The 68,402-nt window shown below is 42.5% G+C and overlaps 9 protein-coding genes across 20 annotated transcripts in view; 5 read left to right on the top strand and 4 right to left on the bottom strand.

Annotated features, from left to right (window-relative positions):
* The window catches only part of LOC129100976 (transforming acidic coiled-coil-containing protein 1-like), a 22,405-nt gene extending 10,574 nt beyond the window's left edge, over positions 1-11,831 (bottom strand). For 2 of the 6 annotated variants that reach the window (XM_054610551.1, XM_054610553.1), the window contains exons 1-2: positions 9,464-9,734; positions 651-742 (exon numbers count right to left, since the gene is read on the bottom strand). In XM_054610551.1, the coding sequence (XP_054466526.1) occupies positions 651-742; positions 9,464-9,528 (157 nt within the window). In that variant the 5' untranslated portion in view covers positions 9,529-9,734. Of the gene's footprint in view, positions 1-650; positions 743-2,493; positions 2,972-9,463; positions 9,735-11,437; positions 11,521-11,753 lie in introns of those variants that run through there. The other 4 variants (XM_054610548.1, XM_054610549.1, XM_054610550.1 and 1 more) reach the window with 3 other exon arrangements.
* A 1,998-nt stretch (positions 11,832-13,829) lies between these two features.
* On the bottom strand, positions 13,830-24,377 carry ddhd2 (DDHD domain containing 2). Of its 7 annotated transcripts, none has more exons than XM_054610304.1 (20): positions 24,296-24,377; positions 23,401-23,605; positions 21,387-21,579; positions 20,795-20,988; positions 20,555-20,644; positions 20,284-20,404; positions 20,093-20,182; positions 19,863-20,004; positions 19,535-19,743; positions 19,378-19,439; positions 19,145-19,264; positions 18,685-18,780; positions 18,026-18,202; positions 17,890-17,916; positions 17,259-17,414; positions 16,844-16,946; positions 16,580-16,741; positions 16,294-16,398; positions 14,861-15,029; positions 13,830-14,702 (listed from the first exon to the last, which is right to left on the bottom strand). In XM_054610304.1, exons 2-20 carry the CDS (start codon positions 23,518-23,520, stop codon positions 14,624-14,626), a joined length of 2,415 nt encoding a protein of 804 aa, XP_054466279.1. In that variant the 5' UTR covers positions 23,521-23,605; positions 24,296-24,377; the 3' UTR covers positions 13,830-14,623. The 7 variants fall into 7 exon arrangements, with proteins under 7 accessions (XP_054466279.1, XP_054466280.1, XP_054466283.1 ...); XM_054610305.1 differs by having other exon boundaries at positions 23,407-23,605; XM_054610308.1 differs by lacking the exon at positions 16,294-16,398.
* Positions 24,378-25,665: 1,288 nt separating this feature from the next.
* On the top strand, positions 25,666-36,495 carry si:ch211-166a6.5 (clustered mitochondria protein homolog). Its single transcript, XM_054610303.1, is given in 29 exon segments — positions 25,666-25,938; positions 27,582-27,691; positions 27,821-27,992; positions 28,797-28,928; positions 29,024-29,178; positions 29,272-29,426; positions 29,623-29,745; positions 29,837-29,969; positions 30,064-30,156; positions 30,259-30,425; positions 30,571-30,750; positions 30,863-31,300; positions 31,390-31,463; positions 31,585-31,689; positions 31,780-31,880; positions 32,063-32,215; positions 32,309-32,371; positions 32,529-32,658; positions 32,661-32,760; positions 32,863-32,947; positions 33,082-33,235; positions 33,360-33,499; positions 33,808-33,888; positions 34,050-34,175; positions 34,262-34,371; positions 34,482-34,575; positions 34,659-34,784; positions 34,886-34,959; positions 35,572-36,495. Coding segments are annotated over 29 exon segments (4,263 nt in total). The 5' UTR covers positions 25,666-25,892; the 3' UTR covers positions 36,215-36,495.
* Positions 36,496-37,298: 803 nt separating this feature from the next.
* On the bottom strand, positions 37,299-39,013 carry srrd (SRR1 domain containing). Its single transcript, XM_054610556.1, has 6 exons — positions 38,769-39,013; positions 38,631-38,671; positions 38,353-38,525; positions 38,165-38,263; positions 37,727-37,878; positions 37,299-37,645 (listed from the first exon to the last, which is right to left on the bottom strand). The coding sequence occupies exons 1-6, from the start codon at positions 38,915-38,917 to the stop codon at positions 37,405-37,407; spliced, it is 855 nt and encodes a 284-aa protein (XP_054466531.1). The 5' UTR covers positions 38,918-39,013; the 3' UTR covers positions 37,299-37,404.
* Positions 39,014-39,035: 22 nt separating this feature from the next.
* Positions 39,036-44,396, top strand: tfip11 (tuftelin interacting protein 11). The gene is made up of 15 exons (XM_054610555.1): positions 39,036-39,393; positions 39,794-40,001; positions 40,424-40,595; positions 40,684-40,840; positions 40,944-41,071; positions 41,195-41,347; positions 41,579-41,770; positions 41,914-42,093; positions 42,220-42,354; positions 42,462-42,565; positions 42,688-42,856; positions 42,986-43,229; positions 43,365-43,507; positions 43,606-43,771; positions 43,916-44,396. Exons 2-15 carry the CDS (start codon positions 39,796-39,798, stop codon positions 44,260-44,262), a joined length of 2,496 nt encoding a protein of 831 aa, XP_054466530.1. The 5' UTR covers positions 39,036-39,393; positions 39,794-39,795; the 3' UTR covers positions 44,263-44,396.
* A 316-nt stretch (positions 44,397-44,712) lies between these two features.
* thoc5 (THO complex 5) lies at positions 44,713-52,353 on the top strand. The gene is made up of 20 exons (XM_054611091.1): positions 44,713-44,846; positions 45,075-45,175; positions 46,449-46,592; positions 46,868-46,981; positions 47,307-47,404; positions 47,545-47,691; positions 47,799-47,913; positions 48,171-48,303; positions 48,416-48,493; positions 48,678-48,721; positions 49,491-49,590; positions 50,333-50,441; positions 50,666-50,767; positions 50,852-50,948; positions 51,041-51,152; positions 51,237-51,340; positions 51,448-51,535; positions 51,627-51,742; positions 51,865-52,055; positions 52,143-52,353. Exons 2-20 carry the CDS (start codon positions 45,077-45,079, stop codon positions 52,204-52,206), a joined length of 2,055 nt encoding a protein of 684 aa, XP_054467066.1. The 5' UTR covers positions 44,713-44,846; positions 45,075-45,076; the 3' UTR covers positions 52,207-52,353.
* Positions 52,354-54,465: 2,112 nt separating this feature from the next.
* LOC129101253 (neurofilament heavy polypeptide-like) lies at positions 54,466-58,980 on the bottom strand. The gene is made up of 5 exons (XM_054610987.1): positions 58,230-58,980; positions 56,300-56,499; positions 56,055-56,179; positions 55,069-55,954; positions 54,466-54,870 (listed from the first exon to the last, which is right to left on the bottom strand). Exons 1-5 carry the CDS (start codon positions 58,978-58,980, stop codon positions 54,466-54,468), a joined length of 2,367 nt encoding a protein of 788 aa, XP_054466962.1.
* Positions 58,981-61,328: 2,348 nt separating this feature from the next.
* On the top strand, positions 61,329-67,075 carry fancg (FA complementation group G). Its single transcript, XM_054611338.1, is given in 15 exon segments — positions 61,329-61,472; positions 61,964-62,078; positions 62,287-62,412; positions 62,530-62,702; positions 63,320-63,473; positions 63,730-63,860; positions 63,983-64,129; positions 64,380-64,431; positions 64,434-64,539; positions 64,643-64,709; positions 64,876-65,192; positions 65,276-65,316; positions 65,586-65,759; positions 65,943-66,057; positions 66,560-67,075. Coding segments are annotated over 15 exon segments (1,890 nt in total). The 5' UTR covers positions 61,329-61,403; the 3' UTR covers positions 66,663-67,075.
* Positions 67,076-67,378: 303 nt separating this feature from the next.
* The window catches only part of vcp (valosin containing protein), an 8,255-nt gene continuing 7,231 nt past the window's right edge, over positions 67,379-68,402 (top strand). The window contains exon 1 of the mRNA XM_054611749.1: positions 67,379-67,539. Coding sequence (XP_054467724.1) covers positions 67,523-67,539 — 17 coding nt within the window. The 5' untranslated portion in view covers positions 67,379-67,522. The remainder of the gene's footprint in view (positions 67,540-68,402) is intronic.

Here is a 68,402-nt window from a genome sequence, read left to right as displayed (position 1 = left end):
TCGAGCAATGACGGAAAAACACAAAGGTTAATGGAAATGATCACTTCCAATCTGTAGATGATCATTACTTTTGTAGAGGAATTAATGGTGTTTATGGGCAAATATGTATGGATTTCATGAACTACTGATACCACTGGTATTATGGTAACATTTTCACAGTGAACATTTTGCATCTACACTACCAAGGTATCTGGCTGGGTATTGTTCGATTTGTTTCAATATAATGTTGTTACGCTATAGAGCTTTAGCACCAATAAAAAACAATACCTCTCGCTGCAGTGATGTACAGGTGTACTCCAGGACACTGTGACATCACTGTTGGGTTTGATTACAGCTGGGCAGTGAAACTGCTCTTTTCAGCCTAATGTTAAGTTACTCTTCTAAGTCTAAACACAAGCAGCGATACCAGTACTTTGCCTTAATACATTATAGATTAGAATGGAATTATTTGATCAGAGAATATTTAAACAACATACATTTTCAATACTCGGTTGTTGTAAATTGTCTGCGCTACAGACACATTTCAGTTGGTACCGAAAAGAATTGAGGCTTGATACCAAGCCTTGCCTGAGATTATATATCCAATGTAATTGTCCAGGTGTGACAGAGTTTTACCAGTATATGAGCCCTGGGCCACCGAGCCATCTCACCTGTGTGGTTGGAGTTGTCTAGTTGGCTCAGTAGATTCACAACACCTGGAGACTCTGCCTCAGGAGTCCCAAAATTCCCCTCCGAGTCTGAACTGTGGAAAGAGAGAGGAGGACATTAAAACATCAATCAGAAAAAAAAAAAAGTTGAAAATCTCCAGTTTGAAATTGAAAATGCACTGAAACTGATATTAACTAAAACAAAATGAACTATTTTCATGAAGGGACTTAGAGCATGTGATGAAAACAAACCCTATTGCCTGGTTTAAAGTTACATATAAAACAGGAGCCTAATGTTTTAAAGAACAATGAGGGTTTGGAAATGTTGACCTGGCTAAATAACATTGAAAGTCTAGATTGTGTAAAATTCTTTCTCACAAATAAGCATTGGCTTTCAAATATCAACCTTCTGTTTTCCTAAAGTGACATGAAAACAATAGATTTCTGAGTTCAAAGAAGCTCAAAATAGACAAGCTGCTTTTATTTTAAAGGAAGACGGAGGAAGGGAGAGGAGAGGAAGTGAAGTCCTAGAAGGCCACCTGCATCCTTTGCCCCTCAATAAGGACACACTGTTTCCACCAGACTCATTTACACACACACACACACACACACACACACACACACACACACACACACACACACACACACACACACACACACACACACACACACACACACACACACACACACACACACACACACACACACACACACACACACACACACACAGACAGACACACACAGACACAGACACAGAGAGAGTTTTTGGTCTGCTGTGTCAGCTGCCTAGACACCCAGCCTAAATTTATGCCCAAACTCTGGAGAGACAAAAAGGAAGGCAGAGACGGGGAGTGAGAGTTTATGTGGTGTGTTTGTGTGTGTGTGTGTGTGTGTGTCTGTTCCCGTTCCCAGCCGCTTCAACACACATCAAAACGTCCGCACTCTAATGAAAAACAGCACGAGAAGGAGCAAAGCTCTCAGTGCCAAAACCCAACCACACTCCATCTCTGATACCAGTTCACACAAACACATTCACACACACTGGTGCCAGAGCTAATCCTAATATACATACCCCCACCCCCCACCCACACACACACACACACACACACACTGAATGAGGTCCCAGTGATGGCCCCAACGGCTGCAATCTTTGATGGTTACTTAGAAACTAGAGATGGACAGAAAAAGAATCAAAAGCTTTGGAAACTGTGGCTTTTTTCCCATCCCCCAACTTTCAGCAACTGTTCCCCAACTGCCACACACACACACACACACACACACACACACACACACACACACACACACACACACACACACACACACACACACACACACACACACACACACACACACACACACACACACACACACACACACACACACACACACACACACACACACACCTTGGACAGTCATATCCTCAGGTTTTTTGCCTCATAGAGCAACAGGATGGTACACACAAAGCAGGGACTGACAAACCAATTTGAGTAAGTGTACTTTGACTAAGAATCTGCTTTTAGCCAATGACAGCATGACCAAGACACTGAGATCCCAAGATTATACAAATACATCAGTCTCTGTGTGTGTGTTGCTCTCTCTTTGTGTGTATACATCCACCACCTGCCAGTATGACTCAGGGGAATCTGCAGTTATCACTCCAGCACATAATCAATCTAGTGCTGTTTATTAAAGCAAATACAGAGAATCAGCCATTCCCTCTTCAGATATTCTCTGTTTATATATTCTTATACTGACCCCATAAACCAGCTGTCTCTCTCTCTCTCTCTCCTCTCTCTGTCTCTCTGTCTCTCTCCCACACACAAACACTGTGGCCTAGCCCTCTTACTTGTCCTCTCCGTCATCCTTGGATCTGGGCTGCCCCTCGTCCCCCGCACCCCGAGTCACTGCTGACCATGTCCATTTGGCCCACTGGACCGGAGACAGCCAAGACATCCCTGCAGCACGTCAAGTCTTAAACCTGCTGTCACCTCCAAGATTAAAAAACACACTTCCTCTTCCTCTGTGCTCGTTTAGATTGTCACTGTTGATTCAATCTGATTCAGCGATCTTCCAGTCCTCTTTACTTCAAAAAGGACACTCTCTCAAAAAGAAGCTGTCGATCTGTCTCTTCTTTCCTTTCTTCAAAATAACGTCAGCTTCTGTGCCTCTTGCTTTCTATAAGGCTCGCTCACTTCCTCCTCTTGCTTTGCCGCTCAGCTTTCCCATCCTGCCCTTCTGCGTTGTTGACGCTCATGAGAGAGAAACGTGTCTCACGCTTCTGCTGCTGCAGTTTCTGTTGCTGCTTTGCTCTCCACAGCACTGACTCACACAGTGCAGCTTACTGGAGCATCAGTAGTCACTCCTCTCTCTCTCTCTCCCCTCCCCTCCCCTCCCCTCTCTGTCTGGGTGGACGATCAGCTGGTTAACAGACATCGGCTCGCCCTGCTCCAGCCTGTTTGCTCGCTCACTTGCTCTCAGGAGTTTGCCTCCCCCTCTCACTGATTCTTTAAGGGTTTGCCGATTATGAGGGAGGAGAGGGGGGGAGAGGAGGGGCAATGCTTCCTGTTTTCAGAGGCAAAGAAGCATCTGGTTACTCTGGGACAGACAGATAGACTACCAGGCATTTGTGTCCTTTGGAAAGAGGAGATGAAAAGAGGACGGGGGAAGAAAAGGGAGGAAATAATGAGGCTAACAGTAACATTTAAAATATGTAGGAGGAGATGAGTTTTGGACTGGATATAAAGCTCAGAGTGTATCCTGGACTCATTACAATAGCCTACCTTATATAAGAAAAAACATCTCACTGAAATGACACCCTCCCTTATTCCCTTAAACTATAATAGTAAAAGGCAGTAAAGCCCTAACTATCTTAATGTGACTTGCTCACGGGTTTTGGTTTCCCACAATGAGTTTAAAAGGTCATTTGAGTTCCTAATGGTTTGTTGCCAACTCCCAGCAGAATCCATCAGCAACTTGTATGCCTATTTTCCCTGGATAAATAGAGTTGCATAGATTGTTTTACAAGGACAAAGAATGTACCTTGTATAAGCACAATAATCTAAACAAACAGATCAAATCTGAACTGGAAATGTAGCGGCTGATTCCATGATGTGTGACCAAACCTACAGAAGGTCTATTGTTCACTGAAAACATCCAGGTCAGACAGCACACAAATCAATACAGCAACCCTAGATTCAACAGTAACGGTGCTACTACCCATCTGACTGAAAAGTCCTTTGGATTAAAGCTGCTATTGCTGCTCACACACACTTTCACCCACACACACTTTCACCCACACAACGTGCCTCGGAGGCTGTTCATGGATGGCTTATATAACTCTAAGTCCAGGCTTCCACATTTATACATCCCTCTCACACACACATCTAGGCCAGATGAGAGCAGTTCTTTGAAAAAACACGAACCATGACTAATCTAATAAGGGAGGATGGCTCAGCCACTGTGAAAAAGGTGAGCGGGGAAAGAAAAGGGAAGCAGCAAAGATGCAAAGATTATTTGTACTTTTTAGTTCCTTTCCTGCTATTTCCTGCTCATATGTGGAGAACATGTAAAGAAAGACAGCAGCTCTACCACTGATGACACTGAGCCGGTCCACAGAGACAGGCAGGCAGAGCGATGTCACACACACTCAAACATAATGTCACACACACTCAAACATAATGTCACACACCGGTGAACACAGAGAAAGACGCTCTGTTCAATCTGTGATAGCTGGACTGAAAAAAACTGAGCAAATTAGAGACATGGCAGATGGACAAACAGCATTAATTAAAAAAGAGGAGTGAGAGGCGGATAGATAATAGTTTTGGGGCAGGACTGAAATCTGAAATGAAATGTTGTTTTTCATAAACATTCCTGACATTGTTTTTCTTTCCCTCCTTTGTTTCGTTATCAGTCAGTCAGTCAGTACAGCTGAAAGGACAAACCTGTTCGTCTTGCAGGGGACTTGATCTGCTGAAAGCTAACAAACCCCCTGAAGCAGTAAGAGACACATACTGTGTTTACGCTGCTACACCTTAAAGTTGTTTACAGGCCTCTGGACTAGGGCTGGGCGCTAGTTCAACAATGGAATTGTATTGTGATGAAAACATACATTGAGATATCGTGATACACAATTATGTCCTGTAAATGTATAATAACAAGCAAATACTAACTCAACTTTCTCAGAAAATCTGAATTGATAAGAATTCTACTTATGGGAACACCCTTGCATAATTAAATCAAACGACGTCTTAATCTGATTACTCTGTATTTGTGTGCATGCATGTAAACATAGTCAGTATAGCTAAGAATATTCATTCTTTTCTTCTCTACAATTTAATTTGAAACTGTTAATTTGCACCAATAATAATACAATGAATATAAGAAAATACTAAGTACCTTGGTATACTAAAAATAGGCTTTACCATTTGGTCATTTCATATAGACTATGTATTTATTGATTTACCAGAAAACATTCTATATCTGGATGTATATCGTTATTGAGAACCTCTGAAATGAGGTTTTGGCTGTATTGCCCAGCCCTCCTCCGGACATACGTTAACACACATATTTAACAAAGGGACCACATGCAGAAGTGGAAAGAGTGGGAACAGCTCTGACTCTCTATCCCTGGCAGAGACACGAACCACAGACAGAGAAGAAGGAAAACAGAGAGTGGTAAAAGAATCAGCCCTTATGTAATACCTTGAAACCACAAATAGCACACAGTGAAGCAGTCACAAACCCACACATACAGTACAGCCATATGTGAACTAGAGCTGCCATCTTAGCACACGGGAGTGGACATTTTACAGCACACTCCGAACACCTGCTGTGAGGTTTGTTTGCCCTCAGTTAATCCGGCAAGAATGCACATCCTTAATCATCAATTACATTTTGACTGATAGCAGCATCTGTGGTTATGAGCTAAGAATAAATCAGCAGGGATAAACATGTCTGTGAGCCACAACAGAGGTTGTGTGATACTCGATGAGATAACTAATTATGTGTGTGTGTGCTATCACAGAGTGTTTATCTCTGCTCTCAACAACCTGTGTGATGACAGAAGGTCACAATCTGACATTTCGTAAAGCGCCATCACCGGTTTAACCTTTTCCCCTGACCAACAATTCATAAAAAAATATCTTATAATGGGTGGATTTAAATTGAATTTGTGATTATATTTAAAATTCTAAAGGAAACCCTTTTTTCTAGATTTCCTCTAGCGCCACCATCAGAAAAAACTTGTATACAACGAAATAATGACCAAACGGTTGGATTTGCATGGATATTACTGAGTAAGGTTAAGCCCCAGGAGGATGAGCCTTCTCTCCTTCTCTCTTTTATATTTTTTTTATAATCAGAACTGCCTGGAGTAACAGAGTCCTCAGAATGTTGTCCCTCAAACATTTTCATAATGAGGCATGTAATTGCAGCTTTCGTTCTTTAATTTTAGACTTGGGCACTAAGCATGTTTCAATTACAAGTCACATTCAGAGCAAAGTAGAAATCACTGTTTTTAAGTATTTCTACTTTACTTTTAACATTTATATAGCACATATGTCAAAGAGCAAACCTGCAATGTAAACATGTCAAAGAGCAAAGCATTAAAAATATAAGTGGTCCTGATCATGCATCTTAAATCAAACTGCTGTAAAGTTAGCATTAACGATCACAATTACACCGTTTTTTTTAGAGATTTTGTCAATAAAAACACGCCTCTGAAAACAATAGATCAGAGCCTTGATCCTCTCTTAAGGTAACTCTTCAGGGTTTTTGTTGGTGTGGAATATAATATAATTTTGAATTTCATCTTTGGTTGCTTCAATCTTTGAATTAGCCCTTAAAAATGTAATCAGTTTTGCCCGACAACAGCTTTACTAAGTGACAACCTGCAAATCAGTGTTTTTTCTTAATGTGGCAACACATATATGGGTCTTTATTTCATGACTCAGACATCAGCACTGAAGGAATAGCAGTCTACCAATAAAATACTTGACATATTTCATTAAGAAACTTCTTATTATCTCAAATAAACTTCTTCAAACTAATATCTTCTTGTGCAGCAGAAGATACAGCTGAGGAACAGACACTAGATGCTTAGAGGTTGAGTCACTATTGTTTGGTTTCAATAGAAAACAGACCAAAATATATTTATAATAAAAGGAAGTTGTTCTAATGTTCCGGAGCGAGCTCTGTTGCCACTACACAGTGTGCCATGTATAAATGTGTGGCCATGTGATGTGAATGTGAGAATATAAGCAGATACAAGAAGGTACATTATAAAACAGCACATGGGTATACGATATGTTAACTATATGTATTGTGTTTATCAGTAAGTTTTTTCATGTATACATTAACATGAGTGCAAATGAATAAAATAAATGGACAGACAGATAAACTTGATGACCGTCTGTCTGTCTATGTAATGACTCACTGCATAAACAGAATAATATCATATTTGTTGTCTGGTTCTGTGATATGACTCCATCTAGTGGTTATTATTGGACTTTCATCCAGATTCTACATTTTAAAAATGAATAACATAAAAACAGCAGCATTCAATTCAGAAACCTCTTCAGGATACAAGGCAGGATGAAGGAGCAAAGAACACACAACTGACACACACACACACACACACACACACACACACACACACACACACACACACACACACACACACACACACACACACACACACACACACACACACACACACACACACACACACACACACAGCTGATGATATTAACTATATATCTTTTGTTGATTTTCATATTTTGACGCAACGTTATCCAGGACAGAGCCGTGTCAGAGAGATAAAATATAGAGACACGCATGCTCCAAGGTCTTTGATATGCCTCTCAGAAGCACAACCCTTTTATCATCCCTGATATCTCTGCATATTTAATAGAGAACACCCAATTAGCTGCAATCAGAGTGGAAAACTAGCATGGGTTGAACAGAGTTAGACTGAACGGAGCTCAATCACTCACAGTGCTATCTTAACTGATAGAGGCATGATGAAACAAAAGAGGAGAAAGAAGGAGGGAACAAGGTTGAAAGAGAGGAGGGGTTTACCCGAGAGGAGTCATGAAGACACCAACTGTGCTATTGTTCCTGAATACAACAATGACTCAGGAGCACACAATTCCCAGACAATAGTGCATGTACATTGTACACCCATGCACGCACAGAGCACGGAGATAACACACCCCCTACTGTTCTACTTTATGTTTCCATTCATGTTTATTTGCCTGTCAAATTTATTTCAACAAGACTTAATGGCCCCGTTACAACGCCATAAATCCATATAGATATAGCTATGAAAATCAAATAGTTTTCCTTGCAGTGTATTATCCATAACAATATTGCGCATCAGTGGGTTTTCAGGCATCCACTTAAACATTGTTCAGTTGTGGGTTTCACTTTCATCCTGGAAAGCCGCGTCAGCCTAAGCTTATGTATAAATACATCGTCACATTTTGTGCCTGTCTTCATGTATTCACGATGAGTGTTTCTCTAAAGATTTGCTACTTTTTTTTTTAAGCCTACACTGTCCTGAATTCATACCCCTGCAGTGAGAAATTAGCACCATATGCAGGTCAGTCTCTTACCAAATGAGGGACTGTCTGGATGTTCAGGGATTTTGAGAGCAGGAAGTCCACTGTACAACCAAGACTGCTCCAGTTAGGATAAAACAAATGATTAATAAGCCAACTAAAATTAGACCAGAGGCTGAAAGAAACTGAGACCCCAAGGCACTGGCTTCCCAGTTGTCCCACAGGGAGGAACCCTCCCCCACCTACTCTCACACAAACACTGAAACTACAGCATGCTTATGTGAGCAGTGAGATTAAAACAAAAAATGAATAAAATAAATAACAACGAGCATTGCTTTCACATGACAAAAAAAACAAACTGGCGGATTATGCCTTTGCATTTAGATGACATGGGTTGAGAGAAAGTGTTCTGTTACAAGGGACTTACAGAAATGTTAAAGATAAAAAGCTTCATCATCGTCATCAGCTGAGACAAGGCGAAAGGACTCCCTCTCTGTTGTACAGGATGTGAGGAAAGAGGGAGCCTGGCAGTTAAGTGCTTTTAAGCTCTGACCAATGACTCAGCAACAACCTCTTGATTCCCATCCCCTTCAATTCGACAAGATGACTGGCTGTAATTCATACATCACACAGTACATTAAGGACGTCAAACACACAGAGCAGAGAGCTGTACCTGCTCAGACAGAAATATACTGTACCACTTTAATATTTGGGTCACAGCTGCTAGCAGCAGCATGATCTCTTCTACAGTTTTAACTAAAAACACAGCTGCTAAAATGTCGAAATCAATGACCCTTGTACATGGCTAGGACACTGCCTTAATTTCAGGAGGATGATCAGCTCATGCTCATTACAGTAGCCTCTCTCCGCTAATGTCATCAGCTGTACCACTCGTCTCTTCCCTCTCCCCTTAGATTTGAATACCAAAATAGCATTCAAAACAGCACAACTGGAGAGGCTGTGTGCAGTGCATTGCAGCCCGATTGGCTTTCAGTCAGGCAGGGAAAGCTCTGGCTCTACAGGAAGCATCAAGGTCCCAGCACTGCCCTTCAACCTCTTATCTCAGACTCCTCTTCCCCTCCCCGATACAGGAGCCAGAGTTCACACACACAACAACACAATCTCAAGTACAAAAGGGCTGAATTGATCTACTCTCCCTGAGCAGGTGCACCCACTCTACCTGTGTAGGTTTCCGTTTCTTGTCGAGAACTTACACTCACACAAACATACAAACAATGAAGCATCTCATCTTACATGCTGCTCTTCTTCCGAGGGGAGCTGACGGAGCCCTTCCTGTGCTGGCTGAGGGAGCCCCCCATGGCAACAGCCGAGTCTGTGTTTGTTTCAGGTTTATCACAGATTCTCCGTGCGTCCCTGTTGTCCTCCAAAGGTTCACCTCTGCCTCTCCTCCAGACAGTCTGGCTCTATGTCAGAGCCGCACAAAGCACTGCTTCTCATGACCGTCGTGTTGTTATCTAACCAACCAGCTTCTCCTCTCCTCCTTCTCTCTCTGTCCTTGTCTCTGTTGATGGCGTACAGTCTAAATGCTCAAGAGTAATACTCATCACACATGAATAGCTGGGAGTCCCGCCTCCTTGCTCAGCTTCTTCTCTCTCTCTCTCTCTCTCTCTCTCTCTCTCTCTCTCTCTCTCTCTCTCTCTCTCTCTCTCTCTCTCTCTCTCTCTCTCTCTCTCTCTCTCTCTCTCTCTCTCTCTCTCTCTCTCTCTCTCTCTCTCTCTCTCTCTCTCTCTTCTCTCTCTCTCTCTCTCTCTCTCTCTCTCTCTCACACACAAGCGCGCACACACACCAGAGGCAGATTACATTCACTAGTCAGGCAGGCAGTGCATAGCTTTAAGAAGGAGAAAGACAGAGGCTGTGTGTGTGTGTGTGGGGGGTTGTTTAAAGTGCACTAAGTAGATGGAAGGGGTAGATGGAGAGAGTGTGTGTGTGTGTGTGTGTGTGTGTGTGTGTGTGTGTGTGTGTGTGTGTGTGTGTGTGTGTGTGTGTGTGTGTGTGTGTGTGTGTCAGTGTGTCATGGGGGTATCTGGCAGGGGTGAGAGTATTGTTTGAGCGTGAAAGAGTCTCTTCTATTGTTAGTCAGCTGAATACCAGATCCAGGGGGAGGGATGGAAGATGATGGAGGGAGAGTTGGCGGTTATAAAACACAGTCCCACTTGTTGTGCCACATTCCCCACTACCTGCTGTGACCTAATACCCACCTCTGCAGCCCCTTTGAGTTTTAGCATGACAATACACACATTTACATACTGTCAGAGCGCAGCTTGTTTATTTACATTCATTTCCTAAGACAATTACTGCATTTTGACTTCGAACCCGGATACAAAACCTGTACACACTTAAAAATCAGGTCAAACAATGCAATCAGCCTGACTAAAAAAAGGCTTCATCGTCTTTTGAGAAAGACTGAAGTTAGTATAAACATGTGAAGAGCTATTGAACCATTGTTTAAGCAACAATGTAAGAGACGGAACCATTGGTCCGTTACTGTACATTTTTATTCCTGTTCTATCTTTCTATCTTTATTTTGTTGTATAGTATGTGTATTTATTGTCTGTGTAGTTGTATAGTATGTGTATTTATTGTCTGTGTAGTTGTATAGTATGTGTATTTATTGTCTGTGTAGTTGTATAGTATTGTATTTATTGTTTGTGTAGTTGTATAGTATGTGTATTTATTGTCTGTGTAGTTGTATAGTATGTGTATTTATTGTCTGTGTAGTTGTATAGTATGTGTATTTATTGTCTGTGTAGTTGTATAGTATGTGTATTTATTGTCTGTGTAGTTGTATAGTATGTGTATTTATTGTCTGTGTAGTTGTATAGTATGTGTATTTATTGTCTGTGTAGTTGTATAGTATGTGTATTTATTGTCTGTGTAGTTGTATAGTATGTGTATTTATTGTTTGTGTAGTTGTATAGTATGTGTATTTATTGTCTGTGTAGTTGTATAGTATGTGTATTTATTGTCTGTGTAGTTGTATAGTATGTGTATTTATTGTCTGTGTAGTTGTATGTGTATTTATTGTCTGTGTAGTTGTATAGTAGTTGTATAGTATAGTATGTGTATTTATTGTCTGTGTCTGTGTAGTTGAGCTGCTGCAACACTTGAATTTCCCCCATGGGGATCAATAAAGGAATATAATAATAATAATAATCAACCCTATTGATCACAGCAGAGCCTCATAATGACTAAAGAAATAAATCATACCTACTGATTCAGGCCTGTCCCATCCTGTTAGTCTCTCAGGATGAAATGTAAAATGAGTAAACCCCCTCAGAGCCCTGGTGGGTCAGCAGTGGTGCACAGGACAGGCCCGCCTGGAGAACAACTGAGAGGCTTTAGTGCATAACTCCCTCACACTGAGACGAGTCACATGAGACTCACAGCTCACTGTTTCTGAAAGACCTTCATCACATTTCATTCACACAGACAGCACTCAGCACACTGTTTGCCCTGACTGATGGCACTGTGTGACTCAGCATAATGTACAGCCAAAGATAACATACATAACAGTTTAACTTGCCTCATGTTTGTTGTCCAAGTTCTGCTGGTGAAATCTGCCGCTGCAAGTGATGCTGTGTTTTCCACACGACTGCGCATGCTCGGGTGACTTCCCACAGTAATGATGTGAGGTCGTAAATGAACAGTCTCTGACGGAACTAGGCAGGCTGACGTCACTGTTTGATTGACAGGTTATCAAGTGGATTTCTTCCTGTTTTGCTTTTGACATAAACTACTAATATCAGGTTTGATTTAGATGCTCAATATGCTGTAATTATGTATTTTTTTGGGGGGGGCTGTTAATTATTTCCTAGTCAATATGATAAGATAAGATAAGATAAGATAAGATAAGATAAGATAATCCTTTATTTGCAGGCTTACAGCAGCATAGAGTTAAAGTGCACACAAGAGACATAGTAAAGAAAGACAAGATAAAAATAAAAAATGAAAAATAAAAATAAAAAAACAAGTATTATAAATAACAGTAGAAAAACAAAATAACTGAAACATAATATTTACAGACAGAAAAAAACTATTTTAACTATTATTGCACAGTGTTTTTATTGTCATGTGTCATGTGGTCTGCTGGGAGCAGAGTTGATACAATACAAACTTTAAAAAAGGTTGCAGATTAATGTATTGTGGATTCAATTCCAGAATAAGCATGCTGAAATGAAATTCAAAGAAAACAACAAGACAGTTAATTGTATGCTTTTATTATGGCACGCACAGCAGGTTACCATATTCATAAGGTATTTATTCAGAAAGGAGAACATTTGGGGATTTTTGGTATGTATCAATATTTTCGTATCATGTGCAAAAACAGAAGTTATGACAAGGAAGAAAAGCCAGGGACCATCAAGATCCCTTTCACTGTTTAGACACTAAGATCAACAGAAAAGGAGACGGAGATGCAGTTCAAGGAAAGGGGATCATGATAATTTAGTATTCAGTGCATTTCTTAAGGAAGACAAATGAACAACCCTATGAGGTTTATTCACGTATTGTGCGGATATTACACCCAGAGAGCAGAGATAAAGGTCAGAACTTTAGTGGTGGTGCTGTTGTGCCCTGACAGTGAGTAACATATCAGTTATTTGTAGTATAACAGAGTTAAACAGAGTTTCTCAACTTTGTAGTCTGGACCCCATGTTGCAGATTTGTGATATTTAGTCCACTGATATATTGATATTTGCTTTTTATAAAATAAATTGACATGCTTTTAACATCATTTCTATATAGTTTATGTATCATGCTCTTTATATCAAATGCATAGGATTACAAGCTCTCTTATTGCTGGGTTCATAAAAAGTATGAACATTTTGGGACCTAAGCATTGGGTCAGGACCAGAAAATGTTGAGAAACTCTGCTCTAAAAAACAAAGAAGTGCATGCGATATAGAAAATGACTTTACGTCACCTTGCTACAGAGACAAACATGTACCATTTGGCCCTTAGATTATACAAAAGTTAGAATGTGAGATGCTACCCTGTATTTAAATCAATACCATATTTTAGGATAAAGAATTTACCGCTGATGCTAATTACAGAAAGATACATTTTGAGTCAAACATGATGGAGGAGGAATGGCACAGACCTTGGGGAGAGAAAGGGAAACTGGTCTTTTTGAACAGTTTATAAACATACAAACTGTAGTCACTCTCTCTCTCACACACACTCACACACACACACACACACACACACACACACACACACACACACACACACACACACACACACACACACACACACACACACACACACACACACACACACACACACACACACACACACACACACACACTATGGAAAGACAACCAGTGTGTCTTTTCAAGCACCTGCATCAACTTAATTTGCCACAGATCTTCATCAGGATCCCTTCTTTTAGAAACATGTGCATGTGATCATAATTAAATACATATTGCAAGTGACACAAAAATATTATAAGAAGGCAAGATGAACTTCACTTTCAATGACAATGTCAGTGCAGAATTACATCTATGAAATGAAAAAAAACATTATTGTTATATTGCACAAAGGTAGGAGTAGCAGCTGTGTTCCCTAATGTTGACAGAAAGAAAATATAGCTGCCACGAGACAAATTAACAACCTTTATTTTCCTTCAGAACCTAAATATTTTATTGTTAACCAAAGGAAACCACTGGACCTGTTTATTTATAAAGGTTAGGTCTAATTTTTGGCTAAGGGAGAGCTTCATTGGTCAAGACAGCTGTAGGTTTAAAGGGTCAGACAGAAATGCCCTGTTAAACACACTTAAAGTTAATTTTAATTATAGATCTACATCCATGATCATTGGATGATATACATAGGGCTGGGAATTATATACAATCTTACAGATCATAATCTTTTTTTATTATATTCTGGCATTTTTAAATATATTTTAATTGACAAATACATATTAAAACCAGCTTGGATGGCCGGTTTGTACTCCAATGTGATAGATATAATACTTGATACACAATGTGATGTGTTTTTTCATATTTGAACAAGTACTGTGTGTGTCTACTGTTTATCATTAGAATTATTTTTTGGATATTATTCAGCTGCAGCTTGAGGCATATTATGTCAACACCTGCTTGTAAGTGAAAGTGCAAAGTCAAAGTCAAACAAAGAAAGACTCTCAAAAGTGAGAAAAATGCAAGCAGGAGCATGACAGTGAAACCACCACTCCCTCAAATGAAGGCTGACTGTCACATCTGAACCGAGATCAGCTGACTTCAACCAATCGATCTTCAACATCAAGGAAGGGGAGGCCTGGTTACCCGGACTGTAAGGCATTCTGGAAGAAGATTGTGCGGCTGTCCTTCATTTTGTCACTTTCAGGTTAGTGTCATTGCTAAAAAGCAAGTCAGCTTTCCTAAAACTTTATTACTATTGTGACTGTTCAATAGCCACACCTAGCTTGTCGTAAATCTCCTTCAGCAGCAGGAGAGCAGTATCCTCAGATTCCCTAAAAGACAGAGAGGGAAGAACATCATTTACCTTAAGTAAAGATTAAAGTCCGGGATATAAAACAGAATACAACAAAGAGAAAAAAAAATCAAGAGCGCACAATACCAAAGAGCACAATGACTGTGGTCCACCCCTCCACATGTACGCATGACTCACCAGTAACACAGATGAGACTGGATGGCAAACAGGTACTCGTTGAAGCTCTCAATAGGTTTTTCCTGAAGTACGTAGTCGATCCTTCGTCCTCCATTCAGCATCCCCACTTTAATCTCAGGCTGCTCCGTCTGCTCTGCTGACACTGAGGGCTCTGCCTCTTCACACACTCCTGCAGCGACAGAATTTAAAAAAGTGAGGCTACACAGGCAGGCAACAGACAACATAACAGAGACAATAGCCAGCAGCTATTTGTTTTGACTCAGATATCTTGGTAAAACCAGAACAGATCAGATAATGGACAGGAAATATGGCTGTAGATGTTTTAAGAATATACTTTAATGTGATAACAACACCAAAAGTGCCAAAGTTTGTGATTGTTAAGAAAACCACTGCAGAATGCTTTTATATGTTAGGACATTTTGTACTATAGATGCTGGTCACCCATGGGTGCAAGTTGTTTTTTGTTGTTTTTATGCACTCACCCATGGGTGCAAGTATGATGTTGGGTGAATGTCAGTAAGATGGGTCAGTTTTGTGATGAGTGTTTGTTAGTATGTTACAAATGTGTTGTTGTTTTAAGAGCTATCTGCTCATGAACTCTAAACCGCTGGCTGCTAGTTTATCATATTTTATACCTCTCAAATGTCATTATACTGTGTCCACTATGTACTATGTTACATTATACTAGAGTCCCGTGTTTGGGATTCTACACCACTATACTTGAAACAACAGGAGAAGGTTGTAATGGTGGTAAATGAAAAGCTATGTGTGTGACATAATGTGCAGTCTGTTTTAACAGCAGCTGTATTCCCTTTGACCCATTTAATGAACTGACAGACTAAATACTTCAGGTGTAAGGACATAAGGTTAGTAATAAAGGTTAGGACGTGTACCTGCATGTAGCTACTGTAGGTGACCTGCTACTCTTAACAAAACAACTGTGATGAACACTATTCTACTGGTCCTGTTGTTGACAATCAGTGAAGCAGTTAATAAATTCAACCAATTGGAACCGTCGGCAGGAGAAGGAGGGAAGGGCCTTAAGAGGTGTTTGTCAATTAAACATTGAGTTGAAGATAAGATTTGTAAAAGTAGTAGTGCAGTTTGGCATGAGGGAAGGAGGAGCAGGGGAGTAGTAAGAGCCTGCGGTAATAATACCATGCATTACATAACATTTGCTCTTTCGGAGGGAGTAAAGCAGAGTACTTGAGAACCATTAGGTTTTTTGTTTATGCATTCTGCAGGTACTGCAGCAAAGTTTTAACCATTCAGCACAAAATTAAAGTATTTAGTTTTTCCTCTTTTGTGCATGTTTATTTTCCAGATTCAAACCAGGGAAGTTGAATGTAACACTCTTTACAGCTTTACAGTTTACAGAGAAAACAGGACTCCATTTTTTCATTTATTTTAGCCAAGTTACCATCCTGGCTTACCTTGGAAGTAATGCTTATGAAGGGCCCTGGGCCACTCCAGTATTTTAGTCCAAAAATCAGCACTTTTCTCTTCCACCTTAGCAGAAGAAGTGACTGCCGCTGAGGCTGAGGTTCAAAGGTAAAGTGGTAAAGTGTGAGGTAAGCAGGAGCAATTTCCAGATAGAGTGTAAGAGGGGAGGGGAGGGTGGCAACATGCAGAGCGGGGTGAGAAGAGAATGGGTTAGACACACTTTTGCTCACATACACACACAAATACATAAAAGACAAATACAAGTGCTTTTCCTACCCTGTGTTTCTTGTAGGTCTCTCTCTAGTGTAGTGTCTCCTTCATCCACCGGGGGCAGTGCAGCAACTGGTAGTCTGGAAAAGGACATCCAAGCCGTCCGTAACGATCCCAAAACATTGTTCTTCAAATCCATGCTCATACGGGTAAAGCTGTCCTTTAGTTCTATAAGACAAGAGACAGATATTATCATTAAGCCTGCTACACAAAAGCCCCTACCACGATATTGTTATACAAAGACTAATAGAAAGAAACAGACAGCCATACCCAGGTGCATTCTCTTGCGGCCTTTATGGTGAGGGATCAGCATGGGCTCCAGATCCACCTCTGTTACAATCATGGGCTCTAGCCGATAGGCCACAGGGTCATACTACACAGCATAAAGGGGAAGAGATGACTGTAATAGATGACCTGAATGAGATGACTTCACTGGTTGTTATGTTAAGCACATTTGCATGTTTATTGATTGCTCATTTTTTGTAATAATCTTAGTAAAAATACACAGTGGTGAAACTTGGACTATTATTCTTGTCATTATGTTTACTCAATGCTGCAGCTATATCTTGGTGATGGAGCATGTGTGTGTGTGTGTGTGTGTGTGTGTGTGTGTGTGTGTCTGAGTGTATTAGGGTCAGTCTTTTGTGACTGAATGGCCAGATACAGTAAATATGTGTTCACTCACTGGATGGTAGATGTTGTAAAAGCTCTTGCAGGTTGGGAAGGTGTAGTTGGGATCAATGTGTTTGAGCCCACGAACAGTCAGGAACATACCAATAGGAGAGCCAAAAGCAAAAAATGTTTGAGGGTGGAAAGCCAGCTGTGGGTAGTCAATGGATACCTGTGGAGAGAGGATGGGGTCGAAAAACAACTGCTGTCAAATTTGTTTACAAAAATGTTAGAGAAAGAAAACCCAGCTATTCAGACGGATGGAAAAACTCCTCTGGTGCACACGGTGTTTTAACATTTAACATTTAAACTACATTTCGTGACATTAAGACAACAGCCAGGAAGTGTGACAGCAGCTAAAGGGGAGACCAGGGCTCTGACCATTCATGCATGACAGGATGAGCACAGACAGTGTGGTATTGGGTTGTATGTCACAATGGAAAAAAGATGGTAGCTACAATCACCTTGGCACAATGTGACTTTGCCATGGAAACACTATTGCTCATAAAATAGCCAATATAATTCAAGTCGCCTTTACTTTCTCCTGAACAGACCAGATTGTATGTGAAAAGAACCCCCAGGCACAGATCGATCATAGAGACCTAAGGACAAAGCCTGAGAGCATTGGGACACCATGTGAGACACACCTGTCCCTTGGCTATGCCTCCATTGGTCTGTCCAGGCAAGCAGGGGGAGGAGAGAAGCAGGAAGGTGTTGCATTAAAGCTTTTATCTACTGGTACAGCCAAGCACTACTGTTTACGTCTGAGTACATGTGTGGTACCTGTCCGATGCCCACGTGAAAGTGTTCGTAGTCTACAGCACTGGTGATGGACTGCGTCCTGTGGAACTGAGGCTGCTGCATCATGAATCCTGAAGACTGGTTACCATCCTGGTCGCTGGTCACTTGAGTTGGAACTTGCAACCCATCTGGCAGATGTACTTCCCCTGTCTTAAAATCCTGTTTAGATTGAGAAATATAATAAGTAATTCTAAAGATATCTGAACTCTAGATACCTAATATGGTTACTCATGCAGATCATTTGGAGAGAGATACCCCCCAAGCAAAAGAGGAGCTGGCCATAAATTAAATAAGCCACATCAAACTGCCTGTTTCTCACTGATGTCTCCGGTAAACCAGATCCCTTAGATAGTTTCATCCTATCTTGGAATATAAAAAATCAGTCAAACAATACACATCAATGGTTGTTTAAACAGATACATATTGAAAAAAAGTTAAGTATGGAGTCATCTTAATAGCTTTGCAAAGTATTGTGTGGCCTTGATATGGACATAGAGTGTATATTCATGCCAAGCAATCAAACCATCCAACAAAATTTCATCCAGACGAAGTCCAGACCCAAGAAACATATTTTAAAAAGGCATTGCAATGGTCATATGTTCCAAAACAAAAAAACCAAGTATAGTTTCAAGCTCTCTGACCTCTGGAAGCCATTTCTTCCTGACGTAGTTTAGGATCTTCTTCCGAGGTCCAAGAGGAATACCTAAATCTTTGAGATCATCATCCTGGCAGAGGGCCTAAAGAGAAGATCGATGCGTTTTTTAAAAATATATTACACTTGGAATTAAATGACCTACCTGCTTGGCAGATAGGTTTTGTTTATATTAGGAAATATTACTTTTTAAAAGCAAAGGCTGAGGGCTGTAAGGGATTAAGGGTACATGAAATATTCTGTATACGCTGACTAAGTGTTTACAATTCTAAAGCGTTATACATAGATTTCAGAAGTGGCAGACAGACAAAGTGAGTGGATAGTAGTAATGCTTGGTAGAAATTATTACTTTTTCTCACCTGCCACTGTGGCAGTAAAATAAGTAAATAATTTCAGACCCTGATTACTCTTGAATTTGCATGTCCATTGTGTTTGTGTATGTGTTTTACCAGTGACTCCAGGTCTAGGTTTTCTGCCTGAAGTGTATCCAGGTACTGCTGTAGACCCAGTCTGGTCAGCGCCTGCTGCAGTGTGTCACTGTTCAGATGTAAGGGCTCACCAGAGGGCACCTAGAGCACAGGGAGGGAGAAAGGGAGGTGGATTTTCTTTTCTACATGAAGATAAAGTGGCATTCTTTGTATCTATATGCTGGTGTAATCTTTTACTGTTAATCTCATCATACCCCCTCTCTGGCTTCTGATCCAGTCCTCTGATTGGTTAGCAGATCAAACAGGATAAGGGAACCTGAGGAACAAGAGATCAAAAGGATAAACGTTTAAATTCAGCATATTTGTACTTACTTGGGACCCTGTTTGTTTCTTTGTTTGTCCATGTCTCACCCAGACTATGGCCCACTACTGAAACAGCCCCATTGAACTCTGAGTGTCTCTGTTTGAAGAGGGTGTGGAGCTTGTTGATCTCTGAGGCCACTGTGTCCACTATGGTCTGGCAGTAGGTGGGGCTGTTATAGAAAAACAGGTCCAGCAGAGTGTCGTTGGTGAAATGTCTCAGCCTGCTGATGCTGGGTAGAGTGATCCTCTGGATGTCCCTGGAGTCGGGGAAGGCAGGAAAAAAAAAGGAGTTTGAGAATCACTGGAGAAATACTACATAGTATTGTAAAAAAGCGAGATCTTGTTTCGTTCACTCTCTGTCTCTCTCCAGACTTACTCGTCCACACCGGTGGCATCCCCATGTAGAGCACTGTGCCAGTTGACTGGGAGGAACTCCACTCTTCCTACCTGGCCATCCTGCTGGGCACGCTTATAATGAGAGGCCAGGAGGGACAGGGTAGCACTCCTGAAGTCATTTACTGGAGAGACAAGAAGAAAAAGTGTCACACACACACACACACACACACATATATATAGACACACAAAAAAAGAAAATCTTACACTCACCGCACTGTATGATGGATCGGAAGCGCAAGTCACATGCAGGGCCGATGCCATGGACCATAAAGACGAGGTGGTCCACCTTTTCTGGTTCACCTGAGAAAACACACAGAAATACGTCTTAACTTTGGATAATACTTACATGAGCTTACATTCCAGTTTATTTCTTACTGGCATACACACAGACACACACATACCATCAGGTATTTCTACAGAGATGTTGTTCACTCCTCTCTTGACTGTTTGAGGCCGGTTCTGCTCCGAGGGGGAGGACGGCCACTCATCCTGCAATCCCATTGGCTGATACTGCATTATAAGCTGAGAAAGGAGCATGAAAATGAAGGAGAAGATGATTATAAGAAGGAAACAATGTACCTAATGTTAATTAAACTACAAAAGCCATGGTGTGACTTTGTCATCTATATAGTTTTAGTGCACATAGTAATGTTTATCAAAAGCCGGCCTAACCTTGGGATTGTGTAGGATGACAGTCTCTCCATTGGGAAAGTCCAGTTTCCTTTTCCATTCATCCAAGGTAACTGATATCATATAGGCCTCCTGAAAAATTGGAGGATGAGAGGCAAAGGATCCAAGACAAACAGATTGGAAACAAGTTAGTGAGAAACAAGCAAAGTTTGGGAAGAGAATAAAGTCAGAAGTTGCAGCAATGAGTGTGATGGTGAAGGTTGAGGGTCGGGGTCAGACTACCTCCAGACTCTTGCTGAAGTCCTCAGAGTAAGGCATGAACCTGGTGTCTTTGTCCCCTTTATAGAACCAGGTACAGCGGCGTACTTCCGTGGGGCCTTGGTCCCAGTACACAGCGTAGCGCTTCCTCTCCTTGACATGTACGTCATAGCGCTCTCCATCCACAGCTATCACCACCTCATCCTCACCGTCTCCCACTGCACAGTTTATGGACGTCGGTAGTGTGTGTGATTATCAATGAACAGTAGATATTCAATGTGTTAAAGAAATAGCCCCGTACATTACATTACATGACCTCCTGAAAAACCACTGTATACAGCAAAGGTACTGTTGATCAAGCATAACGAGCCTCACCTAAAACCTGCCTGAAACTTAACTACCTGAAACTTGCTGTTAAGCCGCTTGTAAAGCTGAGCATGTCCTGTCACGAGAGGAAAGCGTCATACTGTATACCAGGCAAGTAAGGGTTGTTATGAGTAATGTTTGACATTTTATCTTGTCATGGCTGTTTATAGTTTCACATACCCATTTACACACACCTTTATAAACAATGTACAGCATACGATGTACATGTAAAGTATATACACATGCTTACCAGTGTAGCAGGCATTTTCTAGTTTGTCAGAGTCTTCTCTGCTGAAAGGAAGCCAGGAGGTGTTGTCATCGGCCCGTCGACAGAAGAACCAGTGAGGCTGCACTTCTTGATAAGGAGCAGGGACCGACTCCGTGGCAAGCATCTCAAAGGAGGACGTGGAAGAAGGAGAGGCTTCATCCACTGCAGGCGGCGCCTGGAGAAAAATGATGATTAATCAATATTTCTTCTTCATGTCAGCAGTATTGCTCAGTTAAAAAGCAAATACCTGCCATATACAACTGTTTATACACCTGTCCAACGTTCAACTCTGCAGCTCCCAGAATAAGTAAATCTAGAAGTCTGAGCTTCGTCTTTGCCCCTTCCATTAGGCTTCTATCGAGGAACTTGAGACCATGAGACAACGCAAAGGACGATTGGACAGGAAAGGATCAGGCCCCCCCCTTGGCCAGCCGCACAAAGCCCTGTTTTATTCTTTCCCTCTCGACAAGCTGTCTCTTGTCTCTTCTTCTTTCCACAACTGATCCAACTACAGCTTGTAAACAACCTATTGCCACTGAATATCTTCCATTCACAAACAATGCTGCCAGTAACACATTAGGTACTCCAACGCTCCTGTGTCAGTGTGCTGAAAGACAGAGCCTGCCACTGCTTGACACAACAACAAACAACCACATTACACACAACTGCCAAATCAGCAATCCGATATGTAGTGCAATGTGCTCACAGAAGGTGTCCATATTTGAAATACGATTTAGAGTGAACTGTGAATGGAGCACCCTTCCTAAAAATAAAATCTCAATCTCCTTGCATGTAATACCATCTTATGTTTGCACTGCTCACCAGGCTATATGCTGTATATATTTGTTTAATGTCATACATCACAAAAAAGGCCAAGTTCCTTTAGAAACCTTCAGGAGAGAGATTCATGGGACTCCATCCAGGTACATGGATATGTTTCCAGCTCATTGACCGGCAGACACATTGATACTAGCTATGACCACCATGTTGGTTTTATTTTCTCCTCTGAGCTACATGACGTGTCCAAACATGAAGTGTGCACACCTTAAAGAGAGACAGTAAGTGACCTCTATAGCACCTCCAAAAGACCATCATTTCTACGTTGTCCTGCTATCATTCTGTAGTGGTGAAATGATGCAGCTGCTATTTCTTCCTGAGACTTTTTCCATTAGCAGTGATTGGTTTTATAAAGCCGTTGTTGGAAGCACATAGCAATGTGTTCTATAATAACTGCATTTTGTTGCAACAGGAGTAAGCTGAAAATCAACACTTTCACTTTTTCATTTGAAAGGAGTGAATTATATTTCTAACACAACTGTTGTGACATATATTTTCATTACTGGAATGGCATTGAAAACTATACAAGCTTTCATCGTATATTGCTTCTGTCAAATTTACAGCTTAAACCTCTGAGGATTTCCCCCGATCACAGCTCAACCTAGTCCAGGACTGAAAATATAATTTATTGGAGATAAAACATTGAGAGTGTACTTTAATCAACAACTAGGACCAAGTAGCCGTCTATACACCTGCAGTTATTCAATGAAAAATGATAATATGACTCAAAATAATCTTTAATGCAATAAATAACCTTTTAGCAGTGTATTCTAAATGATGATAACTCCGATTGGTCAGAGTTGACCTTTGTCCTGCACAGAATCATAGATTTCAAAACTATTCTTGAGACATATCAATGACTCCTTGCCAATTTCACCAATAGAGTTGTTTCATAATAACAATTTCTTGAAACAACTTATCTTTTTCTAATGAAAAAAAGGCCATAACACTAAAGAAATATTCACAAGATCTGTGTGTCTTTGTTAAAGTCTGTCTCCCATCAATGTGTGTTATCCTTTACCTAAATTGAAACCCAGCACTCATCCCAATATCCTCAATGTTTAACCATAACTTAACCTAAACCCCAATCATGGAGCCACAGGAGAAATACTTTGACAAACAACAGCGTTGTACGCATATACAAAGTTCACACATGCACCTTCACCTGATCCTCAGGTGTGTTCTCTGCTGTCTTAGTGGGGTTGTCAAACAGGTCTTGGGTGTTGACGTTTGGGGCAGCCTGAGGTGGACCCCCCTTTTCACAAGGACTGTGTGGCATTAGCCCAAAACCTGACCCCAAACCTCAGCTCTTAACTGAGGGGGGGCAGGGGGCCACACAAACACAGGATCTGTAATGAAACCAGCTGCGCACAAAAAAAAAAGAGAGTGAAAGGGAGGTTTAAAGCACCATCACAACTATTAACGTTACACAACATGCTGAAGGGACTGACTGACTGGTACCTGCACCATCTGTTATTGAGAGGGTTAAAGTTCACACAGTGTTAATCACAGATCTGAGTACTGGCAGCTGTTCACAGTACAAACAGGCAGGTCAATGTGACAGCTGACTGACTGGTCTACAAGGATTGAAGTAAGTTGAGTGAGCCCTTAATGATTCCTCCACCCTGTGTCGTTATGTGTGTGTTTCAAATAAAAACACACACACACACACACACACACTCTCTCTCACTCTCACTCACTCACACACACACACACACACACACACACACACACACACTCTCTCTCTCACACACACACACACACACACACACACACACTCACTCTCACACACACTCACACACACACACACACACACACACACACACACACACACACTCTCACACACTCTCACACACACACACACACACACACACACACACTCTCTCTCACACTCACACACACACACACACGGTGTTGACGTCGGCTGAGGTTCATGCTAGCTACGTTAGCTGAGTTAGGATGGCTGATCGGGACGTCGGTGCTCGCCGTTTACCGTCCTCACATCCTGCTGGTGTTTTAGCACTTGTAACAGACTACGGTTGACACAAACTCACCGACAACTTCGCATAAAGTTGATGCAGAGGTTGTTTTTTCTCGTTGTTTAGCTCGCTCGGTCTAGCTCGGCTAGCTAAGGGCAGCCTCCTGTCAAACGCTGCCCGGTTAAAGTGTTGTCGGAAATATGAGTTTTACGAGCACAGACTGTATTGACGCTCACCAACGGCCAGACTAACGGACAAATAACGGTCTAAAACAAGGATGTTAACACAGGCGGTGTTTCCTGTAAAGCCCGAGTTTGACGATTAGACAGTGCAACACTTAAACACACCGCCCGGTCCAATACCTATGAAAGGAGTATTACTAATACATTAATAAAGTCCTACGTTTTATTCAGATCGGTATTCACCTGTTAAACAAATTAGTTATGAGTCTGTTAACCTGTAAATCATCCAGTATTTGAAAAAACATAACTTTTAGTGCAAAAGAACCAAATCTTTCTGCGTAAAAGTCAAATTTACAAGGAGTACGTGAACGCGACATGAAACAAGGGAGGCCGCCGCCTCCGAAAGTGAAGCTGACGTCACGAATTGGTAATGCTTTTGATCATTGGTTTTTCCTGTTGAGAAAAACAAAAAAAGTTAAAAAGTTCAGATTTAATTTCAGTTGAAGGTTAAAATAATGCTTATTTATAACTTTTCTACATCAATTCATTAAATGGGATGGTTGTTTTGGAGTACTGGTGATATATATGTTTTTTATGTTTTTTATGTTTTTTATGTTTTTATGTTTTTTATGATTTTTAACAATGATATAACTAATCTTATGCTGGTCATAGCCCGATACAATATTGTTTTCCACTGCACTACTAATTTGTCGAACACTTAGAATAATTAGGTAAGTATTCAGCTGAGAGGTGGCCTAAAACCAGGGAATGCCGGCTAACATACTGTAAGACTAGATGATGATAATGATGATGAGGTGGAACGTCAATCAATACAACATGGCATTCTTGTGATACCAAACAGATCACCTGATCAGCCTAACCCAGAAGTGTTAATGGTTGGTTTGGACTGAGATATGCCCAGGTATGTGTGACATGTGACAGTGTAGGCCTCTACAACTACATTTTGAGAGATCTACACACCTATTTCTGGCAGGTTTACTGTGGTTGTATTTAGTATCTGTGAGTGTAACAAAAAGAGGACACATCGATAAGGAATCCCTTGACTTTGGATTAGAGTAATATGTGCGGCTTACATATAAACGTATATTCACTAAAACAACCAAATTACATTTGTAACATGAGTAACTTTTTGTAAAGGTGGTGTGGTTGCATAGCCACACCCATTCCAACAAAGTGTGAGAGTAATGAGCCTGTGTGGAGCAATAAGAGGGTGTGGCTTTTTGAGTCAGAGAGAACAGATAAGCTTGATCGAGTTTGCCTTGCAGAGAGGGGCATGATTCACAATCCTGACCAGACAGCCATTCACTTTCACTCTGCCGGGATCTCCTAACAATCCAGTTGCACGATTCTACTCCCTCTCTCCTGCATTCCTTCAACAGTCTGAAGCAAGACTTTGAGGGGTGGCGACTTCCAGGACAGAGAAGTAAAAACACAAGCAGACAGCTCAAGAACAACTACAACTCGCAGCCATGAAGGACAAAGTGAGGAAAGGAGGAAGAAATCAGGCCAAAACTGGTGAGGAAACCCTGCAAAAAACTGCATTTTTCCCTTTTCTGTTACTCTCTGTATGTGTCTCTCTTGTTGTTACACTTTCTTCCTCTTCTTTTTTTCATCTGGTGCCTCCCTCCCTGGAGAATTTGAGGAGGGTGGGAGATTTAGCACTGCACTGCTGCCCTGAACCTTCCTGGTGCTATTCCTTCACCAACTTTTCAATCTGCCCTGCACTTTAAAGTTTTATGGTAAATGCATTCTCACAGATGCATGCTGAGATCAACCTGAAGTCCTTTGACAAACTGTAAATTCCCAGTTATGAACCTTTAAGGACAAAGAAGACAAAGATTATGTTGTATTCAAATCTCTGTGCACAGCTGTTTATTCTATGAAAAACCTCCATCTATTTTTCAACCAACTTCTACTACCTCATAATTGCTTCTCACATTCTGAACTTGGCCTTTCAATTCCTTTGAAACTGCTGCCACTCCACTTTCACAAGACAAAATGATTGAATTAAGGAAGAGTGACTGTTTACCGTCTTCAGGGGGGATTAACATGACATATAGAGAAGGAATCCTTTCAGCGTGTTTAGTTTACGGCGGAGGTTCTACATTTTATTTTCATCCAGAGACCCCTTCCCAGATCTATCCGGGACCCCCTCACTTATGTCCATTGGAATCATTTGATGTAGTCTTTTTTTAAATTATATTCTAAAAATAGATGTGTTCATTTTTTTTTTTACAACATGTTCATTTAAACGAACAAATCTGAATCTTTTTACAGACACCCTGGCAAAGTGCCACAGACCCATGGGGGTTCCCGGACCATACTTTGATAATCACTGGTTTATGGTACAAGCTAACCTCAGAAATAAGGGCCAAAGTAAACTCGGCAGGGCTGAAAAAAATGCTGTTTCCTGTTGTAGTAAGGCAGCAATCCCAATAGAAAAGAGGCTCATCCAATCCTGCAGAAAGGAGGGACCTTCTCCCAGCCAATCGTGAACAGAGGAGCTATTTTGTGGGTGCTTTCCAGTGGTAAAGTAGTCCTAGATTAATCTCAAGAGCTTGGGATTTGCTGTAGAATGAATAACAATCTTCAGAGATGAGTGCAAAAACAATATTTTGCTCTGCTGTGCACATGCCAAAAGGGTTGTATGTATAGTATTTGCACACATCCATGAATGCAAGCTCGCTCTACTACCAAGCTTTAGGTTTGTTAGCAGATGTGTGTTCAAGCATTCTGCGGTCTCCTCATGGCAGCACTGGGTGTGGTTGTCCTTTAACCCTGAGATGACATGAAGGCCAGTAGGCAAATTCAACAGGTTTAGTCACATTGTAGGTTACAGCACACGCTGGGACCTGCTCTCCCTCGGGTGCTGCGTGTATGTAAAAAGGCGGACACACCCCACTTTCCCTTCCTTTTACAGTGTCTTGAATAAATTAACTCTCACCCTCAGGCAGTCTCACACACTGTTCTTGTTTGATTCAAGAAACTATTCTCAGTTAGTCATGCGTTTTTTGCAGCAGTGTCGGTTCTCTCTGCGTCATAGTGAGCTGGGAACTATCCCAGCATTTAATGAGCAGAAGGAACAAACTAAACTATTTGCTTGTGCAGCGCAGTGCTCTGTGGTTATGCTCAGTACTTTTTTTGTCTCCTTCAAACAGATGAAATGAGCCTGATTGGTGGAACGGATGCTGCTGGCATTAAGCCACACGACGACACCTCGTTCCCTGTGAAGATTCAGGGAGCAGGAGTAGAGCCATTTGAGCTGCAGGTACAAAGCCAGACTGTTTTGCAGGAACTATTTTCATAGATAACTGATTTTTTTTTTTTTATATATTATTGACAGGTTTATAATCCAGAATTGGCATTACTTGCTGTGTTAAACAATGTGTCTTTGTAGGTCCATGGATTTTGGCTTGTTCAAGATGCGGTAATGACTCTGCTTTCGAGGGATGAGGTGTGTCCACGTTCCAACTTGTCGCTGACGCTCGCTGGTATCACTCTGGACCCCCTGGCAGAACTGCAAAGCCTTAAGGGGCTAAAACCAGGAGCAATCCTTCGCCTGGTGGAAGGTGTGTTTTTTGAGAACCTTCTCTTTTAGTTCATCTTTATAGTCAATTTACATTTTTAGCATGATTTTCTTTAATACCTCTTTCAGTACCTATGTAAGTTTAGTCTTGCATGCATTTGAAAAGGATAATTATGTTCTCAATATGTATTTAATATCTTTATAATGAGTTTTGACACAGTTGTTAGAATCTTTGGCAGTTTTAGCTTTTTAATAAGAATCTAATAATACTCTATAAGTTGTTGTCTGGCCTTTTAGCAATATATTATTTTATACCCTCTTACATGTCCTCGTATATTTCTACATATCTCGGGTCATTTAAGGTGTAATAATTAATTTTAGAATTGAATGGAATGATCCAGTCCATATTTTCAACACAACCATCACCCTTTCCATTTCACACATACTGAAGTCTATCTCACCACAATGTAAATAGCTGACTCACTTCTTCTGAGTCATAATAACAAGGTTTATCGTTGCAGAGATAACAAGTGTGTGCCAACCAATTATTCACTTTCTCACCAGCTAGCTGTTAAAACACTGAAACAAACTATTCTGCAGCCAATCTGTTACTATGTGCAGTATATATCCTGTCAGACTTGTTATGCATCATTGATAAATTAGTACCCAATGTGCTATTAAAAATGCAAAACACATATAAACATCCTTTAATTCATTTTGAGGGGATCGTGACATCCTAGGAAAGAAAAGAGTATTTGTCCTGTGCATTTTGGCTGTTTAAAAAGAGCATCCACAGTTTCATGAATGGCCAGTGCACTCTCTATAACACAGCCGTGTGTCTTTCCAGAACCCTACACCGCCAGCACAGCCAGACTCCATCTGGCTCGTGTGCTGGAGCTGCTGAGAGCATCTGGACCTCAGGATGCACTGAGAGAAGGACGCTCACCAAGCATACTGGAGACGCTCACACAAACACCAGGTACACACAACGTGCACTCAGACAAAAGGTAATCCAAAGATACAACCATTAACAAACAAGCTCATACTGAATATCTTCCTTTATTGCCGGTGCAGACTCCAGCTTACCGAATGGAAAGAGCCTGAAACGCTCTTTAAGCAACACAAAAACAGAAACGACCAACCAGGATGGAGCTCCCCCAGAGTACCTCCTCCCTGGTTCCTCAGAGAGACCGCTCATGGCCCTGCTTCCACACAGCTCCCAGCCAGAGGTACGTAAAAACCTGGAATCTTGTTTCACACGAGGCCAGGCCTCATTCACACAGAGACACTGACTCACTGTGACTTCATATCCATCTCATCAGTCCCCCAGCTACCTGAAGGACGTATCTCTCAGCTGTTGGAACCCGGCTCCAGGACAGAGGAAGCTACAGGGAGACTTCCTGTACATCGCTGTGGTGACAATGGAGGGACGGCGGTGTGACATCACATCCTGTCCTAAAGGGTTCTTCCTCAATAGGTAAACATATTTTTATTTTCATTTTATGGTTGCAATAACTTATAGCAGAAAATGTATAAAAAGGCCTAATGGTGGGCCTAGCTGTCGTATTTCTATTCTGTTTGAGTAAACTTGTGTTTAAATAATTGAACTTGAACTACATGAATGTTTCAGATGAATTATTGATTTATTTTCTCTTCCCCATTTTTCATCTCAGATCTACAGAAGAAGTGTTTGATCCTCGTCCTGCACAGTCTTCCCCAGTTTGTCACAGTTTCACCGACCTGCTCTGTCACATCAGTCCTGCCTTCAAACAAACATTGACCACGTTCAAAAACAGGTAACATTACTAGCTATACATTAACGGAGCATGAATACTACAGTAATTCAATTATAATAGTAACTAATGATGTAAACATTTCTTCCTTCAGGTCTCAGTTACCTCCAGTAGAGGTGATGCCCACTCCTTACCACACCCTGAGCTGGCTCGGGCCTCCCTGCGCCTCTCGTACTCATAAAAACACCTTCAGCCGACTGGGAGTGGATGAACAGCCAGCAACACAGGTTAGTTACAACACAGCATAGTTATTTGTTGCTATTTATTGGCTAGTGTGCTGGTGGCAATTATATTATGTCTAATTATGTGTGATATGTGCAGGCTCCAGACTGGAATGAGGAGTTACAAGCTGCCAGAGATCTTCCACAAGGCAGCCTGGAGGAGAGGCTGCGGAGGGACAAAGCTCTGCTCCAGGTAAACAAGAATAACAGGTCTTTTATAACAGGACTCTTATCACCTAATTTAAACTTCTCCCAATCTAATCTTCATTCGTACCTGTTTTTTTTGTGTGTTCAGGTTAACAGTGCATTTCTTAGGGCTGTGACACAAGGAGTAGAAATAGTCGTGGATGGCTTTGTGGAGCCAGTGAATGGAAACCCTGATGACCCAGCTTTCCTGTGGGGCGGCCTGTTCATGAGCCAAGGGGCAGCAAGCCCAATCTTTGGAGGAGACAGGGGTCGCAGGTGAGAGCAAACCACATGTTCAATGACAAGATACCATTTGCTCTCAATTGTATACATGGTTATATGGCTGCAAAGGATTAAAGAGACGGACCAATAATGATTTTCTTACTGATTATCTAAATGTTTCCTCATCTTCTTCTTTCAGGGCTGCTCAGAGGCTGGAGCTTAAAGGAGTACAGGCCTACAGTGACATTGAGGGGCTGCAGGGGCTGCACACTCTACCCACAGCCGTCGTAGACTACAGAGGAGTGCGTATGTCTGCTCAGGGTCTGGCCCCTGGGTTGGAGGGCTCAGAGCAGGACCAGGCAACTGCTCCCGCCTCAAGGTAGTGGACCCATTATTCAACAGTCCACCGCACTAGTGGTGTCACACCGAGAGGCAGACATTTCATTTTGTGTTTTTAATCTGCTAATTGTCTTCCTTCTTGTGCTCTATAGAGGCTTGCTGTACGGGGTAACTGCAGGACCCCAAGAGTCCCCCCAACGCAGACGACTCTTAGAGCTCCTGGCTCTGGCTGCCAAATCTCTCTCTCTCCAAAGACATGTTGCTGTCGGGCCCAACGATCACAAGGTCCCACTCTTCACCTCAATTGATGCTCAGGGACTGTTGGGCGCTGATGGGAGGTACTACATACTGGATGTGTTCAGGAGCTTCCCAGCTGACGCCAACTTCTGCCCAGAGGTGGAGGCAGAAGGCCAGACAGTCACTGAAGAAGAGGAGAGTAATAAAGGCTGTGAAGAGGACGAGGAGAAGAAGGGTTGTGTAAAAGAAGGTTGGCCAGAGAATTATCACTCAGACTCTGGACTTCCGAAGAGCTACCCTCACAGACTCTGTCGACTGAGGCCAGAGATGATGCAGGCCTTCATCCAGCATAAGTGAGTTATACATGAAATAAAAACACTTTGATCACAATTTTAAAAGAGTTTTTCCGTCAAATTGAAGTTTTGTTTTTTGCTTTGTTAAGACATTGCCAGTACACTCAGCGTGTCAGGGAGATGTTGGACGAGAATGGAGGCTTTGAAGAATGTGCAACAGCTTGTAAGACATGTTTTAGTAGATAACTAACTAACTGAATGGAAACCAAAATTAAAGTTAACACATAGACAACTTTGTCCATTATATATTCTGTATTTACTTGACAAGTTTTGATTACTTGCAGGTGATTCTCGAGCCACTACTGCAGTACGAGCTGCTTGTAAAGAAGTGGGCTCAGTCAGCGACATCATCTTTGAGATGCGCTTTAACCCAAGCATCTTCTCTCCAGGTACCATGAGAAACAACACACACACTTAAACACACAGGTATATCTTTTGCCGGAGCACAATATTAAATGCTTTTTGTGTTTTGTGTTTAGAAGTATCCTTCCCTCCTGGTGAAAGTAAGTCAACGAAACTGCAGGAGAGGTTACTGAGGGAAGCTGCAGCTCTCATCATCACACATCAGATACCAGCCTTTGTAAGTGTTTACATACAGTACTACAATATAAACATCCACAGCAAACATGCAACCAACTCACCATTTGTTTCTCTGTGTGTGTGTGTGTGTGTGTGTGTGTGTGTGTGTGTGTGTGTGTGTGTGTGTGTGTGTGTGTGTGTGTGTGTGTGTGTGTGTGTGTGTGTGTGTGTGTGTGTGCGCAGTTGGAGCATTGCCTACAAAGCAATGAGGCACCAATGGATGGAGTCTCTGTAAAACATGCGCTGCACCAGAGAGGCATCAGCCTTAGGTATCTGGGCCATGTGATCACGGCCATCAGCCAATCAGAACACAAGGACTGCCTGAGGCATATAATGGTGTGTTTGATTTTTAAATAGTCATACTAAGTCTTGATGATGTAATCACTCTCGTAACTGTGCTTTCTAACACTCTTCTTTCTTCTTAACCAGAGATTGGTCATAGGTGAAGTTTTCACTCGCTCAACAAGGAGAGTGTTCAACAATTTCCTCCAGGTACTTTACAGTATTCAGCACAGAGCATTCCTATTCATTCTTATGTTTGCACACCTCAAAGTGAGGTGCAGGTGTATGTCCACACAAAAAACAACAACCTGAAAGACTGACCTACAGCCGAATGACTGACCTGCAGCCTTGGGTTATGTCTTTGCAGGGTGTGGACGTGCCTAGTCTCTCTGCAGCGGTCAGTCACTTCCTGTGCTGCCTATTAGTTCCTCACTTCACCCCCACGCCTGTGTCGGATGAGACCAAGAAGAAGTCAAGGCGGCGTGGCCGAGTGGCGGGGCCTCTGAAAGCACGCCCTGGAGCATGCTCACAGGGGCCGAGCTGTGGAACCTGGTCTGCCTGGATGCTGCTGAAACATATAACATCTCTGACAGCCTTGGGTGAGGACACAGCCTTTGTTTGATCTCTCCTCGTGTTTGTTGGTTACACAATGGCCCAGAGTCATATGTTAGAATCATTGTCATTTTAATTTGTTGTAACAGCTCTGGTCCAAACCACCTGGTGGAGCACTATGGCCTTCAGAAGATCTCTCTGCTCAGAGAGTTCTGTTTAAAGACTGGAGTTCAGGTAACAGACATCTTGCACAACTTAAACATACATATATTAATTTTGCTGTAATGTACACTGAGATGAAGTTGCATAATTCCAGAGATACTGTATAATTAAAGGGGAAATATGTTTGTTATTTGTGTCTTCACCAGTTGAGACTGAGAGACTACATCCTTGACAACCAAAATAAAGCTCCCATTGGTCCAGACGACATCCTCAACATCTTCCCCGTTGTCAAACACATTCACATGCCAACAGTGGATGCCTCAAAAGCATACCGAGCTGCACAGAACTTCATTCAGAAGGGTGGGTCAATAAAGCTGAGTCATTTGTTGCAGATTCATGTATCTGTAATCTCTGTGCTCAATGTGTGTTTTAGAACTAAATCTAAATGAAAAGTGCAACATCATTGTGTGCTCCCCAACTGCAGGTCTGCTGGACAAGGCCCATGAACACCTGAAAGAAGCAACCTACTTGTTTGGTAGGGTGTGTGATGACCTGCACCTTGAGGCCTGTTATTGCCACAGCCTGCTGGCCAAGGTGGCTTTCACGCAGGGCAAGCCAGCTGAGGTAGGCTCACTGCGTCACAACTTGTTACAGCTACATGAACACATTTTGAGGCGACATGAAGCAACTTAGCACATTTTCTGAAGTTCTTCATGTAAGAAGTTTTTGAGGGAAAAATTATACTTTTTACCTCTCTACATATATCTGACAGGGTTAGTTAAAAGTGACCTTGCAAAAGATTTTACAGTGTGACAGAATGTAAGGTAACGGTCTGTGTCAATTTCATGAGTTAATGAAGCGATTGTAATTGTTAATAGATATAAATCTGGCCATTAATTCTTGTCATCGCTGTGTCTTTCTGTGCTCTCAAGGCTCGCAGCGTCCAGCTGAAAGCAGTGGTCATCAGTGAGAGAGTGCTTGGCTTTGACCATCCAAACACCATCTACCAATATGTGAGTATAGCTACACATTTTTCATCAACAGGTACCGCTAATGGTCACTGTGAGATAGATGTATCCTAACTTTACCCCTGGGTCCATTACGGCACTTTTCTGTAGGGGTTTTATGCCATAAGTGTAGAGTATGATTATTATCATTTTGTTGTTATGTGCAGGCCCTGTTGGGTGTGTATGCGTTCGCTGGAGGTGAGACTGCCCTGGCTCAGAAGTGTCTCCTCAGAGCTCGTCTGCTAATGCTAACAGTCCATGGAGAGGACCATCCCTACACCGCCACACTGGATGTAGGTTACAACCAGCACAAAACAACATCTTTAAAAACTAATTTTACTTTTTCAACAATGGCAAACCTCTCATTGTTTTCTTGCAGAGCTGCATCGGGTTGGTGCTGCCCGGAGATCAGAGAGGGAAGTTCTTAAAGAACGCCCTCAGACTCAACACCTCCTTCTTTGGCACCTCACATCTGCACACCGCTCTCAAGTACGACGCCATTTAAAGCACTCTTATGTTGTATGAAAAGTAGGTTGATCTATTTTGGGCATATTTCCCAACATCCTCACAATTTCCCTCTTTGGTTTCTTGTCCTACAGTCAGCACCTGTTGGCCCAGTGGATGTGCAGCAAGGGAGACTACAGAAGTGCTATGAGCCACGAGAAAGAGGCCCTCACTGCTTATACCTCCATGGTCAGTATATCAGAGTGTGAGCGCTGCGCTTGAGAGAGATTGGTTGTTTGTGCATTTCATCTTACGGTTATTTATTCTCTCAGTTTGGAGAGGATCACCCTCAGACACACTGCAGCAAAGAGTTTCTGTGCACTATAACCAAGCAAGCAGTGAAAGTGGAACGCTCTCTCAGACAGGCAGGAGCTGACTGCACAGAGCAGACAGTGGAGGTATGTCCAGGAGCTCATGTGGTCTCTGACACCATTACCTGCTTGAACCGTTCAAAGTAAAAATATGTGTTTACTGATGTCCCTGACCTTTCTGTCCTCAGTGTCTAAGTCCCACATCTGACACTGTGCTGGAGCAAATGGCTCTGGTGACAGGGATCAGGAGCATCACACACAGGTAAATATTCACAAGCTTAGAACTTGTTGACGAAATGTGTTTTAAATGTAGCTTCAACAATATTACATTTTTTAGGCTGATGCTGATATTATAATCTTTAAAATTCCAAAATCAATAAATTGGTCGATAGTTATTTAATATAACATAAAATGAACATATATTCTAATCCCTTTCAATGAGTTTATTTAAAGAAATATGACCACAATATTTGCTGATCCAAATATTTCGCTGTTAAACAAATGTGTTTCTGTTCTGTCTGGTGAATTAAGTGATAGTGATACTGTTTGAGACGTATTTTTTGCATTTCCTTGTTATTATCAGCAACAAATACTGCTATTATCTCTGACTTTCTTTTTTGGTTCACCTGGATGTTTTGTTGCTAACCCTCTTCATGTTGAAAACTATCCTCCAAAAAATTGTGAATAAAAGTCAGACCTTTAAAACACTAAATGATGCATAAGATAGTAGAAGAAACCGGAATTTATATAGAATTTTACACTAAAATCTCAAATCACCTTTTCAAACAAAACTGGCTGCAGCAGCATGCATGTGAATTTCAATAGTGTTCTGTTAGGTAAGAATCCACTGATGAAATTCATTGTGTTTACACAGAGACGGGCTCCAGGAGTACAGGAAGAAACACAATGAGCTAAAGGCAGCGGTGGCAAAAGAACTGGGATTCATAGTGACCAACGGGCTTGTTGGCTTAGCGGCTGAGAATGGAGAGCAGAAAAGCTCAGATCAAGAAACAGGAAGCAGGAAGGAAGCAGAGGAAGAAGGAAGCCCAGTGGTGGAGAATACCAGCGAGGGCCAACAGGAGCAACCAGTGGAAGAGACCTCTGTGAAGAGTGCTGCCACAGCTTCAGTTAATGGTCATGTGGTAGAGCCAGCTGAAGTGAACGGGCATGGGGAGAAAACAGATGTAAATGGAGGAGACAGTGATAAAGCAGCTTCAGATGCTGAGGTCGAGATAGTGAATGGGGAGTCAGAGGTCAGGGCTGCAGGACAGAAAGCTGAGAACAGCACACCAAATGACGTAAACAGCAGCACAGTCAATGGGGAGATTAAACCTGAGTCAGATGAGGTTAATGGTGAGATAAATGGAGCCGGTGACGTCCCTGTAAGCCCGTCAGTCCTTAAGAGTAAAGGAACCTGGGCAGATGTTGTCTCAAAAGCCAACGGAGCGAAAGTCATAGGCACAGCCGTCAACGGAGTGGCAGATAAAGTCACTGCTAATGGGGGAGCTGAAGAGTGAAAATATATCAGAACAGGAAAACAGTGTTGTAGTCAAGTTTTCAAAGTAACTGCTGTAAGATAACCTTCTTCCAGGATCCAAGATGCAACATTTGATCGAATTAATATGAAGCAGGCAACATTTGATCGAATGAATATGAAGCAGGCAACATTTGATCAAATCAATATGAAGCTGGCAACAGAGAGTGAGATTTTGAGTTTTTGATTTTGAGTTGTTATTGCTAATGCTGGGAGAGGGCTTTACTGCTGAGTGCTATTTTTTTCAACAATAAACTTTTTACTCTGGTTTACCATTGATGTTGCTTTTTAGGGGGGACATGCAACCATAATGTATATATGCATGTAAACGGGATGTGTTACAGTACAATGCTATCAAACCACCTGCAAACAAGTGACGTGCCCAGAACAGCTCAACTGGAATTTCATCTAAATGTAAATGACTACAACTAAGTTTTGCTCCATTTACAAGAAATGGTGTATATATTACCAACAATCACATAAAACATACCATATACTGTTTTTTAAACTTCCAGGCAGCAAAACATCAGGAAAAATCAATCTGCAATGTTGCTAAAGATTTGAAAACCATATAAAAAAAGATTATATTTCTTGTAAAAGTTAAACTTTTACTACAGGGTAATACTGTAGAAAGATCATGCCATTTCGAAATGCAAGTTTCAACACTGAAAAGGTGCTGGATAGCCAGAGCAAGTATGAGCAACAGGGTTGGACTGGCCCAATATCAGGCTGAGCACTTTCCCTGAGGGCCAACAGAACTTTTAGGGCTAAAATAACTGTCTTTTTTTTTTTTTTTTTTTTTGTCTGTGCGGATCTGACCGGTTTGAAAACAAGATCAGCCTTTTTTTTCATTGACACTAAGCTGGCACAATCACATCTTTAATCTCCTGCCTCTTTGGGCACAGTGCCTTCATCAGACAGCGTGTCTGCGAAATAAAAAGTGTCAGACAAAACCGCAAGAGAGGCGAGGCCAGTCAAAGACGGGCCTTTCAGGCAGAACCAGTTCTAGATGCTCAACAGTCCAAATAAGGCCTTAAAACAAATTACCATGATAGCGTTGCAAGATTCAATCCTAAATTTGAAACAGGACTCATTTATTTAGAAAAAAAAATGGATGTATGAATAGCAACAATATAAAAACATAAAGTGTCCATTTCCTGTTATTCTCCTGTATCAGCTCTGTGTTTCCCTCTGAATTATCTCCAAATCAGAGCAGTGTTGGTACTGTGGTTCAGGCACCTCTGCCCAGGTGGATTGTGGGAGTCTGTTAAGGCCGCTGGTGGGAAAGGTGATGACTGCAGTGTCACTGAAGACGTCGACCAGACGGGATGGACAGGGCAGCTGTCTCTCCTCACACACAGACACTGCCTGAGTAATGTAGCCGTAGTCCCGCTTGAACTCTCTCTCAACTGTTCTGTTGGGACGACAGACAGGAAACATCACCTCTCCTCCAATGTTTTACACATCCTATCCCTCATTCATGTCTTGTACTAACCTGTCCATCATGCCGTTGAAGCCGTTTCCAATGATCATCATCAGAGGAAGACATTCCATACTCCAATTCTTCCACAGAAGGTTGTTGTACAGGGCTTTCCCACAATGCATCAGGTAAAAGAGCGTGGGCTTAGTCGCCAGACGCTTCCCCTCCTGCACAATACAGTGAGAGAGATGCACTGATTTCCTACCTTACAGGCAGCCAATAAGCTATGAAAATCAACTTACAGCGACCTGAAACTTGCTTGAGAGAAGTCATGTTAAATTCTTTAATAGTTTTTTGCTAATCCGGCTGGCAGTGCTGTTAAGGGTTTGTAATTTAGATGAAATGCAAACCCATCAGAATTTGCACTATTCATCTGTTCTCCATACTGTCTACCTGCTTTCTGTTTTTGCACTTGTCTGACAAGTTAAAACACAAGAGTGTCCAACAACTGACCTCATTCTCTGTGAGTACAGTCAGACCCAGCTCTCTCAAAACATCCCTCTCTCCAGATGAGAATGCCGGATCATAAACAGAGCAGTCCTTCAGGGGAATCTAAAGGGAGGGGAGCAGTGAGATCTTAAAATGAACACGATCCCATGTAGACAGTTTGTTATCTCATCGGATAAATAATATCCTCTAACCTGTCCTGCATCCAGCAGCAGCAGCAACATGGCAAGCTGGAAGCGAGCTGAGACACAGGAGGAAAAGGAGCCAAGGCCATAACACACACACTCCAGCTGTTGACATGTCCTGCCATCTTTACTGGGGCCCTCAGGGTCCTCTGGAGGTTTTAATAGGGCTGCGGATCCTGCCTCTGAAAACAAGAGCACAGAAAGGGTCACTGAGCTGCAAGCTAAATGACTTGACAGCCAAACAAATTGGCTTTTTTTAATAACCTCCACTTGTCCACCTTACTCACTTTTCCACTCTTGCCAAAAGTCCTCGCATCTTAGCTCAGACCTACAGAGTGGGGGGGATAAGCAGAATCACTAAACTCCGCATCAAACATGAATATTACTCCAGGAGACGTGTGCATGACTGGGTTTAGACTTCTTACACTGTGTCTCGTATTCGTTTAACAGTCTTTCCGATGTCTAGATGCTCCTGGCTGCATGCTGAGTTTGAGGACACCTGGAGTGATTTTGACTTCCTCGCTGCACCTTTTCGTCGCCGGGCAACCTGCCACTCCTCTCCAGTGTCCGACATCTACGCTGTTTATTAACATGTGACATAAATGGTTATTTAATGGAGAAAAAAATCAAACTTAAGTGCTGCCAGTCCGATGCAAGTCGGACTGTTTTGAGTGTAACACACGCATATCCTGTTCCGGTGTCACGCCATGTTTGTTTGTCAGATTACCGGTAATTTTAGTTAATAAACGGACAGTACACCATAAACTAATAGTGAAGGGGGCACATAGCTCTTTGGAGTGAGTTAATATGTGTTAAAAAAAAAGATTCACTGTTTGCTTTCGACACAAAATGGCGCCATCTGCTGGCCAAAGGATTACAAACAGGGGACAACGTTTAGTGTAACACCAGCAGGGACGACGTCAACCGGAAGTACTTGTGTTTTCGTGTGAAACATGGTGAACAACGAATAAGCTGGTTTAACTTTCACTACTGACTCAGGGGGGTTTATATACAGCTGATTGACGGACAGGTGGATAACGACCGTTTCAGGTGAGTTACACATTACTGTTTTTACATCATTTCACAATAAACGAACGTAAAGCGGGCCGTTTACGTCAGCTAACGTAAACAGTGTATTAGTTTGTCTTCACATTGTGTTTCCTCCACAGAGGCAGATATATGCCAGATACATACTTTGTATCTTTCTTTGAGTTAAATACCAGCTATACAAGTTGTTGACTTCATATCTGGGCCAGATACAATCACGTGATAAAGCATTCAAAGTAAATAAACCAAAACCAACAGGATGAAACCATCGAGACGTCTTCGTGGCTTTCATCAGCAGATCGATTCCTCGGTTGTCATGGAGATGTTTTCTTGGTGCAGCTGATCATTTAGAGTTTGTAAAGTACTTTAACCGTGTCGGTACCTTGTTTATTGTGATATCCAGAGATGTCCATGTCCCATCTGTATGGGAGGAGAGAGGAGGAAGAGGAAGGTGTTGAGGTGGAGAGCTTTGAGGTGACAGACTGGGACCTGGCCAATGAGTTCAATCCAGACCGTCGCAGACACAGGCAGACCAAGGATCAGGCCACCTATGGCATCTGGGCGGACAAGGACTCGGACGAGGATGAGAGGCCTAGCTTTGGTGGCAAGAAGTAAGGAATGGTTTTTTTTGTTGTTGTTGCTGCCCAAATGCTCCTAATCCCAACTGAGTTATCTGTGCTACTGCCCAACCAGGCTGAAAACTCACCCTTCAAGAAGTACTACCCTGAGCCCTAGCACTTATTGCATTCGTATTAGTTGTTGCCACTAACCGTATTTGTTTACTGCACTTATCCTATTCGTAGTAGTTTGTAGCACTTATTATACGGATTATCTAACAGGATTTGCCTCTGCACTATACTTTTGCTCTGGTTTAAATGCTTGTTTATTCTTATGACTTCTGGTGAAGTAGGGAAAGACTTAAGTACAAGGTCTCATTGAAGTCATCCTGAATAAAATAGGCCACATTAACAACTCCTTTTTTTTTTTTTTTTAAAAAACAACAAAATTGTTAAATGTTTGTGTTTGTTCCTAGATCTAAAGACTACAGTGCTCCAGTGAACTTTGTGAGTGCTGGTCTGCGTAAGTCTGCAGCTGAGGAGAAACGGCAACAGCAAAAAGAAGAAGGAGGCTCTGATGACTCTGAAGATGATGGTCCTTCAGCACCTCCCCCTCCTCGCGCCACTGCACCCAAAAAACTGCAGATGGTAAATTTAGTTGTGTTTATGTTCTTTACCCATTGCAGTGTATTCTGTATGTCTTTTTTGATATGTGTATTTATTTATTTTTTGCTAGGGTAATCTCCGGGGGAACCAGTCCCAGAGGTTTGCAGGTGGCATACAGTCTGGTAAAGGCATCGGTAACTGGGAGAAGCACACAAAGGGAATCGGACAAAAACTTCTGCAGAAAATGGGCTACCAGCCAGGCAAAGGCCTGGGCAAGAATGCTCAAGGTGGGTGGGCCTGCGGAGGCTATGATTTAATAAAATTGAAATGACGCAGGAGTATCAGACTAGAGTTGCTACACTCTGACTTTGCGCCCTCTTATTATTATAGGTATTATTAACCCCATTGAGGCAAAGGTTCGTAAAGGCAAGGGAGCAGTGGGTGCTTATGGCAATGAGCGAACCAAGCAGAGTCTTCAGGATTTCCCTGTGGTAGACTCGGAGGAAGATGAGGAAAAGGTAAAGTATTGTAGAAAAAATGTAAATGTCTCTTTTTCCAGCTACACCAACTGTTAAATCAAATGGCATAAGTGATATTGTAGAGTCATTCAACATTATTTTGATATTGTTCTCAATGTGTAGGAGTTTCAGAAGGAGCTAGGCCAGTGGCGTAAAGATCCTGCAGGAAAAAAGAAACCCAAGTACTCCTACAGAACTGTGGACGAGCTGAAGGCTAAAGGCAAGCTGGCAGGGCGCAGTACAGCTGCCTCTGCTGGAGAGTTGGCACAGGTCAAGGTATGTTTGAAAAGACTTGCGTTTCCACTCCTTTGCGTCAGTCTCAGAGGAATGTTATCAGGGCTCTTTTGATTTAGGCATAATGTTATAATAAGCATCAGGGACTTGTACTAAGCTTTAACACTTAGTACAAGCCCCTGTGGATGACATCATAATATGAATGTAAGCAAATAGTCGGCTGCCATTTTTGTCTCTGAATCTTATTTTCCCAATAACTGTTCCCATCTTCAGGTGATAGATATGACTGGAAGAGAACAAAAGGTTTATTACAGTTACAGTCAGATGTCCAACAAGCACAGTGTTCCAGATGAAGGCCCACCAGGCTTGTCCACTCAGGATCAGAAGGGATCTGGTTTTGCTCTCCCTGAACTCGAACATAACCTGCAGCTACTGATAGACCTCACTGAACAGGACATATTACAGGTATGAAGGAACCAAAAATATCTGCCAAATAACTACGGCAACGGATTTCTACATGTCTTCTATACAGCACTCTGCTACTTCTTCTTCTTCCACATACTGACACGCTTTCTCTCTTTTGACATCTTATTCTCCACCTCCTCTAGTCCGCCAGACGTCTGCAGCATGAAAAGGATGTAGTTGTGTCTCTGAGCCACGAGTCACGAGCGCTGCAGAGCAGACTGGAGGCAGAGCAAGATGCCATTCAGAGAATTGAGGCAGTTCTGGCATTGGTGGGGCGTTTTCCATCTGGGGATATGGCACCTGGGGAGGGACCCACCCTGCAGGTGCATATACAGTGAACACACACAGACAACCTGCTACAGTTATCAGTCTGTTTCAGTTTGTTAGTCCTTGCTCTGTTATTACATCCATAAAGGTGATTGTTTGGTGCCTTCCTTCTCTTTCTTCAGGAGTGTGCTGAGATCTTTGAGACTTTACAAACAAACTATTATGAAGAATACAAGACTATGGGATTGGCAGACCTAGCTGTAGCTGTTGTTCAGCCAATACTCAAAGAGAAACTTCGCTCCTGGGACCCTCTGAAGGTATGCTTTTGCAATTAGATTCTTCTGAGGTAACTTTATACTTACAACCTACTTAAGCTTAGCATTGATAAGCTACCAATTCCCTGACTTTTTTTTTTTTATTTCAGGACAGCTCTTTTTGTCTTGAAGACGTCGGTCAGTGGAGAGCAATCCTCGAATCTAGAGACCTCCATAGCAGTGCCCCAGATTCAAACATGGACCCCTACCACAGGTCATTTTAAACACACGAAACTAAGCTGTGATCATGATGATTTTATTCTACCGGCTAGGTGTTAAAGCCTGTTTTTGAGGACATGTGTTTGAGACATGTTTGTCCTGTGTTTGTCGGTCCAGACTGTTGTGGGAAGTGTGGATCCCAGTCATGCGGCCCTGTGTGACTGGCTGGCAGCCTCGTGTAGTGGGGCCGATGGTGGACTGCGTGGAAGTGTGGGCTCCTCTTCTCCCCCTGTGGATCCTGGATCACCTGATGGAGCAGCTGATCTTACCACGGCTACAGCGAGAGGCAAGACACCTCTCCACTTAAAGACACACTTAAACTCCCGTTGTTTTGATCATTTCACATTATTTACTTGTGGACAATTGCCTCTACATGGAGGTCTGTTTTTACTCATATCTATTTACTGTTTGATAGGTGGATAACTGGAACCCTTTAACGGACACAGTGCCCATCCACTCCTGGATCCATCCTTGGCTGCCTCTTCTCCAATCACGTCTAGAGCCTCTTTACCCACCAATCAGGAGCAAACTATCCAATGCCTTGCAGCGATGGCATCCCAGTGACACTTCCGCTCGCCTCATCCTGCAGCCTTGGAAAGATGTTTTCACACCAGGTGCATGGGAGGCCTTCATGGTGAAAAATATCATCCCTAAACTCGGTATGTCTTTATAAGCCTTAAGTATGGCATTGCAGAATAAGTAAATGTATGTTCCCTGCAGTCTTTTCCTTCCATGTCTCATCTTTTGCCACTGGTTTCTCTTCTTCATATGATGGCTTCTGTGTTCCTCCTTAGCCTTGTGTCTGGAAGAGCTGGTTATCAACCCTCACCAGCAGCAGATGGAGCCATTTCACTGGGTGATGGACTGGGAGGGCATGTTGTCCCCCTCCAGCCTTGTGTCCCTGCTGGACAAAAACTTCTTTACAAAGTGGTTGCAGGTCAGTGAATATACTTACACAAAATGGAAAAGTAAGTAAATGAAATGTTTAGTTTTGTTGTGAATTTTTACATGCGTTTGTGTTTCGGTTATTTATAGGTCCTGTGTTCATGGTTGAGCAACAGTCCCAACTATGAGGAAATCACTAAATGGTACCTGGGCTGGAAAAGCATGTTTAGTGACGCCTTGCTGTCACAGCCGCTCATCAAAGATAAATTCAACGAAGCTCTGGACATCATGAACCGCGCAGTGTCTTCTGGCATGGGTTGGTATCAATACATAGTCTCAGAAAATAAACATATGGAACCCATAGAACAGCTTTCCTTTCATGAAATTATGATTATGCAGCCATTTTTTTCTTTGCTGCAACATCACCTACTACAGCAATCATTCTTTTTCATATTCACAGGTGGATATATGCAACCTGGTGCAAGGGAGAACATTGCATATCTCACACAGACCGAGAGACGAAAGGACTTCCAGTATGAAGCGATGCAGGAGCGCAGAGATGCCGAGTGTGTGGCTCACAGAGGCATCAGTGCTGGTGTGCCGACTAACTTCAAAGATCTTATCCAGACTAAGGCGGAGGAGAACAACATTGTCTTTATGCCATTAGTGGCCAAACGACATGAGGGCAAACAGCTGTACACCTTTGGGCGTATTGTCATCTACATAGACAGAGGGGTTGTTTTTGTGCAAGGAGAGAAGACTTGGGTGCCCACGTCTTTGCAGAGTCTGATAGATATGGCCAAGTGAGGTTGGACTGACTAATACTTTGTCCTGCTTAGTGTTAAACTTTTGCCTTTTGTGTAACTTCAGTAAGCTGAACCTTGTTATATGTCTTTGTACATTCTTAAAGTGTCACTAGAACTGTGAATAAATCATGTTTGAATGCATGTCGCCTGTTCTGTTTTTATTTTAATCAGATGTGAAATGTTACTATACTGTACTTGGGATGTTTATGATATTGGTGGGTTTTTAGAAGCTTTTCCATTTAACAAAGGCAAGGCAATTTCCTGACCTACATTACTTTAACTTAAAATGATTATGTTTTTGCTAATGTGACTGTATTTTATATACTTTCACCATTGGTGTGACTAAATAAATATTTGTTTGTGTAATGCAGTTTTCTGAATGACTTGCAATACCGGTTATTTTCTATCTTGGAGGTGGCAGTGTAGCTGCTGGTCCCTCCGACTAACCGCTTCGGTTTTTTGTTTTTTTTTGGCAAAGCAGGGCTTCCGTCCATCGTCTGCGCTTTACGGTTTAACAAAGTACTCTGTACATGTGCACCTGGGTTGGATTTTAAAAATAATCAGACGTGTTTTTGCAACTCTGAGGTATGTGGCTGTTTATATATATCACATCAAACGTACGATATATTGAAGGTTATGTAACTAAGGTTGGAAAGCTGCCTTTATGAGCCGACAAGCTAACGGTTGTTAGCCGACAAGCTAACGTTAGCTACGGTGCTAGCATTAGCTAGCGTGCTAATAGACTAGCTATCGTTGTTATTGATTACCTCTGTTTTACTCTATTAAGCCTGTATGTTCACTGTCGTTATCCAGACATGTCCTCGGACGTCCTGAAGAAGAGGAAGACGAAGGTTCTCCGCAGCGAAGGAGGAACCCCAGAGACGAAGAGAGGTCGCGGAGAGGGAGAACCGCAGGTAACCGATGGGACCGGTTGTGTGTCGGTAGACCTCCAGCAGAAGGACTGGGGTCAAAGTATCCTGTCAGCAGCATTAATAGGCCTCAAAGACATGAATGTAGCCGAGATACAGAAATCAAAACAGTCGAGCAAGATTGTGTTCAAATTGAAATAATGTTAGACACTGAAGTATTAATTCAAATTGAAATAATGTTAGACACTGAAGTATTAATTCAAATTGAAATGTTAGACACTGAAGTATTAATTCAAATTGAAATAATGTTAGACACTGAAGTATTAATTCAAATTGAAATAATGTTAGACACTGAAGTATTAATTCAAATTGAAATAATGTTAGACACTGAAGTAAATTTGAAGTATTAATTCAAATTGAAATAATGTTAGACATGAATATTAATTCAAATTGAAATAATGTTAGACACTGAAGTATTAATTCAAATTGAAATAATGTTAGACACTGAAGTATTAATTCAAATTGAAATAATGTTAGACACTGAAGTATTAATTCAAATTGAAATAATGTTAGACACTAATTTCAAATTGAAATAATGTTAGACACTGAAGTATTAATTCAAATTGAAATAATGTTTGAAGTATTAATTCAAATTGAAATAATGTTAGACACTGAAGTATTAATTCAAATTGAAATAATGTTAGACACTGAAGTATTAATTCAAATTGAAATAATGTTAGACACTGAAGTATTAATTCAAATTGAAATAATGTTAGTATTAATTCACAGTATTAATTCAAATTGAAATAATGTTAGACACTGAAGTATTAATTCAAATTGAAATAATGTTAGACACTGAAGTATTCAAGTTCTTAATCCACTGTAGCGAGTTACCTTTTTCCCATCTATGACAAAAATGTGTGTGTGTTTGTAATAGTCTACATGATATATGATATGCTTTTTTTATTTGGATGAAGGTCCTCATGTGATTGAAACACAAAAGCTCTTGCAATTTAATATGGGAGCAAATAACAGGTTGGATGTACCACTATTTCTAAACACTAACGTTATATTGTTACCAATCAGATAGAATACCATACCATACAAATATGAGTTATCAATGTTGAAGTCAAGATTAGAGTCTGGGACCTGACTCCACTCAGTCACTCACCATGTGCCTGCTCGCTGTGCTGTATTGGATTCAACACTTTCACTCACAGCAATAAAGAAGAGTGGGGTCTAGTTAAAGCATGACTGACTGTGGGTTTTTATCAACTGTATATATTGATACAGGTTGTTTTTTTTCTTTTCTTTTCAGGAGGTGCGTGTGTACAGTGAGGATGTGGAGCTCGATAGCAGGGACCCTGAGCAGGACTTTCTGCAATACAAAGAGTCATGTGAGAGTTTGGCCACACTCATGAGTGAGATCCAGGAGCTGAAAGCCAATGGAGCCAAAGACGGGGTGAGAATCATACATTTAAGATAGAACGCACATCCGAACAACTCGGTCATTAATATGATTTTATTGTCAGTTTTGGTCAGACTAATTAAACTCATCTGAGTGATGTGCTGACTTGTCACTGCAGAGTAGATTCCTCCACAGCAGAAACTTTATACATACAGTTTGTGGTATTTGGTAATCTAATACATCACAACATTGTATATATGAACTTAACCACAGTTGATTCTGTGTCCAAACCACAATGATGAAGTCTAACTAGTTTTGTCTGTTCTCAGTGTGCTGAGGTGGAGCAGAGACGTATGCAGAGCTGCATCCACTTCATGAATCTGAAAAAACTCAACCGTCTGGCTCATATGCGACTGAAGAGAGGCAGAGACCAGACACACGAGGTAACTCCCACACAACTCTCAAAGGCTGTCCAACTTCCATGAGTTATTAAAATAAATACCAGCTTAGCTTAAGTTTGCTCCATTCCATTCATTTGCTGAAAAAGTGCTGCCTCAACTCTCTTTTGAGCTGATGGGTAGAGACAAGCTGAACACCAAGAATGTTGTTTCTACTTTTAACACCGTCAGCAGATAAAAACTTATTCACCCTGGGGTTTGTTTTCATTCAGAGTTCATTGATTCAGTTTCCTGGTTCTGATTCTTGGCATATATTTTTGGCATGTTTTTATGTTAGTAAACCGACCGTAACCACCTTTTTTCCCTTCAGGCAAAACAGAGAGTGGATGTCCTGCACCTTCAGTTACAGAACCTGCTGTATGAAGTTATGCATCTTCAGAAGGAGATCAGCAAGTGTCTGGAGTTCAAGTTAGTACAAAATATATCCTTCGACTACATACTTGAGGTCAATTAAAATTACTACCCATGAACGTATGCTGAAGTTACCCCTTGTTATGTACAACAAATATAGTTTAAGAGATAATTTAACATACCTTTCCTTGATCCAGGTCCAAGCATGAGGAAATAGACTTGGTGTCGGAGGAAGAGTTTTACCAGGAGGCGCCACCGGACATTTCCAGGCCTCAGCTCACAAAAAATGATACTCACCAACTCACACTGGCACGACTGGACTGGGAGCTCGAACAGCGGAAGAGGTATGCAAACTGTCTTAAAGCATAGTGACATGCTGCGGTAAAAACAAAAACAGTCTTAATTATTGGGGCGTATAGAGCAGCAGCTTAAAGTTTGTGCTTGGATACAGGTTGGCAGAGAAATACAAGGAGTCACAGACCACAAAGGAGAAGATCCAGAAGAGCATCGAGGTGAAGAAGGAACATCTGACAAGCTTGCAGCCAGGACTCAACGCCATCATGCAGGTATAAAAACTGTTTGTGTGCCATTTATTACAGAGATTTTGAGTTTTTTTAGGACAACACTATCACTCCGGCTTTGTTGCAGTTGCAGCAGCTCGGAGTATTGATTTTGAAAGTGTTTTGAAAATGTGTTGTTCATTTATGATATTGACTGCTTAATCCCTCACTGAGGTGACAGTCTTAACTGCTGTACCACCAATGGACACCAAATATGGATCCCCTGAATGACAGTATGGTTTCTGCTCTCCCCTCTCTCCCAGGCCTCCCTCCCAGTGCAGGAGTACCTGTCCATGCCTTTTGAACAGGCTCAGATTCAGACAGAAGTTGCCCGCCACCTGCCTCCACCTCTCTATGTCCTGTTTGTTCAAGCCAATGCCTATGGCCAGGCCTGTGGTGAGTCGTCATTAGGGGAAGAGTATCTTATGTTTCAAGACAAAGAAGAGTTTTGTTTTTTTAATGGAATGTAAGCACTGATTGTCATGATTTATTTTTGTTTCCATGCCAGACAAGAACCTGTGTGTCTCAATAAGTGGTGATGTGGACGAGGCCAAGGCCCTGTCCAAACCTCCAGAAGATTCCCAGGGTACGTGTCTGTACTTAACATGCCTGCCATGGCACATATGACTCGAACGCTTGGCTTTAATGTGCAATTCATCTTTGGATTCACTGAATGCTGCTTCACATTTCGAGATGTTGTATTTGTGAGAGATGCATCTCCGTCAAAAAAACAACAAGTAAATAATATTTTGTGTCCTGGTTTCATCCAGATGATGAGAGTGACTCAGATGCAGAGGAGGAGCAGGAGAAAACGGTGAGTCTCAGGCCTGGCTTTACTCCCATAACCCACACTAACACCCTCAGTTCAGTGAGTTCAACGTTTTCTTATTATACCCATCTTTGCAACGGACACACAAATTGTCCCAGAAGTCCCAGCTGTCACACGTTGTGGTCTGGCGGGTTGGGGAGTGGCCACTATCGATCTCTTCCTGCTTCCGGCCAAGTGCCAGCAGGGGGATTTTGGGAAATATAAGCTAAGAATGGCTAGGTGACTGTAACCTGAGCTCGCCTCAGACATGCACACTCGGCACCGGACTAGTGCTGTCTGTTGGGATGTTCCTCTACTGAAGTAAATGTGTAGTTTGGATAAAATGTGTTGCATTTTGTTGAAACCTCTGTCTGGAACATCAGCATTTCAAAGTGCAGATTAGATTGGCTTTATTGTCCACCTCTATGCAAATGTGTCTTTAGCCTCTCCCAAGTACAACAAGGGACATTCACTTCACATAACACAACACATCATTTAACACATAGAAATGACAATATTACAAACAGGCATGTAGCAGCAAAAAGTTATATAAACAATACAAAAGAGCAAATTTCCGTCTGAAGCACTGTCTTCCAGCCTTTCCTTTTGAACTGTTGCCACCTGTTATTTAAACAATAGAAGCTAATATCATGTTTCTCCTGGAAGCAGATAGAATTTGATGATAATTGTTTTTCTAATTTATTTGATATGTCACAATGTCAAACATGCACTTTGTCTTGTTTTCATCTTTTTTTCTTTTTCTTTTTATTGACAGAAGAGAAGAAGGCCAACTACAGGTGGCCAGCTGGACGACAAAAGACGGGAGATGCTGAAACGGCATCCTCTGTCCCTCTGCTTAGACCTCAAGTGTAAAGGTAACTCATTCTACAGTTTTGATGACTTTCAATTTTAGTGTCTGCACCAAATAAGTCTGTGGATTTTGTGCATTCCTTGTCTTTACGCAGCACATTTACTAGTCGTCTGTAATGTATCCATAGCTGTGCTGTGTATTGATGTTACTCTATACCTACCAGATAGTAAGTGAAAGAAAGTAAGCAAGCGTGACCCATTCTGCTATGATGTCATGACACCACTTGACCCTCGTGTTCCCTCTGCTGGCAGTAAAAGGAATAGTGACAGATTATAGGGAGATCTGCATTGCAGACGTAACTCTACCTAAAAGGGGAGGAGGGAGAGAGAGACACTTGCAGCATTGTGGGTCTGCAGCACCTACAACATGCTGTAAGCATATTTTCTCATCACCAGTCGTTCTCTAACCTCTGCTTGTGTTTCTAGTGCTTCTCTCTCCCCGCCTGTCAGTATACTGCAGTAAAAGCAAAAAGTGAGCAGTGTAGGTGTCAGGGAGTGTCACTGGGTTCACTGTGAATGCAGAGAGAGGAGCATGAAAGATGACCGTCAGCACAGTGTGTATCCCCTGGGTGCTGCTAGCTGCCGTCATGACCACACCCCATTGTTCATTTATGCGCTGCAGTGTAAAGAGAACCCCTTGGGGACGTTCACTGGGAGGATTAATAAAAAGAGGGGGATGGAGAGAGAGAGTATTGAGCCAGTAATGGATTTGTTCACCACCATGTGTTATCCATCATTTCTCCACAGATGGCAGCATCCTCCATCTCTACTTCTACTACCTGATGAATCTGAACATTATGACGGTCAAGACCAAGGTCTCCACCGCCACAGACCTCAACACAGCCATCAGTGCAGGGTGTGTGTGTATTTTGTAATCTCTGTCTATTGACTGTGTTGTTTGTAAAAAAAAAATATATATATATATATATATATAAATAAAAAAAAAAATGATATTAAAAAAAAAAAGTGAGTATATATGTATATATATATATATATATATATATATATATATATATATAATATAAAAATATTATATATAAAGTAAAAAAAAAAAAGTGACCTGGATGTGTTCTTTTGCAGGGACCTGCTGAAAGCAGACACTCTACTCAACTGTCTCTACTCCGGCGACCAGGGGCAAGAAACACCCAATCCAGCTAATCGCTACCAGTTTGATAAAGTCGGGTGAGGATGTCAAGCAATTAAAGCAAATGAGAAGATATTAAGCGAATCACAAGCCAGCAGAATTAACCCATCATTTCCTCTTAGGATTGTTTCCTTTGCTGATTATGTGGAGGACCTGGGCCATCCCTACATGTGGGTTCAGAGTCTAGGAGGACTACATTTTCCAAAAGATCCTTCCGAGGTGTGTGTTAAAGTTAAGCGTTATCCCAGATGTGCACCGGTTCTGTGTGTTGCAGCCTCATGATGTTGATGTATACGCTCATGTTTTTCCAGGGTGTGCGTGTTGGCAGCTCTCTGAGTGCCAGCCACATGGAGAGCACCATGAAGCTGCTGAGGGGACGACTCCAGTCCCGCTTGGCTTTGCACAAACAGTTTGCCTCTCTAGGTACATAACATGTGAACAACCACACATCAAATACTCCTGAAGAAGAGACATTGTGACTGAGTGTGTTTGTGCTCCCGTCCTCAGAGCACAGCATCATCCCGGTCTCCAGTGAGTGTCAGAACCTCTTTCCTGCCAAGATCATCTCTCGTTTAGCTCGCTGGACCACGACCACTCACGTGGAATACATGGTATGCAAACGTATAAACTCACATATGTACAGACCTGTTTTCTTTAAAGGAAAACAATACTCCTCGTGCAGGGCATGTCTCATTGTGATATTTCTCTTTCTGTGTAGGATCTGCCATATACTCGTCATGTGACTGAAGCTGGGCTGGCGAAGGAGACTGACATGTACTTCATGGCTGTGGTGGAAAGGGGCACAGGTAAAATACAAGCACTGAAGATAGAATCGGCCAATATTGATACATTTCATGTGTCTTACAACTCGCCTGCCTCCGTCTTTTTCTTCCTCAGCTCGCCTCCAGGCCGCTGTGGTGCTGAGTCCCCGTTACCCAGAAGTCTCTCCTCTTTTCTCCCTCTCCCTCAGCTGGAAGGGAGAGCGAAGTGGACGCACCGATGACAACCTTCGAGTACGAGCATTTTTCCAATATTGATCACTTATGTTCCATGAGCTTGTGCTCTGTTGATGCACAAGCTCATGTTACATCTAGGTATTTCAGGCTCTAATTGACTCATCTTTTTCTTTTTTCAGGCCATGGAGAGCGAGGTCAATGTGTTCAAAAATGAACTACAAGGGCCACGACCAGGACACCAGCTCCTGACCAATCAGTTTTCACGCCTGTGTGTCTGCCTGGATGTGTATCTGGAGACTGAAGGACAAGACGACAGCGTGGAGGGACCACGAGAGTTTCCAAGAGAAAAGATGTGTCTGCGCACTGTCAGGTACACACTCACAAGAGGCTGTTGGTAGACAAGATGTTGTATCTGAATAGATTCACTGTATCGCTGACCTCTCATTCTCTTTCTCAGGGGTCCAAATCGTCTGAAGCCATTCAAGTACAACCACCCTCAGGGCTTCTTCAGCCACCGCTAGAACAGTCCATGTGATTCTCACCGCTGTACTTCGCAACTGTAACTCCCTGAGGCTTATCTTTGTGGCTCTTTGACACACAAAGTATTCCTTTTTAAAAGTCTTTTTACCTGTTTGAAAATAAAAAAACCAACATATTATTTTCCTGTATGAGTGTGTGTCTGGTCTATTTAAGGCTCTGTTGCATCCATGCTTTGTTGTGCACTGCAAATTCCTCCGTTTTATCCCTCTCCACCCTCAACCCTCTCTGTGCTGCTCTATTTATAGGCACTAGCTGATTATTATGCCATTGTAGTTCAGTGCTACAGCGAGCTGAGTCATTTCCCCAGAGAACCATGTCCATGGAATATGATATTTGGTGTGTTTTGTAGTTTACGGTTAGCCTTTGACCTTTAATTTTTTCAACCTAGATGCTTAATGGAAGAAAAACAGCTTGTTTTTCAGGATACTGATGCCTATTCCCTCAAGAATTACTCTAATTTTATAATGGACAGCAGCAGTCTACAGAAGTGTACGGCAATAATATCACCAGCAGGATTCAACTGAATCCAGACATCCCTGCCTCAAAGACTTAAGGATGTATATAATATATATAATAAGCCTCTAGGGGCGATTACTAGTTGAGTTACTGCAACAAGGGTCTTCTACTCATACTTGTATATTCCTAGCTTTTTTATTTATTATCATAAACTAGAAAAACAACTTCTATGAAAGGGATGTTTGATTGGATCTTTCCCATTTGGTTATTTAAGGGAAAAACGACTTCTTGTAATTGGTTAAACTCAAAATGTCCAGTCAAGAGCACATTCAAATTGAAACAGAGAGCTGGTCTTGGCTCTACAACTTAAATTCCCAAAGACTACTAGAGCTGAGCTGATGCAATGCCAGATGTGGTAAGTATTTTCAGAAAAACGGACTTGAATTTACAAAGTATTCTAATATCAGTGACATTCAAATGTAGTGACTAGAGAAAAGGACAATTGTAACTTCCACTTGTTGTGTTTTGTGACTTTTTGGCTGATCCCAGTGATACAAAACCATCTATTAGATGAAAAGAGATTGGATGCGAAGAGAAACCTGAAATCCTGCCAGGAGAGAAATCCCTCCAATGTCAGCCAAAGTGTGTCCAATGTCAGAAATGTATCCAAAAAAAAAAGATGATGAAATGCTTTTGTAAGCTGCTGCAGCACTCATTAGTAAACCTATTCAAATGTAGCTAAACCTTTTGTGTAGACCCAACATGATAGGATTGGTATCTCCTCATTAATATTGTATGGTTTCAAAGGCCTGTATTAATCTACTCATGATACTCGATGGTGTAAGTAACTACAAAATCACTGCTTCAGTGTGTGATTTTTGTGGAGATCCTTTCTCTTGCTGTGAGGCTGAACTGGAAATAAAGAGGCTGTAAGCTGTCTGTTCTGTACAAGCATGCAGCACTGCTCCTGATTTATACATGAGCGTAGTCTCTGGGACGTGAGGAAGGGTGCAGTGGCTGCAGTGGGTGAGTACCACTCCCCCTCTCCTCAGCCGCAATGCAGTGCAGTTACTCGCAGCGTTTACCTTTCAGGCCTCACACCTTATAAGATCAGTCTTGACACTTCTCCTTCATAAATCCTCACTCGAGGTCAACTTGCTATTGTTTGTTTTTTTGCAGAAGTGAACAGATTATCCCAAAAGCCATTTGTGTTTAATTTTTCATTCTTTATTATCTGTTTCATATTGCATATTCTCAGCAGTTTATACGTAACACATACTCATCATTGTCCTAGCATTGCAGACCAGAAGAGTGAGATGCTGCAGTTCACCTGTCAGGAGAAGCTGCATTAAGGTGCACAACAAGCAAAATTCAAGTCTTTCTAACTGATGTATCTGTAAATATAATATAGACATTTGTATCTCCTTAAATATATGTTTTTATATTCAGCATCTGTCACAGTATTTAGCTTGACATTATCTTTGACATCTCTACCCTTGAAGGCTTGCTTAGCAGTCCCCGTCAGTGGGATTCAGTTTAAATGCACTTGTTATTCATTAAGGGCAGTTGTCACATTCAGATAAAGAGTTAAGAGCATTCTGCATTCACTACAGTCATACATCAGAAGCATCGGGGGTGTGTAATGGCCATACTTAGGGAGCAAGGGGTTATTTGCTACAGAAATCACTATTGCTTACAGACCATCACCTGCTTAGCTTTGGACATTAAAGCGCCCCTCCACCCTCATTGTTCTTTGGCATCTCCACCTCCTCTCCTCATGCCTCTTACTTCTTGGCCTTCTCCTCCTTGACCTCCTTTGACTCTGTGCCAGAAGATTTCTCCACCTTTTCTGCCTCCTTCACCTCCTTACTCTCTTCTTTGCTAGTCTCCTTTTTTGCCTCTGGCTTCTTCTCATCCTTCTTGCTCTCGGTTTTCTCGGGTTCGGCTTTAGGTGTAGGCTTCTCCTCTGGTTTCTTCTCATCCTTCTTGACCTCTGTTTTCTCGGGTTCGGCCTTAGGGGCAGGCTTTGGCTCTGGCTCGGCCTTCTCTGGTTTAGGAGCAGAGGGTTTCTCCTCCTTGGCGGGGGGAGCACTCTCTTTAGGCTCAGACTTGGGGGCAGGTTTGTCCTCTGAGGGCTTGCTGGGAGCAGCCGGTTTGGAAGCGTCATCCGTCTTCGGGGCTTCATCTGCCTTGCTCTCTTTCTTTGTATCAACTTCCTCTACCTTGCTCTCTTTCTTTGTATCAACTTCCTCTACCTTGCTCTCTTTCTTTGTATCAACTTCATCTGCCTTGCTCTCTTTCTTTGTATCAACTTCATCTGCCTTGCTCTCTTTCTTTGTATCAACTTCATCTGCCTTGCTCTCTTTCTTTGTATCAACTTCATCTGCCTTGCTCTCTTTCTTTGTATCAGCTTTGTCTGCCTTCTCTGGCTCTTTCTCCTTGGGCTCTGTCTTCTTCTCCTCCTTCACAGGTTGTTCTTTCTCTTTCTTCTCCTCTTTGACAGGCTGGGGCTTCTCCTCTTTTTTCTCCTCTTTAGGTGTGTCTTTGGCAGCGGCAGGCTCGGCCTTCTCTTTTTCTGGAGATTTTGGTTCAGGGGTCTGAGCACGAGGAGACTTGGATTCAGGGGATTTGGGTGGGGATTTTGACACAGGAGACTTGGACTCATCTCCTGCTGGAGATTTGACTGCAGGTGACTTAGCGGGTGATTTGGGCATCGGGGATTTGGCTTCTGGTGATTTGGGCATCGGGGATTTGGCTTCTGGTGATTTGGGCATCGGGGATTTGGCTTCTGGTGATTTAGATTCTGGGGATTTTTGTGGAGATTCAGACACGGGTGATTTGACAGCAGGAGATTTAGGCGCAGGGGATGCAGCCTTTTCTGGAGATTTGGACTTCTCTTCATCCTCTCCTGCCTCTTCTTCCTCTCCTGCCTCCTCTTCCTCACCTTTCTCCTCTGCCTCCTCATCCTTCTCTTCACCCTTTTCTTCCTCCTTCTCTTCTCCTTCCTCCTGCTCTTTAGTTTCCTCGCCTGTTTCTTCTTCTTCTTCTTCTTCTTCTTCTTCTTCCTCTTCTCCTTTCTCTTCCTCCTCTTCCTCTTCATCTGCCTCCTCTGTCACCTCTGTCACCTGGGTCTCATCGGTCTGTTCCTCCACTATGACTGTATCGGAGATGTCCTCTCCTTTCACTTTCATGTGGGAAGAGATTCTGCTCTCAAGGTAAGAGTACGGACCTCCTCCTGAGATAAAGCGGTTCTCCTCTCCCTCCAGTAACTTCCTGTTTTAAAGACAAAGACACAAAGTCAGCCAAAATGTCAAGAACTTTTGTCATTAAGAAGCCAAAGAATTATCTTAATTATGTGTAAACCCTAACCAACCTATAAGCAGCAATCTCAATATCTAAAGCCATCTTCACATTCAGCAGCTCTTGATACTCCTTCAGCTGGCTGGCCATCTCCCATTTGGTGGTCTTCAGCTCATTGTCCAGTTGGTTGATAGTCTCCTGCAAAAAGAAAAACGTCGCCTAACAGGTTACATTTGATACAGATGGTATGTAAGGACGTGAAATGAATGTGGTTTTCCCCTGTGTGGGATAAGTGAGACGTTTGTGTTGATTTCCTGCCTGTAGGGAGTTGAGGTCATCGTGGTGTCTGTCTTCACTTTCCATACGCTGCCTCTCCAGCGAGTCCTTGGTTCCGCGAAGAGTCTCCAGCTCAATCGTGCGGCTCTGGAGCTGACGGCGGTAATCCACGATCTCCTCCTGGCTTCCACGAATTGCATTTTGGTTGGACCTAGCAGCCTCAGACAGACGCTCCATACGCACTGCAGAAATTGCACACATAAGAATGTATTTAGAAATCACATTTGCTGCATCATACCAATGACTAGCTTATGTCCAAAGACAGTTTGATGTGACTTGCTGTACAGGGAAATTCTGATATTCTTATTCCTTCCATAGGAATGCATAGTTTTTCATTTCCTTTCAATAATTCCTGAGACATTTGACATTTGTGCTCAGAGAGTCCCTACTGGGAGCCTGAGTAACCTTGGCAGTGTCCATCTGTCAGTCTGTAGTCTGACTCAGCTCCCTCCCTCCTCCAAGCATCAATGAGCCACCCTGCTGCAGTCAGCTGGACACCACACAGGGAAGGTCATTCTGTTTGCACCTTTCACTGGTTATCCAGTCAGCATTCAGATGTACAGCAAGGGTCTATCTATAGTTCATTAAGTTCTGTCACACGCAGCTCAGATAAAACCCTTCTTGGGCTTTAAAGGTGATGATTGTGTATTTGTGCAGTACCACTAAGGTCAGTTTAACCGAAAAGAGTATTCTCACAGGGCTTCATCTATCTATCTATCCAGCTATCATATCTACATGAATAGCTTTACCTACTTCTATTCATGGTGAACTTCAATTGCCACATAAGAAGAGTGTTAAAATGATGAAGCATTATCTATCTTGTCTGCCTACCACAAACAGTGACCTTGAAACAACTTCTCTCTTTCTAGAGTTTCAGGTGAAGGGACACAGAGCACATGGGGCGAGAGCAAGAACACACCCACTGTTACCCACAGTGAGAGTGCAAATGAATCATAGCCTCCTCTCTGTGTGCCATCTCTCTCCTGCAGCGCTTGCCTTAAATCAAAAATGATCATTCTGCAGCAGCCATGCAACCGCAGAAAGGTGCACTGGTTAAATGATTGAATAACTGAAATAGCCTTTTAAACTCTCTGCATTTTATAATCACGATATCTGCCTTGACTCACTTCATTTGCCAGTGATCGGTTATTTAACGTCCTCTCTTTATTCAAAGGTTTGCGATCTGGCAGGTTGGTGGGACTAAAGTTACCAATGCAGGGTCTGTTAAGCTGCGAAGATGTAGTGAAGTCAGCATACTTAATAGCTTCAGTGTTGATGGTCTCATCAGAAAGTATAAGGGACTCTTGTACCCCTGATATGAGCACGAGACTGCAAGTCACTGCTCCTTAAATCACACTATGCATTACAATAGTGCGACAGGATCATTCAAAAGTGACATGTCTATTGCATTCGTATTAGTTGTTGCATTTACTGTATTCGTATCAGTCCGCTGCACTTATTGAATTCGTATTCGTTTACTGCACTTATCCTATTCCTAGTAGTTTGTAGCACTTATTATATTCGTATTAGTCTGTTGCAATTATTGTTTTCGTAGTAATTTGCCTCTGCACTATACTTTTGCTCTGGTTTATGCTTTAAGATGCTTGTTTAAGAAAGGAGATGCACTTATGACTTCTGGTGACTAGTAGTTCTCTTGAATACCTATGTTGAACACACTTATTGTAAGTCTCTTTGGATAAAAGCGTCTGCTAAATGACTGTAATGTAATGTAATGTAATGTAATGTAATGTAATGTAATGTAATGTAATGTAATGTAATGTAATGTCATGTAAATGCCAGGGATGTGCCTTTAGACTTCAGCACCACGGACAGAGAACATACTCTACAGACTCTACACATGTTTGGAAATATACTTATATATACTTTTCCCTTTTTTAATGAGCCAACTCACCCTGGAACCATTCCTCTGCGTGTGTTGAGCTCTTGGACGCGTGTCCGTCCAGCTGAGCTCGGATCTCTCTCAGTGCGCCGGTGACATCCATCTTCTGGGTATCTCTCATGTCGAAGCTCACCTGAGCTCCATGAATCTGCTCCAGGAGCTCTGCCACTTCATCCTCATGGTTCTTCTTCAGGAAAACAGCCTCCTCCTCCAGGGAACGAAGCTTCTTATCCAGCTCCATCCTCGCCATGCTGCACTCCTCTGCGTACTTTTTCATGGAGCGCGCCGCCGCGTCAAACTCCTCCCGGTTACGCGCCTCATCCTCCAGCCTTACCCGCAGGTGTTGGATGTCTTCCTCCAGGTGTTCGTGCTCCAGGGCTGCTCGGGTCTTCTCCCCGGTCAGCTGCTGCAGGAGACCTCTCAAGTCACCCAGCTCTCTCTCATAATGCTCTCCAACCGTGGCTCGTCCGGCCTGGTTCTGCCGCAGAGCCGCAGCTTCTGCCTCCAGGTTGCGGTTGTGCATCTCCAGATTGCGCACCTTGTCGATGTACCCTGCGAACCTGTCGTTCAGAGTCTGCAGGATCTCCTTCTCGTTCCTCCTTGTCATGTCGCCGTTGAAGTTCTCCAAGCTGTCGATGGAGGACGGCTGGCTGTAAGGGAGGCGGCGGCGCTGGGAGTGGAAGCCGCTGGAGGACACCGAGGTGGGCCGAGCCTTGCGGTACGAGGTCGGGCCGAAGAGGTGGTGCTCTACCGTGAAGCTCATGATGAGGACTGACTGCAGTAGGAGCAGGATCTCTGGGTTTATATAGGAGGGAGGGAGAACTGACGAGTCAGCAGCAAGACTGACTCTATTTAAAGAGATACCTGGCTGCGCAAGAATACAGTCACCCTGAATCAGTGGAGCTGTTGATGAGTTGTACTTTTACTGGTGGTGTAAATTAGGTGTGTTTCATCAAAGCAACGAAAGCCAAATACTGGATTTATAGTGCATCAGTGTGTTTATGTACATAAATACACACATCTATAGTGTTTTAAATGATTAAGACATGAGTTTCTATTCTATTTCTAATAAAACTATTCACTACTGCCAATTACTGTTGCTCTTTATAAACAGCCCTGATCAATTACAAGGCTTTTTTTTTTTTTTGTGCAAGATTTTACATATTTGAAGACATATATTTATATTTTGGGTATGCTGTGGCTAAAGTCTGTGTGAACTGGTTGTGTGCAGTGGGTTCTGCTGATGCTCTGTATAGCCCATGCTCACTGGAGCTGTACTGCTGCAGTGTGAGTTTGCAGATCCACGCCAAACCCCCTGGGAGTCAACTCAACTGCTGGGCCATTGACAGACTCTCCCTCTCTTACTACAAAACACACACACACACACAAGGTTTCTCCCCTTATACTTGAAACATTACTTTTGATCTCTTTTTCTTCTTCTTTTTTGTTGCAGAACAGTTAATAATCTCCAGATGTGCAAACAGCAGCAGCATTATAGTGCATGTGCACTGAGCTTTGGTGATACAGCACTAACACAAAACCAAACTGAGTTGCCTGTGCTGATCTAAAGGGATGTCTGTTCTGAGACGAGGACCGGTTCTGAGGAGCACGTACAGCACCTATTGATTTCTCTAATTCAGGGTGAGTGAGTTTACTCTGCATGCCTTAAAGGAGAATGAACGCTAAATATTTCTTTCCTTTGAGACACATATTGAAGAAAAGACAGTTCAGCACACAGTAATTTCTCTGTATCAGCTATTCTTCGGCCCTGCGAACACGTGTGTTGTCAGCCCAATCACACCCAGGGGACTTTTGCATACAAGGCCCTTAGCCTTGGGCCATGCAGGGCATGTTTTATAAATGAGGATAATGGAGCAGAGCCGGCAGAATTCAGTTGTGATGTTATGAGGATCTTGTTAACAGTATAGCTCATGTTCCCAACAGTAAGCAGCTGAAGTCTACAGGAAAAAAAGACTAATTTAATAATCTGTGTTCATTCTGGAGAAGAATTACAAACATGGACACATTTTGGTTTTATCACCAGTGAAAGTGTATGCAAGAGTAAATTCGTATTCAAAACAGTGTTAAGCCTCACTTGTTGGGGGGCTGTAAAATTTAACAGAACATGCCAATTTTGGCTTTTGTTAGTTTCTTAATCAAACACAGTCTACCCTTTAATGCCACCATGGGTGGATTCATCACAGTAACAATTCATTTTTTTTCAAACCTTTTTAATTGAATGTTTGAAGTCCTGCCATGTGAATGACATTGGCAGAGGGACAGCAGAAAAGGAGGTGGGAGGCTCCTGCTATGAAATGACCTTGTCCTTGAAGGGATGGATGGAGAGAAGGGAGACAGAGAGTGATGGAAAATAGCAGGATCGATGCAGAGGAAAATGTCACAAAACGTGAAACCGATCCTATAGGGGACAAAAGACGTGCAGAGCCCGAACGAAAGACATATTTTGTGTACATGCTTGTTTGTGCATGCCTATGTAGCTTCAAGTGTGTGAGAGTATATATTGTGGATCAGTGGTCAGGACTTATCTTTGTTTTCCCATGGTGGTATATTTAGAGCTTGCTGTGATTTGAGACAATGAAAGAAAGGAGAAGCCGGGAGACAGACGATGGAGGTTGCAGTCAACAGGGAAAAGGATGATGCACTAAAGGGGAGATGATACGTGGGTGAAAGGAAAGGACTGGAAATGGGTGAGAAAAGGGAGAGTCACCTTGGGAGGGACAACTAGAAAAATGGCTGTCCTGGCAGTCTTAGGGATGACTCAGCTGGAATACAATTACAGTCTTGGCTTGTGTTCACTTGCTTTGTGCTGAATGCATTAAGGTGGTGCAAGGTGTGTCTGTATGTTTATTTTTAGGGCTACCAAGCCAATGATCAAACACAAACAGCAGAAGCACTTCACAGTTCTATGGCTGTAAAAAAAATAATATATTCTAAAATTGAAGTTTCCAGAACACAGGAGAAGATGTCTCTGTCACAGCACCACCTGCTGGACAGTTAGCAGACTGCTGGTGTAGTTCCCTGGTGTGTCCACAGGGGGCAGCACCGCACTAAACTACCTAATGTTTACTTCCTGTGTTGTTTAGCTCCTCCTGACCCAACGAGGGAAAGTTCAAACCAAACACCACCAACTTTTTCCACAAAACACCGATATAACGGTCTAATGAAATGCATGAACCACTGTCTTTATTAGATAGATGGACCCAGGAAAACAACGAGCTGGTTAACAAGTGGAAGGTAGGAAGTTAACTGTTAACTCAGTGTTTTTATCCACACATGTTTTGTAACGTTAGTCTCTCCATCCTTATTAAACAGGCTACTGCAACGTTGATTCAGCGTTACACCAATCTGTTTATGTTTGATAATCGATTTAAAAAAGCAAATAATGTTATGTAACCTTCTGGTATCTAATGACATTCTGCCAAATATATATTTTGGGGGGATGTTTTTTAAATTTCAAAGTAGATTAATGTTGTAAGTGGTTGAGGTGGAGCTGATTTTAACTCATGTATATATTATTGGGTAAAGCTATCCATATGTATTAATTAAATACTGATCCATAGGTAACTTAGAACTTTATCTTATAGATATTCTGGAGAAAAAAGTACTCTTTAGTATTTCCCTTAATCATAGTGTAGTAGCAATATGAATCACACACTCAAATAAAGTACGAGTACCTTTTAATTTGTTAGTAAAGTTTCCAGTTTGCTTACACTTTATTGTTTCAGCAGCAAGAGGAAGGAAGAGGAGATGCATTGACCAGAGACCAGAACCAGAACCAGACCCAGACCCGTCTCATATGGTGCTCCTCGGAGTTTCAAAAACTTTTAAGGAAAATCCAAGGTGCTCCATCTCCTTCATAATGGTCACATGCATGTGTGAATGTGCCCGAAACCCACTTTTGGGTCGTGGTATTTGATTGTAGCCACACTCAGAGGTCTTTGGGAACTCATGTGATGAGTCTTAACTTGGACAGTGAGCTCATCTGTTACCTTTATGCGTCTTTTATCTCCCTCCTTTCCTTTTCTTTCCCCATGTCCCTCTTCTTCAGGTATCCCTCCTATTGCAGATCACTCACGGTTGGAGCTGACGGTGGTGTTCAACGCCTGTGTGTGCTCCATTGCTCAGTCTCAGTTCTCAGAAGCTGAGCTGCTCCTCACACAAGCCACAGAGCGAGGTAGGATGAGGACCAAAGATGTAGATGGCACAGGAACTTACGCCACACATTCAGTTTTATATTAGTTTGAAGGATTGCTCAACTCTGACTTTACCAGCCTGCTCTTGTCCCCTACAGTTCTACAGACGACAGGAGATGGTGCTGTTACTTCAGACCCTGCTGTTTTTTGGAGAACAGCTCTCAAATCAGTGGGAAACACAGCTTTGAAACCCTGTGTACTGCATCTTCTCTGTGTCCAGTGGGCAATATGGCTGGCCACCTGTCAGCTGAAAACTATACAGGGATTTCAAGTAAGATCTGTTTTTTAGGCTGGCTTCCCTCTTCACTTATTTGGTGTGGTTTAAAGAAACTCTGCTGCATCTACCCGTTCAGTAAAGTTTAGGCTAATTAAGTGGCTGTGATCTGTCCAGTTTGGACCAAACCACTGCACTGAGTCCTCCTAAAAAGGATCTCAGCTAACAGTGAGCTTCCAAGTGAGCTCCATCGTGTTTTGTTTGTGATGTAAGCAATGAGAAGGCTAAGTGATATAGATATACTCCATATATATGTATAAATTCTAAAGCGAGTCTACTCATCATGTTGGTGTTCAGGTCATGAAGTCACCTTCCTCTACATCTTCTGGACCTTTGTTATTTATGAGACAAATGTCTCATTCCTACTACCACCAAGTGTAGTTGGTACCATTTAACAGATACCATTTATATTACAATCCCACAATGAAATTGAATATGTTGTGCACTTGGTTGTTTGTTGTTTGTTTGATGAAATACAATACAATACAAATGCAAACTTTCTCTCTTTCCTTTCTCTGACAGCACAATGCATATTTGCCAGCAAGCAAAAGTGTCCAGTCCCCAACTGTGTGGGATACTGTAAAACTATACTGACATTTTTTTTTGCGATGCAGGATGAGCTTTTGTCTGTGTTTGAGACACTATCAACTGGAGTTTGGGATGAGGGGGGGAGCGCGCCAAGGAGAAAGTCTTCTGCCCTTCCTCTACCCATGATGGACCAAAGAAGGCTTATTGAATTATTGCAGATCTGTACTTTCATTGCCCAAGGTAAGCAACATTCATCTTTTACTTTAATACGTATTGAGGGAAGAAATACAGTTTGCTATGGCCAGATTAAATGAAAGCTTAAGCAAAGAGTTAATGTCTTAGTTCTTGCTCTGTGCTTTCTAAATACATATTTTCACCTTGTTCTAATAAATGAGGCACACAAACTCATCACAGGAGAGATTTTATCTGACTCCTTCTGTTTGTATTATAGAGTAATGAATCTTGTTTTTTGCCGTCCTCTGTATGTTTCATTAAGGTGCAGAAAGATTGAGTGAGGGCCGGAGTTCAGAAGCGCTGTCTGGTCTGCAGACAGCTTCCTCCCTGCCGGCTCCCAGAACCCTAATAGCATACACACACCTCCTCTCAGGCTCCTGCCTTGCCCATATGGTACACATGCCGACAGAGTCTAAACAAACAAAACAGAAAGAAAATGAACTGCTATTATTCATTGGCATAACAGGTTGAGCATTTGCATGCAATGAGACGTGTGTGTTTGTATTTGTCTCCAGAGCCGCCCTCAGATGGCCTTGCAGTGTTACAGGATGGCACTGGAGACAGACTCCCGGTGTGTGTGTGCCCTCTACCAGAGCATGCTTATTTACCGACAGCTCGGCAACACACAGGCTGAGATACAAGCTCTTCGTTTGCTGCACTCTGTGAGTACCACAAGTAATCAGTACATCAGCAGGGAAAGCAAAAAAGATGCAGAATGCCTGTAAAAGGTGTCTAAATATTTGTCTTTTAGAATAAGACACATTATTGTTATTGTTAAAAATATTCTCTAGCTTTGTTGTAGTGGAATAGCGCTTACTAGGTGAGATAAAACGTTTATTTGGAATACTGACACACAAAATCATGTGAGTGCAGGCTGGCGTACTGAACCATGAAGCCTCTCTTGTCCCACAGACTTTAATGTTGCCCTCTGCCACAGAGCCTGCTCTGGCTGGTACTCATCTCCTCTCCCGTCCTTACTGCTGTGCAGCCAATCCCTGAGCAGCCTGCTCTCAGTTCCCTCTGCCCTCTCCGTCCTTCACAGTCTGGCCCTGAAGTGTGTGCTCCATCAGAGGTGAGAAGAAAGGTCTGTAACTGGTACTCGACCACTGCTAAAACTCAGAAAAAACATAGATAGAGATGAGAGTAGGAGATTAAATGGGTGCTTTTTCTTTCAGGGTGTCAGAGGGTGTGGAATATTATTTGGACCTGCTGGCTGCTCTTCACTCAGAAGATCAACATGGAGTAAGACTGAAAACAGAATTTAACACGGAGCTTTGGATATTTTTACATGTATTTATATATGCATGCTATGCTATCATTTTTAAGAAGTCATAATGTGTTTGTCCCACAGAAGAATACCTTATTTACACATTGATTGACATCTGTTTGCTACATGTTTCTGTCTCAGGTTCATGCTGAGGGCCCTCCCCTCCCCAAGTTGCCTGAGCTTTACCTGCAGGCTGGCGCTGCCTTGCTCATGGCCCGGCGGCCCTCTGATTGCATGACGCTGTGCGATGAAGTCATTGCTACAACACTGGAGCTGTTGCCAGGAAAGGTGGTGTTGGAGGATCCGGAGGAGAAGCGTGAGGCTGAGACCGGGGCTCTGTGTGCAGAGGGTGAAGACAGGGTGGGGGTGCTGCTCTGGGTGGGTGCTGCCTACCTCCTCCAGGGTCACTGCCACACTCACATGAGGGACTGGAAACAAGCTGTGACTCAATACACAAGGTCTGTGAAATGAAATGTATTATTATATATTAACTGATGACAGAAATAAAGCCAGACTCATTAGATTAGACTCTGCATTGCAGGTGTTTCAACCTGCTGGTGAAGGTGCATTATAAAAAGAGAGGTGAGTACTTTACTGACCTTTTTGATACTTTGGAGAGAAAGTTTCCCTTTTACACACCCTGCAGCAGTTATACTCAACTTGCGGCCTGTGCCAGAGTGCATAGAAAAGGATCAAAATAGACTAATGAGCTTGTTTATGGTCCAACCTTAGCAATGAATGTCTGTCGTGTGTTTATTTACTGCTTCCTGGCCTCCTGGCATTTTTCAAAGTTCAGTATCCCTGCCCTACAACTACTCTTACATTTTATTCTGTTGATTGTTTGATGACAGGTTGCCAACCACAGATTCCCAGTGCGGACATGGTGGTCATGCAGGGAACTGATCTGTGTATCCTCCAGAGGTTAAAGGGGCTTTCACTAGCTGGTAGGGGCATCTGCTTCACCCAGACAGACCAACTGAGAGAGGCACTGAGAGACCTGCAGCTCAGCATGCAGGCATTCCCAGGTAAACGCCACAGCTGTAACCTAACTTATACTGTAACAGTATTTATTTCCATGCACTAGGGCAGAAGCACGTTAAGGTCAGTCACATGCCCTCTAGGCCTATACTTGAGAATTATGAACTAGTACAATGTCTGTTAAAAATGTGTTGTGAGAACACGTAATAACGCTGTGTGTCCTGTCTCAGAGTGTACAGGTGCAGGGCTGTGGTGTGGTGAGGTGCTGTGGAGGCTTGGCAGGAGACGGGAGGCAGTAGTTTGTTGGGAAAAGACCTGGAGCTTCACCCCACAATCCTCAGTAGAGTAAGACACTGCCATTCCTATATTCACTGTCTTTGCTAAGTTTGTGATTTATAGAGTGCAGTATGACATACAGTATACAGTATGTGCACACTTTACCACTGCCCACACAAAATGCATCTTTAGTGACCTGGTTATATGTGTACAGCTCTAAATACAGATGTGAATGTGCCCAGAACCCACTGTGGGGTTGTGGGATTTTATTGTAGCCACACTCAGAAGCACTGAGTGTCCCCATCAATATTTTTTTGCTCAACTTAAAGTGAATAAAGGGAAAACACTAAAACAATAAGCTACATATGAACTGAAGTCTGTCACATTTGGATCTAGATACAATCTGATAAGAGGATGATTTAAGATACTTGGTTGGAACAGGATATATTTAAAAGAATGTCCAAATTAAGCCCCTAGTAGTTTAATCAGTCTTGCTGCTTTAGGAAGAGTCCATTTACTAAGATGTGATGTTAACGCTCCCGCTAACTGGTATATGCCATCTGTTTTGCAGGAGTCTACCGGTGTACCTACAGGAACCTCAGTCTGGCCCTCTGTTGGACTCCACAGAGCTGCGCCGCAGAATACAGGAACTTAGTCCTATCTTGTCAACCTAGAGGAACCAAAGTAGAAGACCCTTTCACTTACCGAACAGGATCAACTTTCTCTGGCCTGTGAACTGATACCCATACACACAACACACATGTATCTACTGGGACAGTAAAATAAAGCATCTTGAAAGGGCTGACAGTGTTTGAGACTGAGAACACAGTGTGGGTGGTAAACCTAGCAGGTGGTTTATGCATGAAATGAATATTACTTGACATAATGTAGTTTGTTCACTGACTGTTTGACTTGTAGAGTGTAACATGTGTATACTGGCCAGGCAAGAGTAATCAAGACTTGTTTTTCCACATAATTCACCATACATATTACTTCAGAAGATACGTAACATACACTGTTATACTGCTCTAAAATGCCTATTTATATCCATGTACCGATTGTATGGAATGCTCCTACAAATAAAACGCACACATTGATTGGCGCTGTTCTTTACACGTATGCTGTTAGGATCGAGAGTAAAAGGCAAATTTCATGTTTATACAATGCTTCAATAACAACGCGGTGCAATACCATTGGATGACATAAGTTTGGTGACAGGCTTGAACGACCAATCAGAGAGCAGCTGGTGAAAATAGGAACATCCCACTAATCTGTAACTGGCCAAATTGCCACAATATTCTCGATGACGTGAGACTCCGGATCATTTCATTGGCTGTCAGAACTGATGGAACGCCGTCAGCCAATCAGAAGCCCGGATGCGTCCAGCTCACGGTATAACTGTAAAGAGGAGCACGGAAACCGCTGCTCTTTCGTGTGAAATCACAGGGAACGTTTAGCAACGAGAACCGGCTAAGCCTCTTAAACATTTAGCTAGCATTTCTTTATTTATTAATAGTAATCCAGGTGGACGACCATGGCTTCGGGAGGGGAGTAAGTAAACATATATATTCAGTTTTATTGAAATGCGGATTTCTGAACAATGGCCACCAGCGGACGGCTGTTAAATGGCCAACGTCAGAGGACGGGAGTTGATCAGCGTTAGCTCGGCTGCTAGCTGGGGAGCTAGCCGGGGAGCTAACGGGGTCAGTCCCTCCGCACTTCGTTGAATAACTGCACCGTGACCCCGCTGCCAGGGGGCTGTTACCCCGACGGGCCCATGGCCACTACCATCCACCCGGTGTGTGTCGGCCTGTTGGCCGTAAACGACGACCCGGCGGCGGGGCAGCGAGCTGACAAAGCGCAGTCACTGCTGTCGTGTTTGGATGCTAACGTTAGCTTAGCATCCCTGTCAAGGCCAAAGCCGTCCACTATCACACCGACAGGCTGGCCTGTGTGTCGGCTAACAGCCCGTGTTACGAGTGGGTTTATAAACAGACCGACTAGCGATATAAAGACAGTATGACCGGACTGGGACCCGGAGCGATGAGGCGGCTCCTCCGGGAGCTGCTCTGGAGCCGCACGGAGCTCCGGAGCTAGCATGCTATGCTAGCAGGAGGCTACACACAGTGGTCGACACTTTACCTGGGCTTACTCTGCTGTTGGCCCTAACGGTGGTGAAATAACACCTTTCACCACCCACACGGCTCAGTCTTCCCCTGTGAGCCGCCGTGTGCTGCTCCCGGTGCCCGGTGTCCGTGTGGAGGAGCCGGTTACCGTTAGCTCACAACGGGTCTTTTCCTCCCTTTTGCTGTGTCATCTGGGCTCGTTCACCAGCCAGTTAGCTAGTCGGCTAGCATTAGCACGCTAACAACATGAAAGGGAAACTACAAACCCCCCGGTCCCAGACTGTTCTG

The sequence above is a fragment of the Anoplopoma fimbria genome, chromosome 13 (assembly GCF_027596085.1).
Source record: "Anoplopoma fimbria isolate UVic2021 breed Golden Eagle Sablefish chromosome 13, Afim_UVic_2022, whole genome shotgun sequence".
Classification (NCBI taxonomy): domain Eukaryota; kingdom Metazoa; phylum Chordata; class Actinopteri; order Perciformes; family Anoplopomatidae; genus Anoplopoma; species Anoplopoma fimbria.
The sequence above is the reverse complement of the archived record's forward strand: the minus strand, read 5'-3'. Positions and strand labels throughout refer to the sequence as shown.

Excerpts from the sequence above, each read along its gene's own strand:
- tfip11 (XM_054610555.1), top strand. The coding sequence starts at position 39,796 with ATGTCCATGTCCCATCTGTATGGGAGGAGAGAGGAGGAAGAGGAAGGT. Across the intron at positions 40,841-40,943 it reads CCTGGGCAAGAATGCTCAAG|GTATTATTAACCCCATTGAG; the intron begins GTGGGTGGGCCT and ends TTATTATTATAG. Across the intron at positions 42,094-42,219 it reads GGGAGGGACCCACCCTGCAG|GAGTGTGCTGAGATCTTTGA; the intron begins GTGCATATACAG and ends CTCTTTCTTCAG.
- srrd (XM_054610556.1), bottom strand. The coding sequence starts at position 38,917 with ATGTCGGACACTGGAGAGGAGTGGCAGGTTGCCCGGCGACGAAAAGGT. Across the intron at positions 37,879-38,164 it reads CTGTACTCACAGAGAATGAG|GAGGGGAAGCGTCTGGCGAC; the intron begins GTCAGTTGTTGG and ends TGTATTGTGCAG. Across the intron at positions 37,646-37,726 it reads TTCAACGGCATGATGGACAG|AACAGTTGAGAGAGAGTTCA; the intron begins GTTAGTACAAGA and ends TCGTCCCAACAG.
- LOC129101253 (XM_054610987.1), bottom strand. The coding sequence starts at position 58,980 with ATGAGCTTCACGGTAGAGCACCACCTCTTCGGCCCGACCTCGTACCGC. Across the intron at positions 56,500-58,229 it reads CGCAGAGGAATGGTTCCAGG|TGCGTATGGAGCGTCTGTCT; the intron begins GTGAGTTGGCTC and ends CAATTTCTGCAG. Across the intron at positions 56,180-56,299 it reads ATGACCTCAACTCCCTACAG|GAGACTATCAACCAACTGGA; the intron begins GCAGGAAATCAA and ends TTCTTTTTGCAG.
- ddhd2 (XM_054610304.1), bottom strand. The coding sequence starts at position 23,520 with ATGCCACACAGTCCTTGTGAAAAGGGGGGTCCACCTCAGGCTGCCCCA. Across the intron at positions 17,415-17,889 it reads GAGGCATAGCCAAGGGACAG|GTATCCATTGACTACCCACA; the intron begins GTGTGTCTCACA and ends CTCTCTCCACAG. Across the intron at positions 16,947-17,258 it reads TTTACAACATCTACCATCCA|TATGACCCTGTGGCCTATCG; the intron begins GTGAGTGAACAC and ends TATGCTGTGTAG.
- thoc5 (XM_054611091.1), top strand. The coding sequence starts at position 45,077 with ATGTCCTCGGACGTCCTGAAGAAGAGGAAGACGAAGGTTCTCCGCAGC. Across the intron at positions 50,768-50,851 it reads TACCAGTTTGATAAAGTCGG|GATTGTTTCCTTTGCTGATT; the intron begins GTGAGGATGTCA and ends ATTTCCTCTTAG. Across the intron at positions 52,056-52,142 it reads ATGTGTCTGCGCACTGTCAG|GGGTCCAAATCGTCTGAAGC; the intron begins GTACACACTCAC and ends TCTCTTTCTCAG.